The 72,089-nt window shown below is 36.8% G+C and overlaps 2 protein-coding genes and 1 long non-coding RNA gene across 4 annotated transcripts; all 3 read left to right on the top strand.

Moving 5' to 3' along the window:
* Positions 1-28,800: 28,800 nt before the first annotated feature.
* On the top strand, positions 28,801-29,882 carry LOC113286007. Its single transcript, XR_003329054.1, has 2 exons — positions 28,801-28,968; positions 29,350-29,882. It is a non-coding gene; the product is annotated as an uncharacterized LOC113286007 (long non-coding RNA).
* A 12,791-nt stretch (positions 29,883-42,673) lies between these two features.
* Positions 42,674-45,351, top strand: LOC113286006 (protein SHI RELATED SEQUENCE 1-like). 2 transcript variants are annotated; one of them, XM_026534733.1, is made up of 3 exons: positions 42,674-43,319; positions 43,433-43,986; positions 44,644-45,351. In XM_026534733.1, the coding sequence occupies exons 1-3, from the start codon at positions 43,285-43,287 to the stop codon at positions 45,024-45,026; spliced, it is 972 nt and encodes a 323-aa protein (XP_026390518.1). In that variant the 5' UTR covers positions 42,674-43,284; the 3' UTR covers positions 45,027-45,351. The 2 variants fall into 2 exon arrangements, with proteins under 2 accessions (XP_026390518.1, XP_026390517.1); XM_026534732.1 differs by having other exon boundaries at positions 42,674-43,986.
* Positions 45,352-57,827: 12,476 nt separating this feature from the next.
* On the top strand, positions 57,828-59,090 carry LOC113286005 (probable xyloglucan endotransglucosylase/hydrolase protein 23). Its single transcript, XM_026534730.1, has 3 exons — positions 57,828-58,118; positions 58,198-58,391; positions 58,495-59,090. Exons 1-3 carry the CDS (start codon positions 57,840-57,842, stop codon positions 58,910-58,912), a joined length of 891 nt encoding a protein of 296 aa, XP_026390515.1. The 5' UTR covers positions 57,828-57,839; the 3' UTR covers positions 58,913-59,090.
* Positions 59,091-72,089: the final 12,999 nt, after the last annotated feature.

The raw sequence follows: 72,089 nt of genomic DNA, 5'->3' as shown, positions 1-72,089 counted from the left end.
ATTGGTATTATATTCCTGAAGAACAGCCTAGTAATATCAATCACCTCATAATAATATTAATCATATGGAAGCGAAACAAGATATTGAGGAATCATAAACGATGAGACGAAGATGTTTGTGACTACTTTTTATCTTACCTATCGGAGATTAAATCTCGAGCAAATCTTAGAGAAGATAGTACTCAACACGATAGACCAAAGTAAGATCAGAACACGAAACTACAGAGAAAATAGTTGGGTCTGGCTTCAGAATCCCAATGAAGTATTTAAGTCGTTAACCTATAATGGTTTTAGGAAAAACATAGGTTAAAGGAGAATCGACTCTAGTCGCAACTAATATCACACAGGAGGTGGGGGGATTAGGTTTCCCAGTTGTATATAGTCTTTAGATCAGGGTTTGCAATCAATGCTACCTTGGTAACAAAGCATTCAATAATCACCGTTAGATGAAAACCTGATTAAAGTCAAGACAATATATTTCAACCGTTAGATCGAACTTAGCTTGTTATACACAAATGAAATGTGACTTCATTTAGGTATGAGTAACCATACCCAAACGTGTCACATAGTTGGCTCAACAATAGTTAATCAAAGTTAGCCATATGAACACTTTCATATCAACCTTGTTCATCTTAATCACAACTAGTTCAAATGACTAAAATGAAGCTAGTTATGGATTTGTTCAATTGTTTATATTCTCATAGAAGTATACAAGACACAATTGAAGCAAAATCGATTTTGATTCACTTGAATCAATTCATGAACATTATAACCACTGTTTGCAAAAGATTGTATTCCTTAATATATAAATGTATTTGTTCATAAACAAACTGATTTTAAAACTTAACCCACTCAAGTATGCAAACGGGTACGCATACTTAGAGTTCCGGACTTGGTATGGGTTTGCCAGTATGCAAACAGGTACGCATAATGTCGTACGTGACCAAACTCAGTTGAATTACCGGACTTGAACTTTTCAGCCGGTACGCATACGGGTATGCATACTAAGTTCCCAGACTTCAACTATCAAACCAGTACGCATACGGGTATGCATAGTATGGTTCCCGAACTTTGAATAATTTGCAACAGTTAGCGTACAAGTACGCATACTGTGCTATATCTAATCAATGGTTAATCGTTCTAAACTTCATATTAATCAATGCAACATTCTTGGAAGACGGGAATAGCTGTCTCACACAAACTATTAGCTTCAAAGCAATTTTCAAGTGATCAATACGAAACATTCGGAGTCTACATCAAAAGACTGTCTCACACAAATCATGTAAGATGTTACCAGGCGATTTTCACATGATCATCTTTTGACTTTCGTCAAGAATAAATATAAACTTGGTTAAAGCGAAAGCTTACCAACACATATTTTCGAGAAATATGTAAGCGAGTTAAACTCAGCTCGAAATATCAAGTGTGTATATAATAAAGTCTACATAGATATACGACTTTTGTCTCGATAGGATATAAAATAGAAATAGACTTCTGAGTGATAGATGAGTTCAAGTCTCCACATACCTTTTGTTTATGAAGTTCCACAAGCTCCCCTTAGTAGTTCTTCGTCTTCAACCGATGAACGCTGTGAAGTCTAAAGCTCAACTACACATTCTATCTTAATCCGAGACATAGATATAAGTACACTAGAAATCAAGACTTATAGTTTTGACAATTAAACTTGACAAAAAAGCTTGAGATAGTGTTTGTGGGTAAAAACTATTTCTGCTGGTTTTTGGTAAATTTGGGTGTGTGGATGAGAAACTAGCCTAAACTTTAAACAAATGCACTACATGGGAGTAATTCAGATTCGAGATATCAATCTGTACAATCCTGGCCTAAACCAAGAAATGGTCGTTCCAGGGTTGCTTCAGTCACAAAGTGAAGGAGAAGGGTTGGTCTTAGGGAGGGAAGCGAAGAAGGTGTTGAGACCAGAATGGTTAATTCTGAAGGTGTGGCTATTTTATGTCTTGTATCAGTTCTTTGGTGTTTTCTGGATATTGTGTTGTTGTTAGCCCAAACTGTTTCCGTTTTGTTGAAATAGGTAGAACCTATTTATAAAAGTCATATTGACCGCACCTTGATCTCGTAGAAAGTGGGAATGATTGAGTTATGGAGAAGTGGGGTCGTGTGTAAATACCTGAAAACCACGTTCCTACTATGAAGGGGACGGGTTAGTTTACACCCACTACTTCTTGCCGCCACTAACTGCCCTGCTTTCTGACACTTTCTTATAATGGGAGTGTTGCACGCTGCACGCTGTAAACCGCCAGAACAATACCCTGATGAGTATCCCCCAGTTTGTGACATGTTTGATGTCTCAAGTGTTTTCGTGGAAAACGTGTAGAAGATTGCTATGTGTAGCAAGTCAAAGTCAGGAGACTTGCCGCGGGAGAATAGCGTGTGATGCTATTAGGCTTGTCTTGGCTGGTCGCCTAAGACTTGCCACAGGCCTGTCAATTCTGTGGAGAATTTGGACGGCTAAGATTGTGATCCACGAGAAAGGGTGGCCATTGATTATGTCCATATTCTGTTGGCGCCTGATAATGGCATAATGGCGTGTTGCGCATGCCAGTGACATGGTGGTGCAAGTAGCGCCTGGCGTAGCCATTACTGTTAGATTTTGGCATATTGGTGTTAGACCCAAATATGGCTTGGCAATATTATTCCTAGTTGCAACATCAATCCCAATGCTCTGGGTAGCATGATTTGGCTTGGTTGGCGTAGCAACCCCGCCTAAATTAGGGTTTGGCATGTTGAAACCCTAATTAGTGCGTGTGGCATGCGGCCGCGGCATGGTGACGCTTTTTTGTGCAAACGACGCCATAGTCATGCCAAAGGAACTATAGTACGGCCATTATGTGGAAACGGCCACATGAGCAAGAGTTGCTAATATGGCTCCATTCCTAGGGTTTCCTAGTGTTTATGGCTCGTGGAATGTTGTGGGGCCCAAAGTGGCGTGATTTGAGCCACAACTGGAAATTAGAGTTTTGGTTAATGCGCCTAAATCAAAATCGTGCTTCTGACTAGAAAACCCTAATTTAGGCACATCATGGCGTTGACCATGAACAGGAGGTAGGTTAGCACGTAGGCGCGCTATTTACGGCACATTGGCATGTTTTGGCATGCTGCACGTTTGGCGTTGCAGAGTGGCATGTTGGCATGCCGTTCAGCCTGTTGGCGCAACATGGCACGTTTGGCATGTTGGAGCGGTTTTTGGAAAGCCAATGGATTTGTGACCATTTGGTGCAGTTTACCTCTTTTAACACTATGGCAAGTTTGGAGCAACCTAATTGGTTAATATAAGAGAGGTCGGCCAAGCATGGGCGTGGCCACACTTCTGGTGTGTGTGTGGCGGATTTAAAGCGACCTGATTGGTCGATGGGAAATAGGGTCGGAAAGTATGGGCCCAGTGGTAGGCCTCAAAGATATTATATTTAAATACAAAATGTTCCCCGGCAGCGGCGCCAAAAACTTGGTGGACCCGGGAACGTGTATAAAAATGAAGCGCAATGAAAACGCGGGCCTACAGTAATACCGCAAGTGCACGGTCGTCAGTTGTAGCTCGTGCAAGTACGGGTCGATCCACAGAGATTGGGAGTGTTTTGAAGTTTCTAGCTAATTGGGTTCCTAAATTTGCTTTGGGCTTAGTGGGTTTGATAACAATAGGCTTTTGATTAAGCCTTTGCTTTCAAAGTAAAAGTAAGATGGGCTTGACCTTTGCCCTTTGGAATGAACTGAGCCTTGTGCTCAGTTGGTCTTAAAATGAATTGAACTGGGCTTTGATTAAGCCCACAGTTGACTGAATTGGGCTTCAGTTTGAAGTGAGCTTTTGGACTCAGTTGGCTTTGGGCTCAGTTGGCTTTGGAAGGCAGCAGCAGTAGCAAGACTGCACAGCAGCTGCACAAGCAGTGCAAGTAGCAGCAGCAGCATAAGCAATGAATGCAGCAACAGCAGGGCAAAACAAGGCAAGAGGAAGAAAACAGAGAAGCAACAGAGTTGCAGGGCAGTGGAATAAGAAAAGCAACAGAGTTGCATGGCAGTGGAAGCAAAGATGGCAGTGAAGCAAAGACAAATGAAGAAAAACAATGCAGCAGTGCAAGGCAAGTGAGAAAGAAAAGATGGCAGTGAACAAAACAGTGAAGACAATAAAGAAAACAAGCAGAGAACAATGCAAGAACTAAACAAAGCAAATACTAGACAGCAAAGAAAGATAACAAAACAAACCAAGGCCTAAGGCCAAGGGCAGGGATGTGGAGAAGCTAACAGAGCAAAGCTAAGGCAAAGATACAGGCAAACAAATAGAATGGGAAGAGAATTAGCTTGCTATGAGCACTAATTTCTCCCAATGCTCAATCAACACATTGCACCCTAAGCATACAAAAATGGAATGGCAAGATAATCAGCTTGCTATGAGCACTGATTTCTTCCATTGCACAATCAATTCAGTGCTTCAAAGGTTTCTAGCCTAGCATACCATCACTTCATGATAATGAATTGAAACACAGTGAGCATTTAAACTAACAAAGGCACATTAAACAGAGTAAACACTTAACATGATTAACATTAACAGGAACATAACAGGAAATTAAAAGTATGCATATCAACAGGAACATAACAATCATGAACATAAATGAAATTGAACTGAAATTAAAAACATTAACAGGACATGAAAGTCCTGGATGCTGGCTATTCCAAGCATCCCTTTCTACACCACACCCATTCTCTATTTATACCCACAGACACATTTAGGGTTTTCCCCCAATTTTCCCCCAAAACAGTAGAACTAGGGTTTGGTGAAACTCACCTAATTCCTTGAAATAACAGCTCCATCACGTCGACCCATCCTTCTATTTGTCCTCCTCTACCTCTCCATGTCTTCAATTGCTCCTCACTTTCGACCTAATTTACCAATTTTGCACGCTAGGGTTTCTGATAGAGAACGTGCAGAAATTGAGAAAATAGGTGGCTAAGGAGAAGGGAAACTGATGGTATTGGTTACTTTGATGGACGTGGTGACAGAGAGTTGGTGGCGGAGCAGGTGGTGACAGAGGTGGAGAAGGTGGTGGTGTACGGTGGTTTCTGCAGAGGAGTGGGGAAGAAGAAGAAAGAAAGAGGAGAAGAATGGGTCGAGTTTAGGGTATAGGTATAGGTTGCTAGTGTGTGAGGCGGGATATCAAATTTCGATGTTGGCGAATCTGAGTCACTGGATGCGAAGCTGGTAGGTGAATCGGACGGTGATCCCTGAAGAGTCTGGTAGCGACCGTCGGATGCTTTGATACAACAAAATCAACGGTGAAGATCGAGGTTAGGTGTTGTAGTGTTAACCGGAAGTATCGATATTTGATGAACATGCAGAGAAGCGACCGTAGGATCTAAATATGATCTAATCTGAAGGCTTGGAATTTAGGCACTATGGTGTTTTGCAGGAGCTTCAGATTTTGATGCGCGATGAAGGAGCGACCATCGGATGATGAGATGGATCCAATCCGACGGCTGAAGATGGAGGCGGTTTTGGTTATAGAAAATGAGGTTGTGCGCACCATTCTTCGCGGCTTCCTTGCGTGATTTCTCCCGGCTTTTCACTACTTTTCTGCTCTTTTCGCTCCGCGATTCATCCAAACTTTATTTATTACCTAAAAATGCAAAATTAATTAATAAAAATATTTATTCTTGAAAACAATGAAAATACAGAATATGGGATAAAATGTAGAATTAATGCATAAAAGATGAGTTAAATGCCAACAAAAAGGGATAGATATATACAATATTTGGCACTCATCAAATACCCCCAAACCTGAATTTTACTTGTCCTCAAGTAAAACAGAACTAAGGAAATCCTAACTATACCACTGTCGCTGGTCTCTCGAATGCATTTAGCGTATGCACTAAGCCTTTTAAACCACTAAGTGTCCCTAGTGGACGAGTGAAGTCTCGTGAAGGTTTACCAGAGGTGTGCCTACAAAACCTAAGGACAAAATATGAGCTCAGATTCCATCAAATGTGACATGTGCAAAACAGTTTAAGCTCACAGCAAAATGGAGATGTCAATCTAGCTATCGAAGGCACAATCCTAGCACTGATAACAAAAAAAAAGACATGTGATAAGAGTGTAAAGTGTATCTACACATGTGTAAAGAAAGATCTGAAGTTATGACTACTAATCACCAAGAGATAGTTTCTCAGGCTAAGAACTGATGTCGAAATCTAGCTAGCTGTCCGGACTTTACGAGAATTGTGAATGAGTTGGAGGTATTTCACAATTACTCGCGTTGTACATCAATGGCATACACCCTCCTTGCTTATTACAATAAAACAACAAAATGACTATTTACATGACTCTTATTTACATTGACTATTCTCTTTTATTTTTGGAACAAGAGATGATGGAATTGATAAATACTTGATTTTTTTTTTTTTTTTTTTTTTTTTTTTTTTTTTTTTTTTTTTTTTTTTTTTTTTTTTTTTTTTTTTTTTTTTTTTTTTTTTTTTTTTTTTTTTTTTTTTTTTTTTTTTTTTTTTTTTTTTTTTTTTTGAACAAGGAAACACTTTTGATACATATACAAAAGGAAACAAAAGATTACATGACACTTTGCAAGAGGTAGCCCTTTTTGATGCACCCAGTTAAATTCGATGGTTGTCTTTCTTAATGTAACCTCCACCTTCTATCCCAACCAACCAAAGAACAAGCTAGTCAAGTTTCGTTCAGTATTCTAAAGTGATTGGCAATCGTAACTTCCTATCAAACACCTTGAAGATCGAGGCCATACATGTATTGGTAGATCGTGCGCGTGCAAATTTCTTATCACTATGTGAATTGTGCTAGAATCAGGGTGCCTAAATATCTAGACTAAGACTCCTAAGAAAAATACATATTTGCACAAGAGTCAACATTTCAAGGTAAATGAGCTCCATTTTTATGATTTTTCATTTTTTAATTTTTTTGAATTTTGATTTTTCAATTTTTTTTGGAATTTTTTTTCAATTTTTCCAAAAAGAAGAAGGAGTTCGTTTCCAATTATGTCCAATTATCATGGTATCTACTCTATACCCCCAAACCTAAACTAAACATTGTCCTCAATGTTTCAAAATATGGAAAGAATTAAAATGCAACATATGGAAAGGGACATGCTGAGTAGAGTAAAAGGAGAGAGAATACCCGATTTCGGCGAAAGCAGAATTAAAACTCCGTTATTCAAGGCAAAAATCCAACATATTTCAGCCGAGATCATATTGGATTAGCAAAATATATACAAAAGGAACAAAAGGGTTTTTAAGAAATTTTATCTACTGGATTATATACAAAAAAATCACCATACACCAAAAGTCTAAAGAGTTGAGGATCAACCCAAAAGAAAAAGTGTAGAGACATGGAAAGTTTCAAAACACTAAAATTGGACTTAAATGGGAGAAAAATAAAACTTTTTTTTTTTTTTTTTTTTTGGAAAAAGAAAAAAAATTTTTTTTGAATGGGAGCAAAGGAAATTTTTGGTTTTTTTTTTTTTTTTTTTTTTTTTTTTTTTTTTTTAAAGAAAATAAAATTTGGTTTTTGAATGGGAGCAAGCCCACTGTTTGTCCTCTAATGGAATGGAAGGAAGGCTGCGGCCCACGAAACACTAAGTTTTAATTTTGAAAGTTTAATTTGGCCCAGTTGGTTAAGGCCCGACGTTTGTTTTAAAACTTTGGTTTCGAGGTCCACTCTTGAGTGGAAACAAGCCCACAATCGGTTACAAGCTCAGCTGGGTTTAAACCCAGAGTCCAAAATACAAGTCCAATGAAAGAATTTAAACAAACCCACAAATTAAACAAACAAGCCCACAAATAAATTATTACAAACCCAACAGAAAATAAGAGAAGCCCAAAAGTTGGCTTTAATATTACAAGCCCACAATTAAAAAATTGGAAGCCCACAATTCGGGTTCTCTTAAATGGGTTACCTTTTAAGCACAGCCCAGCTGCTCTGATATTGTTGCAAAAACCCAGTTGGGCTTTGGTTCTTTTCCTTGGTGGCGTCCCAGCAGAGGAAAAACAGGTTCAGAACAGCAGGTCCAACAGCAAATGAAGTGAAGCAGATGCAGATGCAAATGCTATGCAGTGAAATGCAAAAATAGCTAATAAAACAACAAGAAAAACACAGCACCAATCCCCGGCAACGGCGCCAAAAACTTGGCAGCGGCGCCAAAAACTTGGTAGGCTTCTAAAAGGTCCTAAAAATTAAGCGCAATGAAACGCGGGGGCCTACAGTAATACCGCAAGTGCACGGTCGTCAGTTGTAGCTCGTGCAAGTACGGGTCGATCCACAGAGATCGGGTGTGTTTTGGAGTGTTCTAACTATTTGGGCTCTAAATTTGCTAATGGGCTTTGAATACCAAAGGGTCTTGAATATCAATGGGCTTTGAATACCCTTAGGAACTGTTGCTTTCACAATAAGAGCAAGATGGGCTTTGATTAACTGTGAAGCAGTTTGGGCTTTGGTCTTTTGAATTGCACTGGGCCTTGGATTCAGTCAAGGATCTGGGCCTTTGGATTAAACCTGGGCTTTTATTTTGGTCTTCTGATGAGCTCAAGTTGTGCTCTGGGCTTTTGGGCTCAATGGGATTGAGATAACAGTGGACTGTGGGCTGGGCTTTGGAGAGGAAGCAGCAGCAGCAGCAGTGGCAGCTAGGGGTGAACAAGGCAGCATAGCAACAGCAACAAGAACAGCATCCAACTAGAATGCAGTAACAAGAACAAGGAGAACAAGAATTGCTGCCTTGCACAGCAACAGAAGTGACAGAGAAGGCAATGCAGCAGCTGCACAAGCAGTGCACAACAGCACAAGGCCAAGAAGAAGGAAAGGCAGTTAACAGGAAAAGAAGTAGCAGCAAGGGAAGAAAACAGTACAATGCAGCAGTGCAATGCAGCAAGGCAAGTGCACAGCAGCATGAGAAGGCAAGTGAGAAAGAAAAGATGGCAGTGAACAAAACAGTGAAGACAATAAAGAAAACAAGCAGAGAACAATGCAAGAACTAAACAAAGCAAATACTAGACAGCAAAGAAAGATAACAAAACAAACCAAGGCCTAAGGCCAAGGGCAGGGATGTGGAGAAGCTAACAGAGCAAAGCTAAGGCAAGAATACAGGCAAACAAATAGAATGGGAAGAGAATTAGCTTGCTATGAGCACTAATTTCTCCCAATGCTCAATCAACACATTGCACCCTAAGCATACAAAAATGGAATGGCAAGATAATCAGCTTGCTATGAGCACTGATTTCTTCCATTGCACAATCAATTCAGTGCTTCAAAGGTTTCTAGCCTAGCATACCATCACTTCATGATAATGAATTGAAACACAGTGAGCATTTAAACTAACAAAGGCACATTAAACAGAGTAAACACTTAACATGATTAACATTAACAGGAACATAACAGGAAATTAAAAGTATGCATATCAACAGGAACATAACAATCATGAACATAAATGAAATTGAACTGAAATTAAAAACATTAACAGGACATGAAAGTCCTGGATGCTGGCTATTCCAAGCATCCCTTTCTACACCACACCCATTCTCTATTTATACCCACAGACACATTTAGGGTTTTCCCCCAAAACAGTAGAACTAGGGTTTGGTGAAACTCACCTAATTACTTGAAATAACAGCTCCATCACGTCGACCCATCCTTCTATTTGTCCTCCTCTACCTCTCCATGTCTTCAATTGCTCCTCACTTTCGACCTAATTTACCAATTTTGCACGCTAGGGTTTCTGATAGAGAACGTGCAGAAATTGAGAAAATAGGTGGCTAAGGAGAAGGGAAACTGATGGTATTGGTTACTTTGATGGACGTGGTGACAGAGAGTTGGTGGCGGAGCAGGTGGTGACAGAGGTGGAGAAGGTGGTGGTGTACGGTGGTTTCTGCAGAGGAGTGGGGAAGAAGAAGAAAGAAAGATGAGAAGAATGGGTCGAGTTTAGGGTATAGGTATAGGTTGCTAGTGTGTGAGGCGGGATATCAAATTTCGATGTTGGCGAATCTGAGTCACTGGATGCGAAGCTGGTAGTGAATCGGACGGTGATCCCTGAAGAGTCTGGTAGCGACCGTCGGATGCTTTGATACAACAAAATCAACGGTGAAGATCGAGGTTAGGTGTTGTAGTGTTAACCGGAAGTATCGATATTTGATGAACAGGCAGAGAAGCGACCGTAGGATCTAAATATGATCTAATCTGAAGGCTTGGAATTTAGGCACTATGGTGTTTTGCAGGAGCTTCAGATTTTGATGCGCGATGAAGGAGCGACCATCGGATGATGAGATGGATCCAATCCGACGGCTGAAGATGGAGGCGGTTTTGGTTATAGAAAATGAGGTTGTGCGCACCATTCTTCGCGGCTTCCTTGCGTGATTTCTCCCGGCTTTTCACTACTTTTCTGCTCTTTTCGCTCCGCGATTCATCCAAACTTTATTTATTACCTAAAAATGCAAAATTAATTAATAAAAATATTTATTCTTGAAAACAATGAAAATACAGAATATGGGATAAAATGTAGAATTAATGCATAAAAGATGAGTTAAATGCCAACAAAAAGGGATAGATATATACAATATTTGGCACCCATCACCCAGCCAGCGTGTGGCGGGTTTAAGGAGACCTGATTGGTCGAAGGAAAATAGGGCAGGGCGGGCAACATGGGGCATGCCTAAAGCATGGACACACCTCCCTTTGCTGATGCTCCTATTTCGCGACTCCTTTTTGATTTTGGGTAGGATTTTGCACTTACTAATCCATGACGGATTAATTGCTTAGTTCGCCTAAGCTTAATTTTTACCAACAGGGTCTAATATATTGCGCAAAACCCTAATTTTTGCAAATTAGTCAGGGTAATATTTGAATCTTGTGAATTATCACAAAATTGATTGAATTATATGTGTTGACACGGAGTTCTTTAAGTTTATTGCCAGAGAGAAGTATGCTTTCTGATTGAGTGCTTTATGCAAGGACCTTAACCTTGATACTTGGAAATTCGTGCTACTCTGCTGCGAGTGAACACAAATTGTCATGCCATATCAATGCTAAGGATTCGCCGGGGGAACATAGCACAGAAAGCATTCAAAGAAACTTACAATAAAGGCAAGGCAAGGTGCCGAAATTTACAGAATATCTGGGGATTGTTGCTACATGCACCATTCTGGATAAATTTCGTACGAAGATATTTAATTGCTCAATAAATGCGCCAGTGAAAAGGTTGAATCACTCATCACTTTTACATGGCTCCATTTATTTGCAGAGTGACAGCATATTAAATGCAAGGTTTTACAATTTTAACCCTGAACTAAAAACTACCATCAACAGATAGCAACGGTTGCGAGGTCGACCGAGAAGTGCTATAACAGGATCCATGTTGTGTAAAGTCACTTATGCAAGGTCGAGATGGAAAAATTGAAGGTGACGGAAAGACTAACGCAAATAAATTCGTTCTGATTTCCGTGAGTCAATAGCTACTAGGTAGATCTCATAGTTTCCTTATCTTGGATCACAACAAACAAATGAGTCGTACAAAAAGTAAATTTCCATTACAACTAATGAAAAGCGTCGTATAACCCTGAAAATAGTATACACGATTTCCTACCTAGCGTAAGTTACCCCCCTAACCGGGCAGAAACCACTTGTTCCAGGGAAAAGGCTGAGATCTTTCACAATTGTAGCTTTCCGACTTAGCCTATTTTTTAAAGACAGGGTCATAGAAGTTAGAACCTCATAAGCTTCCTTTTTTTAGAATTAATGCCCAGCCATCCAAAACCACAATTAAGCAAGAAAGAAAGAGGGGTCTAGTCGACTGGTGAAATAGATGCATGAAGATAAATCGGTTCTGCAGCATCAGAAAGAGCGATTGTGAGGAAGAGCCTTTCTATCAAAATCATTAGTTTAACTTCATTCTTTAACTGCTTTGGGAGAGAGACTTGCCTTCTTAAAATCAGGAAATCACCGGTTGGATTTTCCAACCAAGAAAGAATGGGAAAATGATTCACTGGAAATCAAGAGATGAAAAATGTTTGCGGGGATCGGTGCCACGAAGCTTGCAGAGAGAATTTTCAGGCGTTTGGCGTCGGATGTGGACCGTCAAGGAAGTAGGCGCCTGGACCGGGAACAAAGCGTTGGCAGAAAAAATGGGGAGAGCATCTTAAGCTATTAGGTGTAGGCGCTTTATAGAGGTTAATTTTCTATCTCTTCCTATTTGACCCGAAATCGATCGATATAGCCATAAGCAAGTTGAAGAGAGCCCTAACAGGCCTTGGAGGACCGAACCCACGTATGCGATCGCATCCCACGCATATTCGACATTTTAGCCTGCAACTAATTCAGCTTCCGCTTCTGGGAGATCAAACGAAGCTCAATTCGTTTCTGCCAAAGAGTTCGGACTAAATCCTGAATCAAGCTAGAAAGCGCTCTTTGATGAGCCTGCGTAGTATTAGGTAGTTGGTCGAGTAAAGGATGACCAAGCCGATGATGCTTATCTGGTCTTTTCGGATGATCAGCAACACTGGGACTGAGACACGGCCCGGACTTCCACGGGGGGCAGAAGTGGGGAATCTTGGACAATGGGCGCAACCCTGATACAACAATATGGCGTGAGTGCAGAAAGTCAGTTTCGCTTGTCAAGCTCTTTCGTCGAGTGCGCAATCATGACATGACTCGAGGAGATCTCAAACAAGTACTTTTTGTAATCGACTCTATTGCTTCTTCAATAAACGCTGGTTCTTCGATCAAGTTTTGAATGACTTTCTAGTTAGATCCTTCATGCGTTTCAGATATGAAGTCTCATTCGAAGCTTTATACGAAGGTTCTATTGAGATCTTGGCCCTTGTCTTTCATACAAAATTTGAGTTTGAGAAACCCAAAGTAAGAGACAATTATATTCTGTTCTTTGGGAGGGCTAAAAACTAAATGGGACGCCACTAAGATCAAAGCTTTGACTAAGTTCCCATCTCTTTCCACAACTTGCACTTTCAATTTGTAATTACATAAATGCCTCCTCAAATGATCCGAGGTGAAGGAAGACATCAAAACCAATTCCTGCACGCTACAGAATGGTACCTTGGAAGAGATTCATAGCTGTCAGCGGACCAGACCAAACCTCAAGTGAGGTGACTCCTTCCCCGGGTGAAAAGACATACTCAAAGATGAGGGGCGTAAACATGACTTTCTTTGGTATGATACTTAGATTCACAGTGACAAGTCATTTCCTAGCCACTTTGGGTCTCTCGTTTTCGATCTTCATCGGATCACAATCGTGGGATTTCAGAGGAACGTGCATCATTTCTTAAGCTTCTTTCTACATGTAGGAGTCCCTCTCGCACATGTCGTAAGTAAAAATGATGGTTCAGTCTTTACATACCTCTTTGTTGATGAAGTTCTCCAAATGTCTTCGTTTAATCTCCAGTTTTCAATCTTCGGGGATTATTCAGTGATGTCTAATACTCAACTACCGTACTTTAATCTTGGTCCGTGACTTGACTTTAGTAGACTAGAAATCAATATATAATTTTATGCTACTAACATTGACAGCAATCTTGAGATAGAAAAACTTGCGAGTTTGACCGAGCAGTGCTATAATAACTTTGATCATAATATAATGACCAACACTAAAATCATTGTAACAAATTTAACTTCACATGTTACAGTTTCAATGAATAAAGACTTAAAACCACAAAAGATAAAAATAGAAAAAGTCAAGTTTGTAGTTACTAACCTCGGAGTGAAGGATGTTGTCTTTGATACGTCTTCAGGTCTTCATGAGTTACTAGAGAAAGTCTCAAAAATTCTATTTTTCCTAGTCTAACCTTACGAAGTTGACCTTGGTAATCGAGTCAAGTCACTCCGGGTTTTTAACTAAACTTGACATACCAACGTTTTGGGTTCAACCAAACAACGCTCTAACACTCATAATAGCATGATACCTAGAAAAATGATACTATTAAGCGGGCCGAGAATTTTGCCTTGTAATACAAAGAAGAATGTGTATACAAGAATTTGTCAAGTAAGGACCGTGCAAAACGTAGGTCATGAATTAACCAATATAGTTTGTGAACCGTCAAGCAAATTGTAGTTCGGTAAATACAAAAATCCGCATAGTTTTTGCGAAAAAGAAAAAAGTTTTCGGATTCAAGTACATCCAGATTCAAAAAAAATTCCTTTAGATTGCATAGTTCGCGAACTAAGAAAAGCATTTTGCGAACTCTAGGAAAATTAGGATGTTATAGTAAACACGCCAAATTGCATAGTTCACAAACGATCAAGCAAATTGTAGTTTAATAACTAAAGAAATACGCACAATTCACGAATAAGAAATCAAGGTTCACAAAATCAAGTTCTTTTGTAGTCAACAGAGTTTTCCTTAATTTGCATAGTTCGTGAACTCTAAGAAAATTTGGATGTTAACAGAAAACACTCCAAATTGCATAGTTAGCAGACTCCAAAAGTTAGTTCGTGAACTCTAAGGCCAATCGAATATTTATAAAAAATACTCTAAATTGCATAGTTTTCTAACGAGAAGATGTTTTGCAAACTTTACGTCAAATGGAATGTTAACAAAAAAGTGTTCAAATCGCAAAGTTCGCGAACTAGAAAAGTTGATTCTCGAACACAAAGGCTATCATGAGGTTTTAAGGAACTTCTTACGAAAACATTGTTTGTTGAACAAACAAGTTATTCTCAACTTTAAATGCGATAAGTCCTTGGACATCCATTGCTTGAGTTCGAGTTTCGAGATTTTTCAAGTACAAGCTTGAACTCAAAACTTCTTCTTTACACCTTGTCATATACTGAAGTCGTATGACACCGTCTCAAAAGATAGAATGGTATAAACAATGAGTAAATAGGATAGTCAATCTTCACATACCTTTGTTGATGAAGTTCTCACGGATAACTTCATGATCTTTAGTCTTCAGTCTTCAAGGGAATTCCTGATACTCAATTACCTAAATTTATCCTAGTCCGAGGTTGACTTTAGTAGATAGTAAATCAAGCAATACCAACACTCGCGGGTTCAACCCAACAGTACTCTAACACATTATCTCAAGTAGTTTGTTTGAAGCATCAAGTTGGGTTTAACTAGTGACATTGCCCCATCTTTGTCATCATGACATGAAATTTAAATTCCCCATCACAATCTAGGGACCAAAACTACAGCATTCTGGAAATAGGACCATTGTTGAACTCTTTCATTTATATCAATAGCCTCATGCAGAGAAACCAAAAAAGTATAAGTTTTAGCATCAATCAAATAACTTGAAGCTCCTCACCATCTTTCCACATTAAGCACATATCACTAGAAAGCCCAATAGGATAATACAAACAGTTATAACACCTCGTCTTGCTGGTGTTTGGACTAACAAGTAACACACAATAGACATAGAGATTATCAGATAAAAAAAAATAAAAAAATAAAAAAAATGAATGAATGAATGAAAAGAAAAAGACATGGCATCCTTGAGGTCAACTACGAAGCCCAAAAGTAAACGGAAGGCTGATAGGATGGCTTTTCTTCAAGCCCATTAAAAGATCCACTAGCCAACCATCGTTGTGACCTTGTAGATTTGTGACCTTGTAGATGCACTTCCTGGACTAATATACTGTGGTTGCTCGTAAATTTTGTGCTTGTAACTAACCATGGGAAATTAGAATCTACTGATTTCTTACAGTTGCACTATACGGGTATCGGCCAATAACTTAAAGTCCTAACTGTGACAGTATTTGTGTAATGATCTCATGTCTAAGTCTACGATTGCATCCCGATTAGATCGATCATAATTTATCCGTGCAACCAAAAACTGTGACAAGTCAACTGGATGTAAGTAAAATTTCGTAAAGTCACCATTACCACATGTTCAACAAAGACTCTGAGTGTGAGCGGCAAGGGTTCTGGTTGTCGACCCCCCACCGCGCATTTGGACCCGTGTTAAGTTGTCTAGCTAGGTCCCCCACCAATCACTGGTCTACGACATTGAGCCTTTTCAGTTTAGAACTGATCATATATTGTGGTGGATAATGCTGGATTCTATGTAGTACATGCTTCCATATGACTACTGGCCAGAGCTTTGCTAATTTGGCACGTTAAGTACTAGTAGTGATGCCAATTTCGACATTGTGCAAATTTCACACCCACGAAATCAAGATGTACTAGCATACTCTATGGTTAGAGTCAACAAACATAATACATTTACATTTTAGTTATTATCATTTGGCAATTATTTGTAAGCGTTTCCACATAGGAAATGTACAAACTACAAGTTTACTAGGGATATGAGACCCTAAAGTCACTTCGATCATCATCGGCCCAAAATTGAGTTTTCAAAGATTAGAGCATGAAAGTTTGTAAAAACGGGTGTGGAACTTAATTAAAGGACGGAGAAAAACTTGTTATATTGTCAGATGCGCCCATGTTTTATCGAATAGTGAATCTAGATAGATGGATGAGTGATGAACTAGGTAAGTTGCACGGACCTTTATTCCCCATATCATTGCATGAATTTGATGCTGATAAGAAAATGTTGACATATTGTTTCCTTCAAGGTTTTAAGATGGTGTCTCAACTTCAATTTTCATAAGAACAAAAATGAGCTAAAACTTCTCTCGTAGTTCTAGGGGAGTTTGATAGAATATATAGTTCTCTTCTTATTCTTTTTTGTGGCACCGCAGATAGAATCACTATATGCAGCCAAGGAAAAAAAGAAAGAATTTTACATGTTGAATTCAATGATGTTCTATTATCAACAAGCTAGCTAGGTTGAATCTAGAGAGGAAGTATACATACACAAAATAACTTCCAGTACTTCAACATCAAAGGGTCCACCCACAAATTAACCTCATTTTTCTTCTACGAACAATAACTAGCTAGACTTCCTAGTTGCAGTGTGGTGGCTTGCTCATTCCTATATATAGTAGCAAAACTGGTGAATTAAGAAATATTACTGTTGAGATTTGTATGAGTGCATGATAATTTATCAAACAGATTATTTTACATTTTTGATCTGATATATGTAATCAGAATGTCATTGTTATACCGACTTAGGTTACAGTATTATAGTGTTTTATCATCAGTCACCTTGATGGACAAATTGCATGCACTATATACCTTATCAATATAGAATCTTGTGTGAAAGAAAGGCAGCAGTACGCATTCCCCTCTATTATATGTCTCTTTTCTTTTCTTACATCAACTCAACTACATATAAGGGTATGTTTGGTTCATATTTAAGGTTATATGCATGAAGTACTCTTAAGAATCCAGATTCTCCAGCAAGCTCCTGACGCTTGCAGAATTCTTAGAGCTTTTTGGGTCATGGTCATTATACCCTTTTATTTTTGACAAGAAAGATTGAGATTGGTGACACACCTATAAGGTGGGGGAGTATATAAGCACAGAGAGTGAAAGAAAGAAAAAGGAAAAGAGAGAGATGTTTAACCTTCAATTCTTTCTGTTAATATGTATCTCTACAAGGTTTGATGAAATATAGGTCATCAAAAGGGATGCATGTAGCTAGAGAGCTCTATAGGGGGGAGGTGAGGGTTTGTGGCCTTTTTCAAGACAAAGTGACAGGTAACCACTATAACATATATGCACTACTAACTCAATAATAAATAATCAAAAAAGAGAAACCCTAGCTAGCTAGAGAAGCTATATGATCTCTATAGCAAAAAGAAACAAAGGGTCTCAATGGAACAAACACACTTCTCATTTCAACAAGTTGTGTGATGTTGTTGATGATGAGCACATGCAAAGCAAAATCATTTTTACTGTTCACACACTTTTTAAAAAAAAGATTTGCACAAAAGAAACCATCCATTTTGATCCAAATTAGGTTTTTCCTGTTAATTAGAACCATGTTGATTCTTTATCATCATTAATGACAGGAAATTTGGATTGATTTTCTTCAAACCTAGGAGGAAGGGATGGACTAGAGACCTTTCTAGTGATTTATTCTGAACCCTAGCTATATAATTATGTGAGTGTGAGAGACTAGTATGAGAGTACTTACTGATGAAGATGGATAATAAAAAGGGTCCTAACCCTAAATTAATGTTTCACCTAGTATTAGGACCCAGGTTGTAAAAGTTAAGATTGAACAGTTAAAAGTGTTCACATTTCGATACCCACAACCGACGTGACATAAATGGATGATCCAAACATTGCCCCAATTTTAATTATGCTCCAGTAAAGAGTCAAACATGCTTTCTTCAGTGTTAAAGTCTATACTAGAATGCAAGACGGAGAAACGTTAACATACTCATTAGATTTGTGGCTGATGGGATTGGTATTGTTGTATATGTAAGTTAGTACACAGTTAAGTGGCATAGCTGAAGACTCAAGTCTAAGCCAAGAAAAGCTGAGCAGCGGAGGAGCTTAAGGGGATAAGTCTTGACGTCGCCTTGGGAATATGGGTACTTAATTTGTCATATAATGTCTTTGACGTTTGTCTTTCAGCTGGGTTTTTAAGCTCTTTTGAGCACTGGCAAATCTTTACTAGTCCATTCCCTGATCTAAAGGATGGGGGAATGAGGTGGTGGAGAACTTCCTATCAATTGCCGGATCATAAAGATACGGTTTTTTCCGGAAGCCAGCGGCAGTGATTGCCCGTCCTTGTCCTGCTCCGTGCACGATTCTTGCTCTAAGAATTTTATGGTTTAGCTAGACTTTTAGTAAACAATTCTAGTCTAGTATAGGAAATAACAAGAGGGGGGGATTTTGTACTCCCCCGTTTAAAAAAAATATAGGTTTGTCTGATTTTGAGAAAAGAAATAAGAAAACTAATTAAAAAAAAATCAAGTTTTTTTCTAATTTATCCTTGTGACAAAATAGTCCCTTTATATTTTAAAGAGAGAGAAATGTCCCTAAATTTGTGAAAAACACAAATTACTGGACTTCCATTTATGGTTCATAAATGGTTCATAAATTTGTCCCTAAATTTAGGGACTTCCAAGAAAAACACAGGAGAGAGAAATGTCCCTAAATTTGTGAAAAAGAAAATATGGTTCATAATGTGAGCAAAATAGTAAAATTACTGGACTTCCATTTATGGAAACCAACCTATTTTCTCAACATATGTATATATTTTTTTATCAATTAAAGAGAAAATTCATTGAAAAGAAAAGATACTTAAGAGGGGTATCTCAATCCAATGAATACAAATGGAAACAAAAAAGAAGAGAGAGCCGAAGGTGAATTCGGCAATCTAAGACAACAAACAATAAGCTCAAGAAGGCCGAAATAAAGAGTCCCATAAAGCTACTACCATATTTGCCGTTAGACCTAACATTCTTGTGTTCGATTCGGCCAAAAAAACGCTTGTATTTTAACGTTTCTAGTGAGGCTAACCAAATTTCCCTTTTTGTTTTCCAAGATTCTTGCATTTCGCTCTCTCCATATACACCACCGTATTGCGACCGGGATGTTATTCCATATTCGACTAAGTCTTTCGTCTCCCTAATTAAACTTCCAAGCCTTCACATTTGTGATGATATTTGAGTTATAACTCCAACGAAACCGGCATCCTTCAACAAAGTAATCCCAAATTCTCCTGGTCCTCCAATAAATGCGATATTTTCTCGACATACTCAATCGCCTATGTTTTTGAAACGTAGAGGTACAAAATTTTATAAGATAAGGAAATCTACAAAATTCTGATACCAATTCCAACATAAAATAAATGGAGCAGATTCTTTAACTTAAATTCATGACTTAATTTCTCGCCATCAAATGCAAGTGGATGGATGGTAAAGATCGAGATGAGATTTCGAAAAACAAGGGAAATATTATAAACCTTCCATCCATTTGCATCTGATGGTGGAGAAATTAATTAGAAATTAAGTCAGAAATTTTAAGTGAAGGGATCCGTTCCATTCCTAGGATAACTTGATCACAAGAATATCCCATTAATTTCCTGATTTCATCACAAACACATAAAAAGATGCAATTATGAATTCTACCTAGAGAGCTAGTAACATAAAGTGTAAAAGGACAATTAAGTTTAATTTCCAAAGGGCACCAAGTTTTATAAAATAAGGACTAATGAATACAATTGACATACAACGTGTAGACAATTTAACATACGTTATGATTCATATCTGATCATAAGGATGTACCGCTGCAAGTAATAACCAAACTATGCTACTTGTAATCATAAGTTAACAACTTTTGCGTATTGACAACCCTAATCTAGATTTAGAGATGAAACAAAACTAATTGATTCCGGGATCAACTGAACAAGCATTCAAATCATGTAACAATATAAGCAATGAATCACAAACGATAAATTATTGAGACAAAACTAATTCATCGCTCCAAATATCATGTTTGGAAATCAACTGAGACCCTTGACCGATAGATAATATTTAGATACTCATGGCTATGGAGTTCATCAACATCATAAATGAAATAAATAAGTTGAAATATAACCAAAGCAAACCCTAAAAGCGTTTTATAATTAAACTCCTTGAGAAAATGTTTAAATAAGTAATTCACCTCTTAGTTCCTAAGGTGGCATTTCATTTTCTTGACATTTGAAAGTTTAACTAAGTCAGTTGAGTTGGTGCGTTTTTACGAGTATACTATGGATGAATATTTATCGAATTAGACAACATTCCTCAAAAAATAAATTGTCTGAAATGCAGAAATTTATCAAAACCCGAAAATCATGCACCTTTGCAGTGATCTCTTTTTTATTCTTTTGGTAAATAAGATCTAACTAAAAAAAATTAAAGCGGGACTGAGTCCTGGATTACATCAAAAGTAGAGGCATCTAATATCGGGGAGATAAAGTGTCTTTCCCTAATATTAAATTTATCTACTAAAATTTTATGATTAATACATGAAAGGGGTATACCAGGAAACTGTTTTGCTTCTTTAGATGACGTGTCTATTACGTCATTACCAGTTTTAGGCTTTAGCTAATATCGGGGAGATAAATGTAACCCTAAAAAGTTTTCACACTGTTTTATCCTTATGTTTGTTTCCTCCAAAATAACTTTGTTGTTCCAAGAGACGGTTACTAGATCGTCGTTGAGATATTTAAACTTTCACGGTCACTTTCAATACTGAAGTTGGTGATACCTTTTTTAGTTGCCCACGATGTTGACTGCAATATTCCTATAACTTGTCTCTTGCGCATCTGCATAATCTGAAGGTCCTGATCTTCCTCCTTTAAAGGAACTTGTATCATCTTGATGAATTAGTGCAAAACTAGAAGGAAGAGACTCTTAAATCCAAGCAACATCCATATTGATTTTTCGATTATGTTTGTTTAAAGCTAACCACGAAATATGATGATTTTAAACTCCTTTTCTGTTGTTAGAGCTAGTTATGCTCTTTCTTGTCCGGTAATCTACGTGTCCTTGAATTTCTAAAGATAATTGTTGTGGTCTTTAACATAACCCTTGAAAAGTTTTACTACATTTGGTTTTCCAAATAAACCACGTCTTAGTTGAAAATAGTTCCAAGGAAACTACATCATGGAGATATAAACTAGTCTTCACAGATATCTATTAATGTAGTAGTGTTACTGAAAATAACTTGCACAGGATACGCGACTAATTCCCAAACTTCTTTAGCAAAAGAGCAATGTAAGAAAAGATGTTCAACTGTTTCCTTTTGTTCCTCGCAGAAAGAGCACTTGGGTTTTTCGAACGATTTCTTTTAGCTTCGAGTTAGTGGAGAAAGCATTTTGTAGACATTTCCGCAGAAAGAGTTTAATTCTTGGAGATACATCTAATTTTCAAAAATAATCCTCTAAAGATAAATTAGATGAATTTATTTCATTCTCATTAAGCTTACTATACATTAATTTTACGGTGAATTCTCTTGTGTTTGTTAATTTTTATCTCAGCTGATCCTTTTTAAAGAGATTAGAGCTATTCGGGAAAGATAGAATCTTCTAAAAAAACATTAACCACATTTTCAGAAAAAGATGCGTAGATTAAAGCAGTATTCCGCTTTTTAGATGTCATGTCGACCCCAGTCTGCTGCTAGAGATAGAGAGCTATTTGAACTAGTTTTATATTAAGAAAGGTTGTCACCCAAACTTAGTATCCAGTTATCATGCCAGATATTTATACTTTGACCATCTTCTCCTTCCTATATATTTTGTTCTATTATCTTCAGACCTTGACAAATGCATTTTTAAATCTAAGAATATTTATTCGTTGGTTTAGCCTTAAGAGACGATATATTCTTAAAACATTTAGGTCCTAAAGCTTGAGCCCACAGAGAGTTAGGTTCCTTTAATAACCTCCATGCCAGGTTATTAAATTTGTGCGCATCTCTAAATTCGCAATTATGGCTAGATTAAATTTATGCGCATCTCTAAATCCTAATTCTCCTTTACTAATTAACTTACATAAATTTGGCCAAGCTTTCTGATAATACCCTTTAGCATTATGATCAATTCTCCGACAAAAATCTCTCTGAATTACATTGATATTATTGGAGATTTTTTTTTGATAACACAAAACACTCCATCTGATAATTTGACATACTAGCTTTTTTACTAGTTTGAAGCAAGACTTTACTTTGCAATGAACTCAGCTTAGTAGATAGAGCTACATAACCATAATCGCATCATTTCCCGTTATTCTACTCACAATTTGGAATTACTCCATATGACTAAACAAACCGAACTAAGCTTAGCTGACGAGAGGTTTTCATCGTAAAGTTACTATGCAGCAAACAAGAGGGAGGAGATATATCTAGTTTGGTCCTACAAGATTTGGTTCCAAACCAGGGTCCTCTCCAACAGCATCAAGACAGCTGGAAAAGGGCTTTAAGAACGACCATCCGGAGATCCCATGGGTACAACAATGTCACTATCGATCGTGGCCAAGTTCATTGAAACATATCTAGCCAACATTCTCTCTCTTTTTTCTGTGTACATAAATATCAGTATCAAATCACACGTGAATTTTGGCCCACGCTCAACCCTGCCACAACCTATAGTACCCTAGTAAAGGGGCGGAGGCACCATGTTGCAACTGTGTGCAGTTGCATCCCTTGGATTTTGAAAATCAATATAGCGTATAGAATTGGAAAATTTCTTGTTTGGTCCTAGGCCCATATAGTTATTTATAGTAGGGTCCAACCGGAATTTTTTTTATCCGGAGGTCCAAAATTAATTAAAACATGGAAATGTCCATAATGCCCATTACTACCAAACGTGTATGTCTACACTGCTTACAAATTTGAGTACATATCTGGTACACTGCTTAAAAATTCGAGTACATATTTGCTACACTGCTTACAAATTTGAGTACATATCTGTCTGAGTACATATTTGTCGTACTGCTTACAAATCCGATTATATATCTGAATGCTTACAAATTCGAGTACATATTTGTTGCACTGCTTCCAGGTAGAGTACAAATCTGTAAGAATCAATGATAAATAAATTAGAAAACGTATTACATCACATACATTGTAGGATCATACAATGTAGCAACCCAACCTTCTATGTTCCTCCAAATCCATTTGCAGCACACCTTCTTTCAAACACACGTCACAACCAATTTGTAACTTCATCAAGACCACCACCGATTTCACAAGCTTGCAAATCTGAACCAACAACAACTCATGTTCCTATCATTAAAAATCTGTCATTTCTTGCAATAAGTTCTGAACTGCAGCTCCAGATCATCTTCATATCCAATTCCAGTACTGAATCAAACGTAACAAAGAGCATCTATTTCAGTATTTCATATACGTACTGAATCAAACATAACAAGGAGCACTTCCTATGAGTATGCGATATATGTACTGAAGATTCATGAACTACAAATCAACAGTATGACAACAACAGGTGACAGATCTATGAAAAATAAGAGAATCAAAAGACATATTACAGTATTTCACATAAGTACTGAAGGGTAAGACTAAAAAAGGAGCAAAAACACAGCAAATAGCACTTCCTATCAGTATACATACATACTCATGGATCGAACCAAAAAAATTGGAAAAACTTCAAATAAAACAAAATTAGAAGAGTTTTGTATCAGTACGCCATATATGTACTGTCAATTCATACACGAAAAACAACTGTAACAAACCTAAAAAATGTTATAATGTTGAACCAATGATAAATCACAAATAACCGCTACAGTTTTAGTTACCTGTAACCCTGGGAAAATAACATTGTTAATCGCAGATTCCATATCAACCCAAAGAACAAGATCTTTCTTGAAAAAAATCATGCCACCTCTGGGACCTCGTAATGACTGCAAATTGAAACAGAAGACATAGTAAACAACATGACCCTTGAACCTAAACCAATAAAAACAAATGCTGCTTGTGTTGGTGTCAGTAGTTGCAGTCTTGCAGACTTCATGAATGGGACTAGGTGTACCTTGTGAGTGGTGGTTGTTACAACATCACAGTATTCAAATGGGTCGGCAAGTACAGATGCAGCAACGAGACCACTTATGTGAGCCATATCCATCATGAGAAAAGCCCCAACAGAATCTGCAATCTTCAAGAAACATAGCAGGAAAGGGAATTAGGTGTGCGTAATGGGTTAACTAGTCTGATTCTCTGATCACTAAGAATCACAACTGTTGGCAATCAACTAGCTCAGTTTCCTATCAGTATTATACATACATACTCATGGATCGAACCAAAAAAATTGGAAAAACTTCAAATAAAACAAAATTAGAAGAGTTTTGTATCAGTACGCCATATATGTACTGTCAATTCATACACGAAAAACAACTGTAACAAACCTAAAAAATGTTATAATGTTGAACCAATGATAAATCACAAATAACCGCTACATTTTTAGTTACCTGTAACCCTGGGAAAACAGCATTGTTAATCGCAGATTCCATATCAACCCAAAGAACAGGATCTTTCTTGAAGAAAATCATGCCACTTCTAGGACCTCGTAATGACTGCAAATTGAAACAGAAGACATAGTAAACAACATGACCCTTGAACCTAAACCAATAAAAACAAATGCTGCTTGTGTTGGTGTCAGTAGTTGCAGTCTTGCAGACTTCATGAATGGGACTAGGTGTACCTTGTGAGTGGTGGTTGTTACAACATCACAGTATTCAAATGGGTCGGCAAGTACAGATGCAGCAACGAGACCACTTATGTGAGCCATATCCATCATGAGAAAAGCCCCAACAGAATCTGCAATCTTCAAGAAACATAGCAGGAAAGGGAATTAGGTGTGCGTAATGGGTTAACTAGTCTGATTCTCTGATCATTAAGAATCACAACTGTTGACAATCAACTAGATCGGTTTCCTATCAGTATTATACATACATACTCATGGATCGAACCAAAAAAATTGGAAAAACTTCAAATAAAACAAAATTAGAAGAGTTTTGTATCAGTACGCCATATATGTACTGTCAATTCATACACGAAAAACAACTGTAACAAACCTAAAAAATGTTATAATGTTGAACCAATAATAAATCACAAATAACCGCTACAGTTTTAGTTACCTGTAACCCTGGGAAAACAGCATTGTTAATCGCAGATTCCATATCAACCCAAAGAACAGATCTTTCTTGAAGAAAATCATGCCACCTATGGGACCTCTTAATGACTGCAAATTGAAACAGAAGACATAATAAACAACATGACCCTTGAACCTAAACCAATAAAAACAAATGCTGCTTGTGTTGGTGTCAGTAGTTGCAGTCTCTCAGACTTCATGAATGGGACTAGGTGTACCTTGTGAGTGGTGGTTGTTACAACATCACAATATTAAAATGGGTCGGCAAGTACAGATGCAGCAACGAGACCACTTATGTGAGCCATATCCATCATGAGAAAAGCCCCAACAGAATCTGCAATCTTCAAGAAACATAGCAGGAAAGGGAATTAGGTGTGCGTAATGGGTTAACTAGTCTGATTCTCTGATCACTAAGAATCACAACTGTTGACAATCAACTAGCTCCGTTTCCTATCAGTATTATACATACATACTCATGGATCGAACCAAAAAAATTGGAAAAACTTCAAATAAAACAAAATTAGAAGAGTTTTGTATCAGTACGCCATATATGTACTGTCAATTCATACACGAAAAACAACTGTAACAAACCTAAAAAATGTTATAATGTTGAACCAATGATAAATCACAAATAACCGCTACATTTTTAGTTACCTGTAACCCTGGGAAAACAGCATTGTTAATCGCAGATTCCATATCAACCCAAAGAACAGGATCTTTCTTGAAGAAAATCATGCCACTTCTAGGACCTCGTAATGACTGCAAATTGAAACAGAAGACATAGTAAACAACATGACCCTTGAACCTAAACCAATAAAAACAAATGTTGCTTGTGTTGGTGTCAGTAGTTGCAGTCTTGCAGACTTCATGAATGGGACTAGGTGTACCTTGTGAGTGGTGGTTGTTACAACATCACAGTATTCAAATGGGTCGGCAAGTACAGATGCAGCAACGAGACCACTTATGTGAGCCATATCCATCATGAGAAAAGCCCCAACAGAATCTGCAATCTTCAAGAAACATAGCAGGAAAGGGAATTAGGTGTGCGTAATGGGTTAACTAGTCTGATTCTCTGATCATTAAGAATCACAACTGTTGACAATCAACTAGATCGGTTTCCTATCAGTATTATACATACATACTCATGGACCGAACCAAAAAAATTGGAAAAACTTCAAATAAAACAAAATTAGAAGAGTTTTGTATCAGTACGCCATATATGTACTGTCAATTCATACACGAAAAACAACTGTAACAAACCTAAAAAATGTTATAATGTTGAACCAATAATAAATCACAAATAACCGCTACAGTTTTAGTTACCTGTAACCCTGGGAAAATAACATTGTTAATCGCAGATTCCATATCCACCCAAAGAACAAGATCTTTCTTGAAGAAAATCATGCCACCTCTAGGACCTCGTAATGACTGCAAATTGAAACAGAAGACATAGTAAACAACATGACCTTTGAACCTAAACCAATAAAAACAAATGTTGCTTGTGTTGGTGTCAGTAGTTGCAGTCTTGCAGACTTCATGAATGAGACTAGGTGTACCTTGTGAGTGGTGGTTGTTACAACATCACAGTATTCAAATGGGTCGGCAAGTACACATGCAGCAACGAGACCACTTATGTGAGCCATATCCATCATGAGAAAAGCCCCAACAGAATCTGCAATCTTCAAGAAACATAGCAGGAAAGGGAATTAGGTGTGCGTAATGGGTTAACTAGTCTGATTCTCTGATCACTAAGAATCACAACTGTTGACAATCAACTAGCTCCGTTTCCTATCAGTATTATACATACATACTCATGGATCGAACCAAAAAAATTGGAAAAACTTCAAATAAAACAAAATTTGAAGAGTTTTGTATCAGTACGCCATATATGTACTGTCAATTCATACACGAAAAACAACTGTAAAAAACCTAAAAACCATAAAAGCGTCAATCAAATCGATTTGATTATCATAATACAATAAAAAAAACAAATCAAAAGAAGAAAAACCGAACAAAATAATCAAACAAGATGATTAGAAAGCATACCTGGGAACAGAAAACAAATATTCTCCTCGTAAATCATAATGATGCACCATCTTGTTCTTCTTCTTCTTAAAAGTAGAATAGGTTTCTGTCAGTACGGCATATACGTACTGCTGGTTCATACACAACAACAAACTGAAATAAATCTAAAACCAACAAAAATGGAACTGGTATAATCAGATCTAATAACGAAATGAACAAACAATCTGATTATTCATCTAGATCTAGTAAAATAATCAACAAATTAGACACGGAGATAAAAGACGAAATCAAATACAACCACGATTAGATCGTGAAAACCCTAATATAAACATTGCAACAAAGAAATTTTCATCTGATTTTGTAGAAGCGAGAGATATTGAAGAAGACCATAAATCGAGAGAGTCTTATTTCAGTATCGAAGATATGTACTTATGAATCAAACAACAACAAGTGATAAAACTAAGAACAAAACAGAATCAAAAGCAATTTGTATCAGTATTCAACATATGTACTATTGGATAATACCCCTGAAACAACAAACAAGCACGATTTTGATAAAATCAAGAAGTGAAAACAACAAGATTATCAAATCGAAATTTCAAATATGTTAAAAACATCATAATCTAGCCAAACAATTAAATAATTACGATCAAGATTCATAAAAAACAAACCAAAACAAAAATAAATGCAAAAAACAAACAAAAACCGAAAGAAGAAGGTGAAAACGTAATCAAAACGATCTGATCTTCACAGATTCAGTTGAAAAAAAAACAACAACAGCAGAAAGAGATATTACATAACATACCTGTAAATCTTCAAAGAGACTCTAGCTCGTAATCCAAAAACAGGAGCAAAATTTGAGAAGATGAAGAAAGAGAGGAGGAGAGCGGAAAAAAATTTGCCTCTGCAACAAGATGAAAAAAATGGTGATTTTTTTTAAGAAACATATATGTATTATCAGGGAATGGGTAGTTTGGGTATTTTTAAAAGTGGATTATGACATCCCGCACGTGTACCAGACCAGAGGATAAAATTTTTGGTCCAATTTCCTCTTTTTCTTTTTATTATGGACCTCTGGTTACTGGGCTTTAGTGGGTGGACCTGCTACTAACTAAGACTACCATAATAGTACATATTGGTAATTCCTATTATAGAATTTCCAAGCCAAAAAAAAGTCAAAAACAAATGTTTGCACCTCCTTAAGTGTAAATATTTGCACCCCTAAATATTTGCACCCCCAAAAATAAACAAGCCCAAAAGAAAAGTCCATTTTGGCTTTCTTTCTTCCATCATCGTTCACAGTTCACAGTAGGAGAGAATAAGCGTAACTTAACTCTCATAGGTTTTTCCCATAAACACATCAACTTTCATTCTCCCATACTTTTTTCTCTTAAGAATAGGGTTGTTGTAAATCGCACCGCTGATCACTTTATGTAAATCACATCGCCATTAGCAGGTACCTTCTTCTCTCATCCAAGTTTGGAGTTTTGACATAAATTAAGAAAGGGTTCATGTTAAAATTGATGGGGGTTTAGTTTAATTCGTTTTGTATGGTAAATTAAGATATTATGTATCTATTTTATCTTCTTAACTGATGTTGAATCGATGTATTTGGTTCAATTTGATTTGGATATTTTCAGATTTTGATATAAATAAAAGTTAGGGTTTATGTCAAATTTTGGGGGTTTAGTATAATTTGTCTTGTTTGAAAATTTAAGATACTGGGTATCTGTTGTTTCTTCTAATCTAGTGTTTTAAATTTTAATCAAAACTATTCAGTTCAATTCCATAGTTAGAATTGTATTTCATTGTTTAATTTATCTTCATCTTTGTTTAGGAATGGACAATTTTGTGATTAAGAGAAAGATAACTTCAGAAGAGTTTCTTTCATCTTCTATTACTTCTGATGGAACTGATCCACAACAAGTACCTTCAATTTCAAATACTCAAGTACCTTCATCTTCTAGTGCTCATGGTCCAAAAGTACCTTCTGCCGATGTTCTCAGTCCACAAGCAGCGTCCACAGTTATAGATGAGGAGGTATCGAGGTGGGACCTTCAAACAGACCCTGCAATGAGAAAACCGATCTTGAGTTATCATCCAAATGATCAAGATAAAGTCCGAAGAGCTTATATAGTAAGAGTTGGGTTTTTTGGTAAAGTATATAAGGTGTTCTTTTGGGTAACAATGCTGCATAGAAGGTGGTTTTTTGGGATTTTTGTGGATATTAGCACTTCTACATGAACCATAAAGACATCAATTTAGAGAAAATGATCTGAAATTTTAGAAATTAACTATCTAACACGCCTCTTGTGCTGTATATTTTGTTGTTACTGAACACTTGGGGGTTATGATAATGAAAAATATTTTTGTTACATCTTTATGTTCTCTCTGTTTTTGTTGCTTCAAGTAGATGTTGGTAAATTTGATTATGACACAACACTTACAGATTTTATATTCTCTTATAATTTAAACTTTATATATATATATAAAGTTAGATCATATTGTATGGTCGAAAGTGTATGTTTCCGTGACTAACAGGTTTATTTGTTGGAGGTTGCTAGCATACTACGACGTTGGAAACGATGATCGTTAATAACATACGTAAAAGGTACACAATCTTAATCATTTTTTTTTCTATAGCCTTTTCTTTTGCTGTGTATTTTTTTCTTTGCACCCCTCTCTTAAAATCCTGGCTCCGCCCTTGCCCTAGTTTCTCCGGTTTTCATCATTTTAACCATCACATATATACAGGTGTGAGGTGCATCCTCTCCGGGTAAGCCAGTTCGGGTTCCATTGATTTCCCTTTTGCACTTGGAAGTAGCAACTGGATTACCACTAAAATATATGCATTGTACATTTGCGCTCTTCTTAATACAAATTATACAATCCAAATTTTCGTTGTCAGTTGACATCCTGCCATAGTGCCATGTAAAATTCGAATTCAAATACAATCTTGGATTCTTGATACCTACAACCGCACATCACAATTATTGAACAAATGGTTCATGTGCATACCTCATCACCTAGCAAAACTATAACGTTTAAAGTTCAAGCATCAATTCAAACTACTAGTCTAGTTAACTATAGTGGCAAGCCAATAAGCTTTAATATCAGGAAAATGGGATGAGAAATGGCTTTTCTTTCCTAGTCAAAAGCCTAAATCCTATATAAAAGGATATTAGAACGGCGCACTAACGGAGGTGTATAACTAAATTTAGAGGGATAGCCGTACAGGTCTAAAAGAAGAAATTGAGGTTACGAGAGCTAACATGACATGCACTACTTAGAATTGACCTGAAAATGGAATTTTGACTTCCTAAGTTCGATCCCCATGTATAAACAATGATTAGCCGAGAGACTCTAGTATAACCCCCTCCCTAATTTTATATTTTACCTGTCCCAATTAGGTAGGTTTGATGGAAGCATTTGAATTTATATATAATCTTTCAATTCATCTCATGGATAAAAACTTAGGGGGTCCAACATAGTCTTCAATCCAGAACTTAGATCTAACACATGACATGTTCATAGCCATGTGTACTAATTATTTTTTAGAAAAAAAACGATTAACACTAATAATAAAAGTCCTCACTATATGTTCTGATTTAGAAAGTGCTTAGATACATTCTAGTAGAACTTTTTAACTTAATCAAGTTGCATGGTCAAAAATTTAGTTGGAATCGAATAAGTTAAACATTTTTTTGTTCCAGACTTTCGAAAACTAATTCTACTCGCCAAACATGCTATTAGCTCACCACATAGCGCTGTGGGATCATATTAGGTGTTATATATTTTGGATTGTGCTTATTTTCAACCGGAATATTGAGTTTTATAAAAGGAACTTATCATCAAAATACTAGACTTGAATTCATTATCATTTAATTTTCGTGCAGAAAATGATAAAATGCTTCGTAATATAAAGAATTATAGTAATTTGCATATAAAAATGTACAGGGATCCGCCCTCCTTAATAAAATGCTCACTTACAAGAAAGTAACATAAAAAAGAAAAATAAAACTAGACAAGTAACGTTTCCACTCAAAAAAAAAATTAAAATTGTACGGACACATGCACTTAAATGTCACCATATTCCTTAACGACGTCCCTTAATGGCTTAATCGTATGTTTATCCTACTAACTCCCATGTTTATTTTGGGAGTGTGTCTGTAGAAGTCGTTGATCATGGGGTATGTATAGCAGCAGCATGCGTCTTGATCCTGTTACCTAAATGCCTAGAAAGCTTTTGAGAGATCCCTATAGTAGCTATAACGAAAACAAAACAATACAAACATACTAACTACTCGCTATATATCTCTTATTCGGTCTCTCACTTGATGTGGTACTCTATCTGTGATTCTGCATTGAGAGAGAGAAACTGATCGAAAAGAGAATGACAAAGTCTGTTAGTTTTGGGATTTGTTTTTATATGTGCCTAAATCTCACACCATCCATCCATTCTCCTCCTCTGAAGTCCAAAACTGAAAATGCAATACCTTGCCTTGTCTCTATCTTTCTCTGTTATGCATGACAATATCTAAGCTTGTATCTAGTTGGCTGTTGCTGTTGTACTCATCCTTTGCCTCTGTGTTGGGTGCATGGGTCTAAACAATACTGGAACAGAAACTTAAGCAGAAAGAAAAATTGTTTATAGCTTTTCTTGCAATGATGACTTTTAAAATACAAAGGATCATCAGAACAGTGCTTTTTGTTTGCATCTGTATGATGTGTTATAATCTGAATTTTCTCTTCTTCTTCTATCTGTCTGTGTGTTTCTTTAAAGAAAGGAAGTAAAGTGTCAACCCCCGAAGACAGAGTAAGAGTGAGACCTCAGCTAGGGAGCAAGCACAGGGCTCGAGAGTGACAGTCGACCACAGACAACATGCAATTATTGGGAGTCGCACACATCATTCATTCATCCACCACCAAATCACCACCGTCCCCTTTCCTCTCTCTCCTAAATTATTAACTTCTTCAAATTACGATACGTATTCGTTCTCTTTTTCTCCCCAATATATTCTCTTTACTATACCTTGGATCTTATTCTTTTTACCTTTGTGCCATCTTTTCACTATTCATCCATCAGTTTTGTTGTATGCTTGTGTCTTCTATGGTCTTCTTCCAAATACCAACAAGGAAGAAACAAATAAGAAGATTTAGTTTAAAAGCAAAATAAATAGTTCTTCTTATTTTTCATGTCAATGATTGGTTTTTATTTTATACATGGATGTATAAAAAAATACAAAACAAAAGCTTCAAAAACGTAGGTTTTAATTACCATGGCCGAAAAACATCCATATACCAATGCGTGCTTCCAAGGTCCTTTAGTGGCATATAGCAAGTTCTATTGAACTACATACTTTTAATACCTTCCCTAATAAATTGGTATCTCCCATTAACGGCGATGACAATTCGAATTCCAGTTTTTTTGGACTTGTTTCCGAGTATTGCAAGATATTGAGCGACGAGAAAATGAGGATATGCACTTTTTTTCTTTTTGAACCGTAGTAGCATGCAAAGTTAGGCAATTTAGTGCATTCATGCAGAAGTGATTTGTGTAAACCTTATGCAAATGAGATCTGGAGTGCGAGTCAAGTTCTATATTAAAGAGTGTTAAAACTCACTAGATTGGCCGAGTAGACTAATGCTCGAGGTTGGCAAGGGTGTTTCATTTTAAAAACTTTGAAAAATCAACGCCGAATGCTCACATGCCTTGCTACGTCATTATTTCTTTCCAATAGTGGCGCTATCTCATAAAAAAATACTGTAAAACTAGCTAACTAAGGCACTTAGAAAGTGCCCTCTCAAGGCCATCAACCAACAAGACTAAGTGTCCGTTCCGGTTTTCTTAGTAAACAATAATTAACATTTCGAAAAACCCTTAATAATATTTACATCGAATCTATGTTCTATACATATCAGTTCATTTTCTTCTTTCCTTTCTAACACAGTGAAGGTTATAAAATAAAAGATGTGTTTCTTTAGCCAAGACATTATTTTCTTCTTACCCTGGATAAAAGAGAAGAGTTGGTGATTTCACTTTTTTGTTCTTCACGTGTACGTAGGGAGTGGTGTGGATCAATTAGTACTCTCTGCCTCGGGCCCCGAACAATAATCTTTTATTCAAAGAACCCTAATCCACATTGCTAATATAATAATAGTTATTATGATTGAGTTGAATTCAGAACACTGATCACTATTAAATTAGTAATTAGACAACAGTAATTAAATTAACATTTGAAGTTTGTGGAGGAGAAGAAGGTTGGCACACTTTACGAGTTCAGTCTCTTGGAGTCTTTTACAGGGGTCGTAGTCTTCTTCTCTCTCTTTCAGTCATTCATTCATTCAGAGTCCGTATACGGCGGAAATTCAGGCCGTGCCGTCTGGTTATTAATTTATTTGTAAAAAATAAAGTAAACAATGATTAAAAAAATGGAAGAAAAATCTTAAAAAGAGAATACGAGGAGAAGAAGTTTGTATAGTGGAACAGTGTTTGCTTACTGAAATACACACAAGAATTTTGGGGAAGTCGAGAAAATTCGTTCTCTATCTTTCAACTAACAGTATCTGTCCCCTCTATCACTCTCGCTATCACTCCCTCTCTAGAATATATAGATGGTAGGATTAGATTAGATTAGAGTTCTTTTATCATGTGTATGGGATGTTTTATGGTTTGATTTGGACATGTAATTTTAAATTCGTGGTGGCCTTAGTTATTATTCTTGTTAGAGTTAATCCTAAATCATCACTAATCCCCTTGCTTTTTTCTTGCATATAAGAGATGGCCACCATAGCAACCCAGGTGACACTATCCTCTTGTGCTCATTGGATTGTATGCATGATATAATCCAGAATGGTCTTATAAAGTTCGGCTACTTTGGTCACATTAATTTGAAGATTGACATGATCAATGAGGGTTCGACATTTTTGAAGCCAAACTTTGAATTACACGGATTTTGAAGAAAAAATAAAAAATAGTGTAGCTTATTGGGATTTAGCTGTGGCCGTGATTTACCATTATGGTTTAAACTAAATCTTTCGTTTATAAAATTTGGAAGATTTTTTCGAAAATGATCTGATCTCACATATGATTTTAATCGTATATAACATACACTTGTTGATATCTAACATCATTTTAATAACATCTAACATCATTTTAACAATACGGAGCCGAATTTTGGATTGCTTTAAAAAAAATACTACGAAAAAGGAAACCAAAAATAATCATAGTGGTTGGTTAAATAAAGAACACCAATGGAGGATTAAATAAATGAATACTAAAGTTAATTCCTCCGAGTTTATATTTACTACAAGCTTTGAGTTTTCTGACTTTCAGTTGTATTTTGTATCCTTATTTGACTTTGGTTTTCTGTTGGGATAATAATAAATCTTTTATTAACATAATAAATAGGATTCTCCCGAAAATAAATAAAAATGTTTTTACCACACATGTCAGAAAATATTTACTGTTGGCAACATATTAGATCATACTCCCTCCGTACCTATTATATAGGCGAAATTTTCATTTTCTCTTGTACCACTATATAGGCGGAGTCCAAATTTCAAAAAGTTTTTTACTTATTTTACCCTTATTTATTTGCTAAGGAATCATCATATTGAGTGTATGTCTCCAACATTGGGAATATAATTAAAGGTAAAACAGGAAAAAGCGTATAAATGTATAAAATCAATAAACATTTCTTAATCTAAGAGAAATGGTCCCTCCACCTATATATGTGGTACGGAGGGAGTATGTAACAATCCAAAAATGAAGTTAGCGAGTGGTTTGAGCTCATATTTTGCTGATATAATAATCCCGATTCTGGATTCGAACTTTATGTCTCCAAAAACTGACTCAGAGGTTGTCACAAAAAGCTTGATAAAGCTAAACAATACAAATAACCTGAATATCATTGAAAGCATAAAGTTGAACACGGTTCTAACCAATTTCCAGACAGTTTTAATCACTCCCCTAAATCTCCCACAAGCACAATTACTCTCGCCAGCTTATGTTTCACCCATGGTTGTGTTGTGTTGGAGAAGATTAAGTTTGATAGGATATGATCTTTTTGATAGTGTTCTGTTGGAGAAGATTAGGTTTGATAGGGTCTGATCTTTTGGAAGGTAATTTATATGCCTAAATCTAGGGTTCTCACAGCAAGATTATGGTCATACCCCCATATAAATGAAGAATCCCGTTTCGTTCCTAGTTACCCACCTGTACTGCCTAAATCAGAACTGATTCAACCTAATCCGGAAAGGATTTGGACAAAGTACAAGTTTAAGGTTTTTTAAGTTTCTGGTAGGATTTGATGGACAAATTTTAAGGTTCCTCTTCAAATTTAAAAAAATGTATTCTGGTGGGATTAAATAAATAAATATTAGAGTTAATTCCTCCGAGTTTATATTTACTACAAGCTTTGAGTTTTCTGACTTTCTCTTGTATTTTTTGTCCTTGTTTGACCTAGGTTTTCTATCGGGGATAAGAATAAATCTTTTGTTAACATAATAAATAGGATTTTCTCGAAAATAAATGAAAATGTTTTTACCACACATGTCAGAAAATATTCATTGTTGGCAACATATTAAATCATGTGTAATAATCCTAAAACGATTGATTAGTTTTGGGCTCTTGTTTTGCTGATATGCGAGGTAAGTTTTATTCAATGGTTTAAGATGTTATCAAAATTTTATGGTTGGAGATGAATTTGTTTCCCCACTTCCTTTAGTTAAGGAAATTTTATCTCATATCCGTAAAGAAACGGTTACACATAAAATGCATGCCATGTTAATATTGGAGATGCTCTAATGGTGAAGGAATTGCCTTGTTGATTTCTTTTTTTTTGCTCAATAAGGCAGGGTCAGTGTCTTTATGGGTGAAAACTGTTTCTGCTGTTATTGGTAAATTTGGGTGTGTGTGGATGAGAAACGAATCTAAACCCTAAACAAATGCACTTCACGGGAGTGCTTTTTGATTCGAGAAATCAATCTATACAATTCTGGCCTAAACCAAGAAATGGCCGTTACAGACTTGCTTCGGTCACAAAGTGAAGGAGATGGGGTTGATCTTAGGGAGGGAAGCGAAGAAGATGTTGAGATTGTGGAGGTGTGGGATGTTTATGACTTGTATCATAAAGAAGAACTGGCTTAGAATAATGTAAGCTATCAGTTCTGGTGTTTTCTGGATACAGATAACAACACTTGGTTTTCTGTGCTTGCCTGTGTTATTTGGAAATAGGTGATGGACCTATTTATACAAGTCATTGAGCAAAACCTCTCATCTTTTAGGAAGTGGAGGAGGTGAAGTGATGGAGTAGTGGGGTCATATAGGAGTGGTGATTGTCACACGATCACACCTTTGCCCACTTCCCTCATCACTGCTAACCGTACACCTTTTCCTGACACGTTCTTGTAATGGCGCGTTGCACGCTGCACGCTGTAAACCTCCAGACCAATACCCCAGTAAGTATCCCCCAGTTTGTGACATGTTTGATGTCTCGAATGAGTGGATCGTGGGACCCACTGTAGGAAGTAGCATGTGATGCTAAAATAACTAAGGATTTGATATTTATGAAATATCGTGTATGCTCAATGCATGTAATGCATCGCTGATAATCAACATGTATGAAGCATCGATGTTTTAAAGCCTGACCGGATAAGTCGCAGACCAGGCGTCTTAAAATAGCATCACATCCAACCATCTACGAGTGATCGTTTAGAGGCTGCATGGGAGAGCCATCTCCTGGACGATCACTCCCTGTGGAAGAGTGGCGGAAGGTGATCATCGGGATGCGTCGTCTAGCTTTCAACCTAGGCTGTCTGACCAAGCTAGTGAAGTTGGACGAACGAGATGGTTTAAGACCCTCATCTGTGACCGTTGATGGATTTTAGGGTTTTAGGAGGTGCGCGAGCATCACTCCTATGCTTGACCGAACCCGAGCTTGGGCACAAGTTTTGGTGGGGGCGACCAGGCATGCGCGTAGACATCCTGCCGGTGTATATGCCCGTACCTCTTTGTCTCATGAAGGTGTGATCTACGCCACTCAATTTGACCGGCAAAAGTGAGTGGTCGAGATCGATTTGCGGCAGAAATCCATTGCCGCAGAGGATTTGGAAGCCGCTCAGAATGTCACTTTTGTGCACGCATTTCGAGGTCGTCGAGTCCTAGTCTGCCCAGGCCGACCATCTCCATGCAAAGATGGGCCCACGGTGATCATGTTGACATGCTTGAGACCTTTTAAGTTTATATCTGCACCCTACATCCAAGCTTGCGAAGATGGATGGTCGTGATCGAACTGCGACAGTTGTGCAGCGCCGCAAACCCTAATTAGGGTTTTAAAACAGCCACGCACACACGACTTCCACCAAACGGTTTGGCAAGTTATGCTCATCTTTTGGCACTTCTCTAACGGTCTTAGGTATGATCTAAGTCATCCAAATATGCTGGTGAAGTTGGATGGTTGTGATCAATTTAAGACATTAGTGGAATTTTCGTGACGCTTGCAAAGCATCACACCAGCCATGTTTCAGGCATGCGATCGTGGCTAGGGCTGTCAACGGATAAATATCCGTCGGATACTGGACAATTCGATAAGGTTAAGGTTAAGAATTATCGGATATCCGATATCCTTTAACATCCGGCGGATATCAAAAATACAAACCGATATCGTTAACGTTAATCTATCGGATAACGGATATTTATCCGTTAAAATCCGATAACGCCTGTCACAGAAGCAAATGCAGAAATGCTGAAAATTTAGGTTGTTCTTCAAGTTTTTTGACAGTCTTTTTTGTTCAGGTGTAAGAAATACAAACCACACAAACACCTCAGTCACATCACACATGAAAAAACAAACAACAGAGTCTGCAACTACAAACAAAAAACTACACTCAAACAGGCTAGATATTCTTTGCTGGTTTCATTTTGCATCAACTTCAGTCGACGACTTCCATATCTGCATTCACAATCACAAAAACCTGGTTAGGGTAGCTCAATACTTGGACACTATATTAGCTCATCTACTAGCGTATGAGATCTAATATTGCTTTTACATGTTACAGTTTTAACATCACTGAACAATCAGATGCAAATTACCCATTTGATATATTGTTCCTCATTTGCCATATCATATTAAACTACAATTGTCAGAGAATGTGCAAAGAACAAAAGGTATGAAAATGGATATGACTGTGAGGATTAAGAAGTAAACTGTTTATGAGCTTAAACAAGTATTTTCTCATATGTCAAAATACAAAGAAATCATAAATCTAATTAGTTAAGTAGTAAAGCAAGTCATGTACAGTGACAAACCTTGAATGTACAGCAGCAGTAGCAGCAACAACCAACTTAAAGAATGAGTGAACTCCAAGAAGACCTGAAATTTGCAGGTGAAACTCAAAACCTAATCACAAAAGCAAGAAAAAGAGAATGAATTTAGTATTGAAGAAACCAATATTTATTCCACATTTTAAAGCCCCCTTCTAATCAATCAATCAAGTAACCAAAAATAGATAATTTCCATTTTTCCTTTTTTCATAAACAGTGATTGACATCAAAAGTTAGACTTCACTTCAACATTTCAAATCAAAAAACCTCAAGAACAGTGGAATCAACTATTTGAGAAATGAAAGATAAAGAAACCTTAATTTCTAATTGCTAGTCATGTTTTGATGTTCCTTCCACCAATAGTAATCACAAATCAAATCACCATAGAAAAAGAACATCCCATTTAGAAAGTCTAATCTTCATCTTTTCATGAACAGTTTGTCTTAAAGAATTTCTAAGAGAAACCACACTGAACTTAGAAAAACACACAGCCAACATCACAGATGAGAAGATTCTTTGGTGAGAGAAGCGGTAACAGAAATCATCATTTCTTAACAACAACAAGAAACCAACTGCAACCCCATGACCATTTTTCTCATATAAACCAGATTTAGTGAATTCAGAAACCAATTTCCTATACAAACTTGATAATTTTTTAGTAACCCTAATTTTATCTGGAAAAAATTGATTTTCGGAATCTCAAAAATTAAAAACATAGAAACATTCATGACTTCCTTAGGGCTTAGGGTTTCGATTAGATTAGAAGAACATCAAAATATGCAGTCGATTTGGGAGAAAAATGAAACCTAACTTTGAACATCGAAATTAAACATTCATGACTTACTTCTGTGAGAGTCTCTGATGATGACTGATCATCACACTTCTTCTCTGATGAGAGTCACTTCCTTCTCAACTTCTCCAATCATACTTCTTCTCTGATGATGGTGAAAAACGCTCCTCCTCTAGAGTCTAGAGTCGAATCGAATAGCGGAATAGAGAAATCGAAGATCAGAAGATTAGATTAGGTTCTCCCTGTCGGCAGCATATATCTAGGGGTAGGAAATTACAAGTACACCCCTAGACTATCGGATATCGGATATTAACCTAACGGAAAGGCCTATTCCAATATCGTTATCGTTAAGAGAAAATATCCGATAAAATATCCGATTCTGATATCCGATATCCGATATGTCGGATAAAATCCTATAGGATGTCGGATTTCGGAAATGGATATCGGATATCGGTTATCCGTTGCCAGCCCTAATCGTGGCTGCATGACCACGCCGTGAGCAAACCGATCAGGTAGGGATAGAGTGGGCCCGCTAATGTGCGTGCTAGTGCCTCCTCCATCTTTCATGGGCGATCTAATCCTTCCAATCAGGCTAGTGAAGTTGGACGGTCACGATCATTTTGAGACTGTCTTAAGCAGTCTTGCTCATTCGAGCTTCTTTCAAAGCAGTGCGACTACCCTACTTTTGGGCTGGCGTTTTAGCTTGTTGGGAAGTAGAGTGTAATGTCGACCAGCTAGGGCATAAATATGCCCGCCAGTGGTCATCACGGTGATAGCCTGCTCCTGATAGGGTTCGTCTAGGCTGGTTAAATCATGCGGTCAACCTGCGTGGCCGTGATCGTTTCCGAGACTGATATGGACAACCCAAATTTCCCTTAAGGAAATTAAGCATGCTCGATCGGGCTAACCAAAGCGCGTCGATGCGAGACTCTCTCTGTCAGAGAGTGGTGTAGCCTGTGTGGGTATTTCATGCATGTCTCAATATTGGAACGGAGATTCATGCTACTATGCTAAGAGTGAGCACTCAGTCGCCATGTCATGCTAGTAATGAGAGTTCGGCAAGGAACAACATACGAAATACTAGGCTAATCATGCATTAACGAATAATGCTAAAAAAAATCATAGAATATTTGAGATTGTTGCTACATGCACCATTCTAGGTGAATTTCATGTATTTATTGAATCGCTTCGAATAAAGCGAAGAGGTACTCATCACTTATCAAACGGCTTTACCCTTTGCAGGATGTCAGCGCATTAAATTTGGTTTTACAATTTTAACCTTGAACTAAAATCCACCATCAACACCGTGATATCTGTATATTACATATATGCACCAGTGTCAGTTGTTAGACAATCACCCTTCACTTAAACATTCTGTGTCTTTGAAAGTTATATCTTATTCTTGAACACACTTCTTCAAGTTGGCTATCGAAAAAATGCCAGTCAATATAGGTTTCTAGCGAAGACTTGTATTACATCAATTGTAATACAAGGGGGTTATTTTGTACCTTGACATCTAGGTTGAGCAAAACCATCTAGTTCTTCAAAAACGTAATTGGTACTCGGACTAATAGTTGATTGTAAAAACTTTTGTATCAACTATTTTATTTATATATTTTATTTAATTAATTCATTATCCATATACATATTTGCCTATTTTTTTTATATAAGTTGTATATTTTGTAAAATAAGATCAAACAAATAGGAAACAAATAGATGCAATACATACGGGGAATTTTGATAACAATAAGTCGGTTCATGTAATAATTTTTAACTTTTGAAAAACTTGGCATCGAAATAAAATTTTGGTCTACATCTGCGTGTGAAAGTATAATTACCCCCAATTACGCCTATGTCAAATATACATTTGATACTATCTTATTCACCAAATACAACTACAATGTTGTGAAGTATGAAACAAAGAAATCCTCGTTAAAACGTTGAGCCTGCAAATGTACATTGTAGAACATGTGTTCGTGTTTAACTTTGTGATTTTTTTGTTTCGCCAAGCTAAGTTGTCTTAAGCAATAAAAGATAAAGACAGGTCTTGGACAATAATATAAATGGTTACTTTGTTGAATCAACAGGAAATTCTACTAGCTAACTCTAGCATTATTCATGAAAGCACTATGAGGCATATCATCACGTGATTTTTCCCATTAATTTATTTTAAACATAATTGGTAGTAATTTCATTATTTCTGGTGTTACCAGCATATAGGCCAACTTATTTTAGAATTTGTATTACATTTCATGCAGCAAAGCAGGAGGACAAAGCACCTCTGATGGGCAAAGGCAATGTAAGTCTTTAATGGTCTAAGTATTCGTTGCCTTTGAACTATTACAGGCTTAACAGTACATGCATACTATTTCTTTGGTACTATTTGTATACTGTAAATAAGATTTCATATTGATTATGTATCATTGTATTATATTGTTTATATAAAAAGAAAAGAAAAAAGCAAAGACCAAAATCAACTCCTATAAAGCAGTAAAAATACTGTTTTGCAAAAATCGAAAGCATGGTACGTATATCTTGGACTGCAGATATTTTTTACGCAAGAATAATACTCAAACAAACAAAGACATGATCAGCAGAACAATTACCAGTACTATGGTATCTTCTAAAATAATCCCTATCTAATACCGTATTTAGTTTCTAATTTCTACCGACGGAAATGAAAAAAAATAATTATACAGTAAAAGGAAAGTAGTAACTAGCTAGAAACTAACCGGGAGAGAGCAAGCAAAGTAAAAGGAAAGAGAAAAGGAGGAATCAGAGAGAAGTCGTATTAATGAAGTCATTAACGCGTGTGTAATTAAGATTGTTGATCAGAAAAATGTCCATGGTCTTAATGAAAGTAGGTCACAAAAAGTAGCGTGTTTTACGGTGCAAGGACGAATAAGGAAAAGCTGGTGCTCTGACACGTGGATAGTAGGGGGACCGTTAAGATTAAAATGTAGAGATATAATCTCAAAGATGATGATTATAATGATGATCACCCATGTAAGAAGATTATATCTCATATATCTGATATATCCCTACCAGAAGAAGAGTAGGAGGAGGATTCAGAATACTATCATCATCTCATTTAAGTGATTTTTAACACTTAACACGCTTTCACTCATATACTTCTTCACCCGAGAACCAGCTGAGACTGAGAGAGACTTTGGGTGTTGGGTTTCTGTTTTCTGTATTTTTTTGGTTGGTTGTTTGTCTTTAATTGAGGTGAGGTATTGCAGACAAGAGAGTGAAGAGTTTGCAGATTTCAGAGTTTCAGGTTCCAATGGCGGCGTTGCAGAGCTGTAATTCTTGTGTGTCTTTAATGCTTACAGCAGCACAGTAGAGAGGAATTCCATTACGAGCTGAAAGTAGAAAGATCTCAGTACAAAAAGAGAGAGAAAGAGTGTTTTCCATTTGCTTTTCTTCTATTCATCAGCACATCACAAACAGCAAAGATCAGAACTCAACAAAAAACCAAAAGAAGAGCATAATCATCAAAGAAAAAAAAGAAAATCTTATCTACTGAAAAAATTTATAAAAGCAAAACAAGAGGTAGCATCATATTATCATTTTCTTGATGACTACAACTAGAAATGATGATGATGATTATTATGTGAAAGAAAGAAGGCCAAATTACTGAGCTTCATCTCTCTATGCTAATGGATTTTCTGTCTCAATTAATAACAAGGTATAATAATAATTCAACTAATTGCTGCAATCAATGGCGGGGTTCTCACTAGGTGGGGGAAACAATCAAAATCCATCTCACGAAATTCATCCTGACGCCCTTTTTTTGTACAGAAACGAAGAAATCTCATCATCCTACAACAATAACAACAACAACAGCGGCAACAAAGGTTTTGAGTTATGGCAGAATCATCATCATCATCAACAACTACAAAGACATTATCAATTGCAACAACAACAGAATGCTTACTCTTCATCAGCTAATTTAGAAGTAGGTCCAAGTAGGAGTACTAACGCTTCAGATGAATCTTCCTCAAGAGCTTTAACTATGATGATGAGACAAAGTAGTGTTGGAGATCAAGGCGGAACCAAAAGTTGCCAAGATTGTGGTAATCAAGCTAAGAAAGATTGTGTTCATATGAGATGTAGAACTTGCTGTAAAAGTAGAGGCTTTCCATGCCAAACTCATGTTAAAAGTACTTGGGTGCCTGCTTCAAGAAGGAGAGAAAGACAACAACAACTCCAAGCTCTTCAAGAACAACAGCAACAACAACTCAGAGGAGATCATCATTCTAGAGTAAGAGAAAGAGAGAATCCTAAAAGACTGAGAGAGAATCCCAATTCTTCTACTCTTGTTGCTCATCGTATACCCACTCATCATACATCAGGTATAGTCTTTCCTTCCGTTTTTTTCTTTCTCTTTTCTCTTTTCTAGTGTACTTGTAGTGTTTCCTGCTATCTCTCTATATAGTCTTCTCATCGCTACTTAATTTCCATTATACAAAACACTTTTGCATTATCTATGCACTGCTAGTTCTACTACTACTGCCATGCTACTACTACTATACTACTAGTAACTAACTAACATACAAATTAGGTCATCATCAAGGTCTTTGTTTTCATAGATTGATAGAATATAGGGTTTTAGGTAAAACATAGAATTCCATCAGAGGCCTTTATTATTCAGAGAATTCTTGATAGAGATATTGTTGAAAGACTTCAAAAGATATGGAAGTTTAACTAGAGAAACTACAGCTACTTTTATCAATAAGTAGCAGTACACTATATATCAACCTAATCTTCATCACTGTTCGTCTGAATTGAAATGACAACCATCTAGGGTGAGTAGTTGTTAGTACTCTATAAAGACCTTCCTTTTCTCTTCTTAATTTGTTCTTGAGGTGATCTTCTTTGCTTCTGTAAGGTAACAAAGTTAAAGAGTCTCTTTCTCTAAGGATGTCTGAAATTTGTTTGAGAAATCTTAATTAATTATTTGAGTACTGATGATGATGATCTTGTGGTGTTGTTGTTTGAGTTTATTTTAGGGTTAGAAGTGGGAAACTTTCCAGCAGAATTGAATTCCTCAGCCGTGTTTCGATGCGTAAGGGTTAGTGGAGTTGAAGAAACAGATGAACAATACGCATATCAAACAGCTGTTAACATTGGAGGCCATTTGTTCAAGGGCATTCTTTATGATCAAGGTCCGGATAGCCATTACGTTCATGGCGAAAGTTCATCAGGTGGTGCTGGTGGTAGTGGAGCAATGTATCAACAACGTAATCTCATAACAGATTCTACAACCACCGCCAATACCACAACTGTCACTGTTGCCGCAAGTGCTTCACTTCTTGATTCTTCTTCTTTGTACCCAACTCCCCTCAATGCATTCATGGCGGGTACGCACTTCTTCCCTCCGCCAAGATCCTAATTAAAAAAAGTCTCCGTATGTCAATCCACAATTCCATCGTATTTTGGTCATGAGCCCTTATTAACCAAAACCAACAAAAACTTACTCGTGAGCGTTATCCCGGTCATGATAATCTTCACCACCACTCCTATCTTTCTATAGCTATCTATGTACCCGCATTGTTATTGCCGGTAGTAATTCTGAATTCTGTAGTAGTTTTTTTTTTGTTATTATTGTTGTTATCAGTAGGAGCTACTTAATTAATTACTACTATATAAGCAGCTAGCTAGTTTTAGATGAGAAAGAAAGAACAATTAAGAGATAACGAAAAAATGACAGAATGTTTTTAAGGGGGATTAAATTGATTATTATTAATTGTTCAAATTTCGATTCAGATTTGTTTAGAATTTCTATTTTTCTGAAATCTTGATCATTCTCTTCTAAATTATACTATTCCTTAACTCATCATCATAATCATATATAATCATCATCATCCTAAAAATTTTCTTTTTGGATTATAGTCTACACTAGTCTATACATATATGCCCTAGCTAGTAGTAGTAGTATTCATATGATGCATGTGCCTTTGACTCTCTTATACATTTCTTTATACTTAATAATAATCAAGTATTTATTTCCCTTTTCTTTAGTTTTTGGGTGTTGCTATCTTTATTTATGTGTTTTTGTTTTGGCGAGGGGTTTGAATTAACTTTGAATGCCCCCAAACTTATTTTCTGGTAAGGTTTGAACTTCAAAGTATCCTTTTTTTCCAGTTTACCCGTTTCTTTGCCGGGTTTGAAACTTTGAACAAAACACTCACTGAAAAAACTAATAAATTTCTTTTACAGGTTTCGTGTTAGGTTGTACATAGTGTGTAAAAAAAGAGAGAGATTTTCTAGTTTAATTTAATATGTTTTGTTTCAAATCAGAACATAAATCGCTCGAGAGACATGTAACGGTTCTCTAGACTAGAGACTAGACAAACCTCTGCAAATCTTTCATGCAAACAATGACAATAAGTACTCTGCATTAATCTTGTCTTGAACAGCAAGAAAATACTCCTTAGACATTCACTAGCTAGCTAACTCTGTCTCTCTCTTAAATACACATTTTTTCTCAAGTTTCCGCGCAGTTTCCAACGATCTCTTTGATTTGTTCACTGCTGCAGGAATGCACTTTATTTTGAAAGGTGTTTACAGCAAGAATTTTCTTTTCTTTCTTTCTCACTCCAGTAGTCTTGTAGCTAACACACATTTTCATACATACAGTAGTCTGTTTCTATTATCTTTAGGGTGATGAAGTTTTTATTGACAGAGTTCTAACAAGTTTCTTAAAATGGAAATGGATGGGATTTGACATTTCTCTGCATTCCAGTATACCCTTTATTAGACATTATGTTTTTCAAAGATTGCAGTATATTAACTGAAAGTCTGAAACATACAAATGGACTTCTTGACATTTTTCACACACCTTATTTAGCTTACACATTCCATCTCTATAGTCTCGTGTATGTATGCATGTACTAGCTGGTTTCAGTCAGAAAAAAGAAATGTACTGATGATGGTGAACCTTTGTCATAGGCCCATAAGGCACCATGCCTCCAGTTTGTGGTTTAGATCATTAGATGCTCAGTGTATAGTTACAATCAAAATTAGGTGTCTCGGTTAATACACATGCCTGCTAATGAGAAAAAAGAATGAGATTATGCAAATAGAAGAAATCAAGCATTTTAGATATGATTTAGTTTTTATTTTTCGAATGAGGAATGATATGGGAATAAGTGAGTAAAACGTAAGAACATATTCCTGTTTAAGTTAATAATTTTAACAAACGAGATAATGGGAAAGGGGAATAGTTGGTTTACAAAAATGAGTTTAAGTAGTTCATTAATCATCAATAATTAAACACGTAATCTTATTGTTTATACTTCAACTAATTTAACCAAGAAGAAAGTTTCAGTCCCAACTAATTGCAATTTCGAAACTAAGCATATAATCCTTTCTATATCTAGCAAAATGAAAAAGATGGTTGGGAAATTTTCCTTGAGAGAATATGAAATCCATCCCACCAAACAAAATAATGATCATCAAATCAATTGTTATTAAGTAAACAAGAGTAAACAAAATTTAGGATATTAGTATTTGTTCTAAAAGGCACATTTAAAGTCTTAATTAGGTATATATAAAATAGTAATACGGGGATCAAAGTTAGAAAGGTATATATAAAATAGTAATACGGGAATCAAAGTTAGAAAAGTGAAGAAAAAATGCTAAAGGCAAAGAGAAAAGGAAAATGCTTGAGCAGCCTAACTCAAAGTGATATGGAAAGTCATTCCACACACTAATGCTTAGTACTGTTAAAGAAATGCTTATTAGGCTGGTTGGCATTAGCAACAAATTTAAACATCTTTGGTCGCATTTTATAAAAGATGAAAGAAGAGAATTCGTCACAGGTTAATTTAGACGTCCAGAGTTGCCGTTATATCCAAAGACGTGACGAGAAAGATCTCTGTCGGTTTACCGTAAACCGACAGAGAAACTTTGTATATGCGGTTTGTAATTATGTTGGTAAGGGCTTGCATTTTGTACGTCATATCCTTGTTTAAATGCATTGCAGGCCGGATGATGATGTATTACATTAATTTGGGTACTAATATTGATGCAAGCAGCAGTTAGTTAATATGACAATTTACATATCAACATCCACTTCCTTGGATAATAAGGAGTTCAACCCCATATATATAAACCACTCGATAATTTTAGTTCAATCCCATATTGAATTTTGAAGGAATAAGTTGATCATGCTAAAGGAGTTCACAATTTATTTTCACTGTTGGTCTTTCATTTTCGTTTTCCAACTTCAGCAATTAGCACCATTATCCAACTTTTACTACTTTCGTTTCATCTATAGTTTAAGCATATGAAAAAGAAAAAAAACCCAAAGTATTGTAGTGTTGTTCATTATTTTTATTGTTTTTTGTAATAGGTTTCAAGTTAGTTAGAACGTAGAATTCAATTCAATTAAGGTAATAACCGGAAAAATAAAAGAAAAAAGATAGCGACAGATGAAAAATTACTATATATGCTAAAGTCAATGGTTAGAAATCACATGTCCACACACAAGAAATAGACAATACCAACATTGACATTTCATGGAAATCAAATCAATCAATAAACAACGTTAACAAACTTATCTTCCCGTTTTCATAGTAGCAACGAAATTTCCATCGTAGCTGCAGATACTTCCCCCATTAAGCTTCAAACTCCCAAGGCCAAAATTGAAAAACCTAGAATGAACCTAAAGAATGTAGAGAAGGTAATATGTTAACGATTGTACATATTCCATGTTAAGGCCGAAGGGCACCAGCCAGGAACTCCTGATGCAAATGGACCCAAACCCTAATAGCTTAGCCATGATTATAGTCTGATAAGCTCTTATAAAGCAAAAGCCCAATCAATTTATGTCCATAATTTTTTTGGTCCCGGCAAAATGTAGGTAGGTAGGTACTTGGTGGAGGCGTGGAGCAGTATAATAAAACTCAAGACGCTATCGGGAATGTGTTGTTTAACAAGCCAAGCTAGGCAAAGCTTTATGTAAACGGGGAAATTTGACCATGACCTGAGGACGGTAATGGGAACCTCGAGTATCAGCCGAGGTTACCATTGGCAATGCCGGGGTCACTATGGATGAAAACCGAGATCATTATGGATAAAAGCCGGGGTCACTATTGCCGATGACACGACAGAAATGAGCTGCCCCAAAGAAGATAACACGTAGATGCCTAGATAACCTCAACTGTAATAGTGCACGTGTACATAGGGCTGTCAATGGATATTCGATATCCGGTATCCGTTTTCGAACATCCGGATTCCGTTAGGTTAATATCCGACATAACGGCTATCCGATAACCTTAACGTAACAGATATCCGTTTATTAACATAACGGTACCGGTTAAGGGAGTTTCCGTTAGGTTAATATCCGATACCGTTAGTGTATAACTATATCATAAAATTTTCGGAAATTTTCGATACCTAATACCCTTTAGGTTTACTCTTTAGCCATTTGATTACGTCTCTTCTAAGTAAATATCGGAAATTATCGAATATTAACGGAAATTATTGAATATTAACGGAAATTATTGGAAGTTTTTAGTATCATGAGTAGATAACGGAAATTAACGGAATAATATCCGATATCCGATAGCTTATCCTTAACCTTATCGATATTGAATTTTTGAATTCCGACGGATATTATCGGATACCGGATATCCGATAACCCTTAACCTTATCAATATTGCTAATAATAGAAGACTTACTAGGAAAGTCATTAGGGTACACGTATACGGTACTTACATCTCAGGCTTTGCCTATAAAAGGAGTCCATCTAGAAAGAGATTTTATAAAAGGAGTCCATCTAGAAAGAGATTTTTCAAGAGAATGGTATTATGTATTGGGATTAGTCTCCTCATTACCCTATGATAATTTTAGGATGTTTACATTTTGCGACTTCACTAAGGACTAATCTTCAATACCAATCGGACCCATCACTACCCTGGAAAATATCTCGTCCCCAAAAACAACACAAGTTATCTCCACCACCGTCCTCACTCTACCGGACACTACTAATGTGTTATCTCCACCACCGTCTTCGTCATATCGGACACCACCAACACAGAATCCGAAGTACCAATTAATCTCCCTGAACCACCACACCACAGCGGAAATCAATAGCTTAATCTCCACCAATACAACCAATAGCTGCTGTTTTTCAATATCACCATTAATGGAAACAAGACGGACTCTAGATCTCCCCGAACCTTTTTAGTAATTCCTACCTTACATCGAAAAATACCAAACATCAGCTCCTACCTTACATCGGAAAATACCAGTATCAGCTCATACCCTACCTCGGAAAATGCTACCAAAAATCCCTGTTACTCCATTTGTTGTAGCTGATTCTTCAAACCAAATAGTAACCCCGGGTGATAGCATTCTCGGTTTACCAAACACCGAAAACATAACGAAATTTTCAACCAAATAGCACCCTCGGGTTACAAAAATCAAAAACATCACAAACTGCCTCCAACCTCAATAGCGGCCTCAGCTTCTATCTTCATCCTATTTATACCCGGGGTCATCAAACTAAATAGCACCATCGCCATCTGAAGTCTCTATTCGTCTCCAATCTCCCCAACTCTGCATCCGGAGTCTTCATCCACATGCAACAGCGAAACCTTAGAGGCATAACTGCGTCAAAAAAAAAAACAATTACAAAGAGCATCCAAATCTAGCCATTACAGGGAGGAGTTGATAGCTGCGCATCAGCTGTTCATACATATCTCACAAAGAAAAGTTTTCAACCAACACTGAGTTAATCAATCCCGAAGACGCCATCTGAGTGTTTGCCCACCATCGAATCATCACCCCACTGTCATCTGAAGACGCCACCACCTTCCTTTATCGATTTCCGAAGTCAATGATAGCATCACCAATATCAAATCCGGAGATTCAATCAACAAAAACAATTATAAAGATAAGTTTCATCCTTCCTCAATCTCTCAATCAAACTGTAACTATTAATTGATTGTTTCAATGACAAACTCCAAAACAAAATCTGCTTAGGTTTTTGCAAATTAAACCGATTATTAGTTCTGATTTGAAATTATCACTTGCAATCACCAAACCGTTCTGCTAATTTAACACCTTTTGTTTCTTCGGTAGACAGTGTTTAGTCCTGATTGGGAAGACAAGATCCGGAGCAGTGACGTTGCTACTTGCGCAACAACTATTTACAAGAAGTTCACAAGAGCTTCTCAAATGTTAGTCATCTTATCGGCATACAATTCAGGCGAATAAACCCACATCTCCCTTCTCTTGTTGCTGTTGGAGAAGGTGTTCCTTTGTGTTCTCCAATCGCCCAAATTTCTCAAAACTTGCTACCCGAAGCCGTGTCCTGTAGATGAATACCCGAAAATGATGAAGTGAAAGGTCAGGGGATGGACCGTGGTTCCTTGAATGACAAAAGAAATGTTCTTCCAAGTATATAAGAAAAATAAGACTTGGTGGGGAAGGTGGACACGTTCCACCCTTATTCTCAACACCTGGACGATCACATGTTTACCAAACCATGTTCACATGTCAATACCAACATCTCAACAGCTTGCCCACTTATTTTTTTTGACGATTATCAATACTCCATCACCAAACATCCGCATCCACCATCAAAACAATCACCCCATCGTCACCCGAGGACACCACTACTTCGACCATCAACAACGGAAGTCATCAATATTACAGCCGAAGATGCATCATAAAATCAGATAAGTCTTTTATGCTAACCGATTGACTTTAACAAACAAATTTTGAGAAAAATGTTTTTGTTTAAAAAAATAAGGGGGATTAGTATGTGTAATATTGATACTTACGTAACGTAACTTCGATGTCACCTGACTAATTTTAATCTTTCATTTCCGGATAGCTAGCATTTGGTCATGTTCCAGTGGTGAATAGCCGGAGTACTGAAGGGAGTACTGAAGGAACGGATAATGTTTGACAGCTCCACTAACCTCGGAAAATACCACCATGCATACGCATCTCGTATTTTAGATCTTTTCCCTCAACCTTAATCCAGTTCTTCTAACCCAATAAAACCATCGGGTTACAAAACACCGAAAACACCACAAAACTTTCAATCAAATAACATCATCGTCACCCATTTGGATATGTGTATTACCATTCCCTTTTCTCTACTCGATGACACCACACACAGAACTTTATAACAACAAACGGTACCTCTACTTTTTCACCCGAAGTCTCCATTTCTCCCACTCCTCATCGACAACTATCCCCAATAATTTTCGCAGCTCCGCCACTCATACATCTAATGATTACAACTATCAACAATCAAAACCCATACCCACCATTACACCATCGGTCCACTGTCGTCCGAGGACAACACTACCTCGGATAATGAACTACCGGGGCCAATAAAAACATTATCAGCACCAAATCCGAAGACGCAACCCAAAAAAAAATAAAAAAAAATAATAATTATAAGTGGAAAGTAACCAAGAGCCGAACATGGAGGAAGTGATGGTTGCAGTGTTACTCACCTACTGCCCATCATCAGAAAGAGGGGAAAGTTCCATAGAAAGAATCACCAGCAAGCACTCGTGCCTTCATACTTTATCTCCTTCTCCTCAAAAACGCCCGAGATCATCTAAATAACTCAAAGTTGTTTCTACCTCCGCCTCCACTTATCCGACATTACTAATATAGAACACTTGATCGCAAAACACCGAAGACATCACGAAGAAATTCAGTCAATGTTCACCCCGAGTTTCCATTATTAGCTCCTCTATTCCCATATCCAACAATAATCACCACCAAAATCTCATCCTCAAATCGGCAACCATCGGAAACTTCCGCATACAACAGTGAACCCCGGAGGCATGGCTTGCGTTGAATCCAAGGAATAAATTGAAGGGAGATGGGATAGCAAGGAGTTGATATCTGCACAACAAACTGAGGTTTCAACCACCATCAATATCTCATCAGAAACCTGTACAATGCACAGCTAAGATTCGTAGCTGCTCGAAGACTTGCCGCAGTTACTAAAGAAAAAGAAAAGAAGAACACCAACTACTAGTAAAAATTCCAAATTTGGCAAGCCGAGAAGACCAAGGAAATACAAAGATCCTTGGCTACAACCCAGGACACTACTACTCTCGACTATCAATTGTCGGAGTTAATAACAGCATCACCAATATCAATCTGAAGAACCTGTTTGGAAACATCATATTCATTCATCAAAATCATGTTCAAAGAGAAGAGCCTCTTAACATCGAGGGCATTACAAACCCGAGCTTGCTAACCAGTCCCGGACTTCGACCAAGTTTTTTCCACTAGCTCTATTCTTAACAACCATCTGCATCACCTATCATCCACAAAAGAGCAAACTTCCAAAGAAGAGATCACCAGCCATCACCTGTGACAACAACTGCCACTACCCCCAGTTCCCACCTTCAAAAGCAGTAAAAATGACCCAATCACCAAAATCCACACCCACCATCGAATCATCACCCTACTGTACTCTAAAGAAACCACTGTACTCTAAAGAAACCACCAACCGCCGAAGTTAATATCGTCAAAAATTAAATCCGAAGATTCAATCATCAACGGGGATAAGAAATTTTATGTCTTCGGTGGAACCTCTGTTAATGAAGAAGGGACTGCGGGCTTACATGGACCAAGGAAAGTAAACAATGGAAAGCACACTAGAAAATTTCCACAACTCAAAGATGGAAGGAAAGTTAGACAACAAATGGGGGAAAAGCTCCAGTTTGACAATCTTAACCGCTACCAGTTCAACTCCCGATGACACAAATTTATTCTTCTTCCGATGACACAAGAGATGGCAGAAGACGTCGTGCTCCTATTACAACAAAAGTCACCCTTTCGGAATCTGAACCTCGGCATTCTCCATCAATTCATAAACCTTCACCAATGCTAATGGAAACAACAACAGGTACCCCGGGTTCTCCATATTTTCTTACAGCCCCAACGCGTTATCACTGCCAACACCAGTGCCGGCGACACCAAGACAGGCCAATACTTGAACCTTTCACTATCACTCAATTACCGATGATGGTAAACCACCACATACTCACACCACCTTCTCGAAAATAACCTATGCTCATACTCTTCTCGACTGCGCCATCGAAACAACGCCATGATTATCTCCATCACGAGAAACAACAACAACCTATTCAAGCAAACTTCAACTCCACTAAATCGAAATCCGCACCCACCAAATCATCATTCCATCGTCATCCGAAGAGACTATTTCTTACGCAAAAGAAAAAGAAAAGAAATGGAGGAAATGATGAAGACAGAATCCGTGAAGGACAAACCCGATGACAACAGCTTACTTACTCAACTGAAAATGCACGGAAGTTCACATTCTATGAGTGAAGGAATGCTAAAACTTCACTTAATTGCCGACACCAGGTCGAATTTTGATAGTACCACCAGAGCGCCTCATACTAGAGCCACTACTGACTCAATCCAATACTCACTTTTGCCAAGCCAGAGACTCCACTAATACCTACCATCAAAAGTTTGATACTGCCATGAAATCCCTAGACCATATGCTTATTGGTTAAGCTTTTGAGGATTTAAATCCGATAACATACACTTTTGAGGATTTAAATCCGATAACATACACCGAAACTAAGCTCACACAAAAGCTGAGCAGCTATTAAGGATTTAAATACGATAACACCCACCAAACCAAACTCATACAAAAAGTGTGAGCAGCTATTGAGGATTTAAATCCGATAACATACACGGTGACCAAGCTCATACGAAAGGTGTGAACTACAAAGGTTCATACAACATCGAATATGACTTAGATCCGGAAAGGGTGCAAGCCTCGAGGCCATGAACCTTAAACTACAATACTTGGGTCTCGAGACCCCACACGAATAGACATTACACAAAGACAATCCGAGAAAGGAAACACTAACCACAGAACGCCTTCAAATAAATAGTGCCATCGTCACCATTTCCTCCAGTTGAAGCCTTCATTCTTCTCAAACTTCTCAACAACCTCTCATCTGGAGCCTTCGTCCTTCAAAATTCCACCAGTATCGAAACGTCGTCAACCAAAGCAGCAACAAGCCTTTATAACTTCCGCGTGCAGCTCACGAATCCTCAGATGGATAACTAATTCTGAATCAATGAAAAGTTCATAAAAATCACTACCACAATCTTCTCAGCAGAAAACCCCAACATCAATATGAACCCTAACTTCTCCAAAATCCAAAAGTCCATCATCACCTTCCTTTCAATATCTAGCTCACCTCGACAACATCACCAGAAGTAAACCTCTATAAATCACACCCTTCTTCTTCGTCTGTTGATACACCCCAGATCAGCAATAATAAATAAAGCCGCCATCTCTTGCTTCAGATAGAACAGAACATCGAGGCTGCCACAAATATAGGAGAGCAGTTCACGGAGAAGAATGACTCGAAGAACAACAGGGATCAATTCTCGTATAACAAAGAATATCTAAAAAAGCCAAAACACCCTTGTTACTCCGCCCACTTCTTAGCCGAGTCTTCCAACCAAATAGTAACTTCGACTATCATTCATCCGAAGTCTTGAACTAATTAGTACCCATATAACAAAACCACCAGACCCCTCTGCTTCTTATCCGAATCTACAACTTTCCTTAAGCCGATCATTACACGTTCATTTCCAACAAAAGGGGTGAGAAAAGTTACAAAGAAGAAACAAAAGAGATGAGTGAAAAGAAGAGAAGTATACGAAGAAACAATGTCTACAAAGAAACTAGCATCTCTGACATGATTTCGTACAATGTATTCCCACAAGCAACTCAGCCTATATTATTGCCCCATGCACGGAAGAACATCTCAACCTCCTGTATAATTTGCAAACCACAAAAACCCGCAAGATGACTTTGTCGATATCATGAATATCGATAAGAACAGCATGAACTCCACAAGCCAGAGGATGACAGGGGACTCAGCCACAACACTAAGACTCAACAGGGACACGGTCATGATTACATAAATGATTCAAGAAGATAAGTGGACTATAAGTGCATGAAAGCGCGTACGAAACATAATTAACACAAGTCATTGAATCCGAAAAGAAAAGAGGGGAGAGGAGATAAAGGAGGAAACAAGGAAGTAAAAGATAAAGAACAAGCCAAGTGAAAGACCACCACCTTTGTTGTTTTCCTTACGACTCTCACATACGAGACTGGATCGGATTATAAGAAGAGACAAAGCATATGACTGTTTGCCAAGACTGGCAAGCCTTTGACAAACAACCAAGGGGCAGATGATGATGAAACATACCCATTCCGGAAAACTAGAGAGCTGATTTATATACTTATTTTTATAGCGAATGCATCACTAAATGAAAACCCGAAGTGACTTCAAACCAAGCAACCAAGTCAAGAGTCCATATACGGGGCATCCGCTGCTGTATATCCGAAGCTATTAACGATGAAGTTGTGAAGGAGAAGAGACCAAACGGTTTAAAGTTGTTAGACGCTTCCCGTCAACATTCCTGCATGAGTTATGACGACTACTTCCCGAGATAGAGCATCCACTGAAAATACAAAGATCCAAAACTGTATAGCCAAGTGACTGAACAACGATGAAACTGTGTCCGAGAAGATCAAGGAGACCAAAGACTCGAAGAGAAGCAAACTTCAATAAAGTGACTCTACATGGACTTGTCGCATTGTACTCTTTTCCCTTCGTTGAGGTTTTGTCCCACTGGGTTTTCTTTGACAAGGTTTTAATGAGGCAACATAAGCGAGTCCGATCGTGCCCCAAATTTTCTCAAAGGCTTGGCTCCGACAGATATACATCCAAATTCGAAGATGTGACAAACAGGGGGCTCCGAGGAACAAGCCGGGGTCACCACTGAACAGGGGGCTTCTAGAAAAAGGAAACGATCGAAGACGTGCCCTCAACACAAGCTATGACTGATTGCCAAGTCTGTAAGCCTCGACAAAACAGTCAGGGGGATAATGTAAACAGGGAAATTTGACCATGACCCGAGGACAGTAATGGGAACCTCGAGTATCAGCCGAGGATACCATTGGCAATGCCGGGGTCACTATGGATGAAAGCCGAGGTCATTATGGATAAAAGCCGGGGTCGCTATTGCCGATGACACGACGGAAGTGAGCTGCCCCAAAGAAGATAACACGTGGGTGCCTAGGTAACCCCAACTGTAATAGTACATGTGTACGGCTAATAATAGAAAACTTACTAGGAAAGTCATTGGGGTACACGTATACGATACTTACATGTCAGGCTTTGCCTATAAAAGGAGGAATTCCTCCTCGAAAGAGATAGAGTTCTCCAGAGAATGGTATTGTGTATTGGGATTAGTCTCCTCATTACCCTATGATAATTTAAGGGTGTTTACGCTTTACATATTATAACCGGTGAGCAAGCTGTATCTGTTTTCTTCACGGATTCTAGAAAATAGAGAAAGTCATTTTTAGTCAACATATTGGTAAATAAACAAAGCCTAGCTCGTTCACCAATCCAAGCTTTAACAAGTAAAACGTGATCACTTCATCTTCTCAGTTACAGGACTTGATATGGCTTTTTTATAGTTCATAACGCTGTAGGTTGCCAAATACCAGTGGTCCAATAAAAGTTGTGTGTGTTTCCACAACAAAACGATACTGATGCATACACCCGCGTGGGCGTGGCACATTTATAACCATTCTGGCTGGCTGATAACTGTGCGAAATGCGGACAAACAGAAACACAAAATGAAACAGCTTTTCCGTTGGACCAGTTCAAACTTGAATGGGTCTTTTCACAACCTTCTCCAGCTCTCCTGGTTATTATTATTCTCTAATGCGTTCAAGTAACTACCAAATTACCATACAATTTATCATTCCTTATGTAACTCTCACATTTTTTTTATTTCTGATTCTTAAATGTCATTTCAGTTTACTTTTGAAATTTAGTGCCCAACTAAAGACACATTTTCATGGGAAACTACTCATTCTAGAATCTCTGAACTCCAGTGAGAAAACGAACATTATTTGGACCGTCAGTCATAGATCTAAGGAAAGAGATCCTAAAAACAATGCTTGTTAAATCTACTAGTTAGACTGTAGACTCTACGAGTAAGCAACAATATTTCTGTTAGTCCCAAATCAGTTTTCCATCTTTATAGTAGTACTATACTGCCTCATTTCTGAAACTATAAGACTGCAGTTCTAGCTATCAGTCAGAAACATCTATATCTCCACAAACTCCACGAAATTATGGTTTCTTTTTCTTCCTTGATGTTGTTAGTGGTGGCTATACTGGCTACTAGTCTTGTAGCAGTAATCTCTGATGTTGGTAACTTCTACCAAGATGCCGAGGTGACTTGGGGAGATGGTCGGGGTAAGATACTCAACAACGGACAGCTTCTCACGCTTTCCTTAGACAAAACCTCTGGCTCCGGTTTTCAGTCGAGGAATGAATATCTCTTTGGAAAAATTGATATGCAGCTTAAACTTGTCCCTGGGAATTCAGCTGGCACGGTCACGGCCTATTATGTAAGTATATATCTTTTCAATTGTCCTAGCAATTTTTCTGTCGGTATGTGCTTGAATTGAATTCTGATATGAATGGCAGTTATCGTCCCAAGGACCAACGCACGATGAAATTGATTTTGAGTTCTTGGGGAATTTGAGTGGAGATCCTTACATTCTACATACAAATGTTTTCACCCAGGGCAAAGGTAACAGAGAGCAACAGTTCTATCTATGGTTCGACCCTACAGCCGATTTCCACACTTACTCTATCCTATGGAATCCTCAATGCATCATGTAAGAATTGCAGCGTCATTATTATCCTCGCATATATTGTTCCTTATCAATTGACTGGCTAATGACGATTCCGAGATAAACTGTTTGTTTTCATGATCACCAGCTTCTCTGTGGATGGAATGCCAATTAGAGAATTTAAGAACTTAGAATTCATTGGTGTCCCGTTTCCTAAAAATCAACCGATGAGGATATACTCAAGTCTCTGGGACGCTGAAAACTGGGCAACAAGAGGAGGACTCATAAAGACGGACTGGTCGAGCGCACCCTTCACAGCCTCATACCAGAATTTCAATGCCAACAATGCCTGTGTTTCATACTCTCCAGGTTTTACTTCCTGTAGTTCATCGGGATCTTCTTCTTCCTTCAATAGAGCGTGGCTTTTGCAAGAGTTAGATTCTACAAGTCTAGGGAGAATGAGGTGGGTGCAGGAAAATTACATGATCTACAGTTACTGCACTGACACAAATAGATACTCTCAAGGGATCCCTCCTGAATGTGCCTACTCCAACCTCAACTCCTAGACAGATTTTTTTTGTTTTTTTTAGACGTCCTTCGTAAAAGGCTAATGATCCCTCGGCCATTTGCATAAGCCAAACAGGAGGAACACATCAATTGTTTGTTTTAGCCCAAAGAGCAAGCTCATTACCAATATAATTACAAGTCGTAAGCTGAAAAGAAAAAGATATATCCGACTAAAGAAGAAGCAAAAATTGGATATCCTTAAAAATAGCGTCCCTTGGATCACCATTGGACCTTTCTGATAAAAATTGGTCAATAAGATCCTTAACATCACTTTCTATGATAATGTGAGTAAGTGTTTGCTTCACAACCTTCTTTAGCACTGACCATATAGCTTTAGCTTCAGCCTCCTTAGCAGAATCACGTCAAAAACAATAGATGCACAAAAAGTAGCTTTGCTGGTAAAATCTCTCACTACATAACCTGTAATGTTTCCCAGAGTAATGTAATCAAAGCTCCATTAGTGTTACATCCACCCAAACATTGAGGGCATCCATGTATCATTATAATATTTGGCTTTAAGGACAATACCTAATAAACAATTAGGATTTTCAATAATTTTCCAGGCATTTCTATCTAACATAGCTAAATTATTCAATTCATCTTTCCTAAAGCCTAGACCCCCTTTCAGATTTAGGGGAGCAGAGATTATCCCATCCTAAAATATAAAGGTTCATATCCTTTGTGTCTAAAGTCTCCCCTCATCAGAATTTACACAAGTGGGAGTCCATTTTCCTACAGAGGTATCTAGGAATAAGAAGAGCACCCATTTGATACAAATGGATAGCCTGGCCAACATATTTGACTAAGGAAGTTCTAGCAGCCTGAGAAAGAATTTTATGAAACCAAGTGGAAATATAGTATCCACAACTTGCAAAATACCCATATGGGTTTGCATTTTAGAGGCTTGAAAAGCTATGGAAGTACCAAGATATTTCTCACCTAGATTTCCATTATGGATATCAAGAATATTAGAAAGATGATTCATAAAAGGTTCAAGCAATTTTCTAGTAAATAAAATACCAGATTTATCAAAATTTATCTCCTGCCCAGAAGCCAAAGAATACTTTTGGAGGTAATCTCTAATAGTTTGAAAATCCTTAACAATAGCTTTAGAAAACAAGAGAGAATCATCAACAAATAGGAGATGAGTCATGCAAGGGGCATTCTTGCAGACTTTTATACCCTCCACCATACCTTTTCTGGTGAGGGAATCAATATTGCAAGCAGATAAAGCTTCAGGACAAATAATCCATAGGTAAAGAGACAGGGGATCACCTTGTCTCAAGCCTCTTTCAGTTTTAATTAGGCCAGTAGGACAACCATTTAACAAGACAGAGTAAGAAACAGTATAGAGACATTGATTAATATGTTTTATCCAATGATCAAAGAAGACCATTTAAAAAAAAAAAAAATTCAAGGAACGATCATTCCAATTTATCATAGTGAAAAGACGAGGGTACCCAAATACACCACAATTTTTTTGTTTCAACGTATAAGTCCTCTACCAAATGTGATCGTCTATGGACAGAGTCGGGAAAATACGAAAATTCGGTTCACAGTTCATGTGATTGTCTATGGATATGAGATCGAGACAATTCAACAACAAGATAACTTGTGTGATTGACTATGGATACAAGATCGAGACAATACTACAATAAAGTGTGTTACTTGATAATAGGTTCGGTAATAACATAACTCTATAGGATCACTATGAAGTAATGCGGAGTTAACGTATATGTGTATTTTACTTTATCATAATAAACAATAATAATGCGTAAATCAAAGTAAAAGACACATCAAGACTTTGTTAACAAGCAAACTGCAAATGCAGAAAAACCCCGGGACCTAATCCAGTTTTGAATACTCTCATAATTAAGCCGTTATACAAAATATAAAACCAACTTCGTATAGTTGAGACAAAGAATACTCTCGGAGCTACTTAGTTCCCTCGAGTATCCCTGCGCCTTCGACTCCAAACAGCAAAGGAAGAATCTGTTTGATAACCACTCTAATCAATCTTGCTACAAGATTTAGATGAGTTGTTGACAAAGGATCTTCCATTTGATCTAATAAACTCCTTTGTTTGGTTAGATCAATCTATCCTATAACTACCAAAGTAGTCGATTTTATATTCGCACTCAATCAAAATAACTCTCAAAATATATATATATATATATACAGAATGCCGATCTCACGCAACTAATCTGTTAGATTGCATTGCTCTGTCGAACTCGCAATTGTCGCTATCTCAAGCTTGTTTGCCAAGTTTAGTTGTCAAAACTATAAGTCTTTATTTCTAGTTTACTTATAGCTATATTTCGAATTAGGATAGAATGTGTAGTTCAGCTTTAGACTTCATGGCGTTTATCGATTAAAGACGAAGATCTACTAAGGGGATCTTGGAGGAACTTCATCAACAAAAGGTATGTGGAGACTTGAACTCATCGTGTATTCCATTCTATCTCCTATTGAGACTAAGTCGTATAGCTGTATAGAATTTACATTATATACATTTGATATTTCGAGCTGAGTTTAACTCGCTTATATCTTTCTCAAAATATATGTTGGAAAGATTTTTGCTTTAACTACGTTCATCATTATTCTTGACGAAAGTCGAAAGATGATCATGTGAAAATCGCTTGTAACATCTTACATTATTTGTGTGAGACAGTCATTTGATTTATACTCGGAATGTTTTGTACTGATTATTCGATCACTTGAAAATTGTTTATAAGCTAATAGTTTGTGTAAGGCAGCTATTGTCGTCTTCTAAGAATGTTTCAGTGATTCAAATGGGAGTTTAGAACAATTAATCATTGTCTGGATATATAGCACAGTATGCATACCCGTATGCAAACTGTTGTAAGAATAATTTAAGTCCGAGAACCAAGTACGCATAGCCGTATGCAAACTGTTGTAAGAATAATTCAGGTCGGGGAACCAAGTATGCATACCCGTATGCAAACGGTTTTAACTTTCAAAGTCCGGGAACTAAGTTTGTGTACCCGTTTGCAAACTATTTCACCTGAATGTGGTCTAGAACGACAGTATGCATACCCGTATGCAAACTGTCCGAAAAGATCAAAGTCCGGAACTTAAGTTTGCATACCCGTTTGCAAACTTATGTGGTTAAGTTCTAAAATCGGTTAAGTATGATCTCATACTCATGAACAAATACATTTATATATTAAGGAATGCAAACTTTGCAAACCGTGGCTAAAATGTTAATGAACTGATTCTTTTGAATCAATCCGATTTTGCTTCAATTGTGTCTTGTATACTTCTATGAGAATATAAACAATTGAACAACTCTATGAGTAACACAATTAGATTCATTGGACTATCATTTAATCTAGAAGTGTTAAGATGAACATGGTTAATACAAAAGTGTTCATATGGATAACTACGCTTAACTGTTATTGAGCCAACTCAATATACACGTATAGGCACGGTTACCCATATCTAAGTGAAGGTATATTTAGTTTGTGTGTAACAAGCTAAGACCATCTAATGGTGGAGAAATATTAGTTTGAATCTTAAATAAGGTTTTCATCTAATGGTGAACATTGATTGTTTTATTCCAAAGTTATCAAACCCTGATTTGAAGACTATATAAGGGAGAACTCTAGCAATTGGGAAACCTAATCCCCACACCTCCTGTGTGATACTAGTTGCGACTAGAATTGATTCTCCTTTAACCTAATTTTTTCCCAAAACCATTATAGGTTAACAACTTGAAGGCTTCATTGGGATTCTGAAGCCAGACCAAACTATTTTCTCTGTAGTTGCGTGTTCTGATCTTACTTGTTCTATCGTATTGAGTACTATTTTCTCTAAGATTTTCTCGAGATTTATCTCTGATATATAAGATATAAAAAGTAATTACAAAGCTCTTCGTCTCATTCTTTGTGATTTCACAATAACTTGTTCTACTACCATATAGTTAAGTTATTGTGAGGTGATTGATATTTCTAGATTGTTCTTCGGGAATATAAGATCGGATTATCAATTAGTTCCTGTTCACCTTGATTTATCAAAACATGGAACAAAAACTTCGTAGGTATTTCTATGGGAGACAAATTTATCTATTAGAATAGACTATTCTGTGGGAGACAGATTTTTTTAACAAGTCTTCGACTTTGGTTCGAAGCAACTCTTAGTTGTGGGTGAGATCAACTAAGGGAATCAAGTTCGTAGAGTTCTGCTGGGATTCAAAGGCGTAAGGAAAATGACTTTACCTTAGTCAGTGTGAGATTGGTTAGGGCTCAACTACATTCCAGTCCGAAGTTAACTTGTAGTAGGCTAGATTCTGTAGCGGCTTAATACAGTGTGGTGTTCAAACTGGACTAGGTCCCGGGGTTTTTCTACACTTGTGGTTTCCTCGTTAACAAAACTTCTGTTGTCTGTGTTATTTCTTTTCCGCATTATATTTTTTTTTATATAATTGAAATATCACAAGTTGTGCGTAGTTCAATCAACTGGTAAATCCAATCTTTGGTTGTTGATTGAAATTGATTGACACTTGAATATTGGTCTTTGGTACCGTTCAAGTTGTTTCTCATAATAATCAGGCTCACGGATTCTATCTGTTTGATTTGCTGATTACATTGAGAAACAGAGATATAACTCTTGGATATATTTTTCTTGATTGAGTCTGACTGTATAGTTGATTCTCTTGGAATTATATTGGAGTTGGTCCATACATATTTCCTAATGAAATATTGGGTGTGGTTGTTAGACCCCCGCTTTTTCAATTGGCATCAGAGCAGGAAAACACGTTTAAGACCTCATAAGTATGTATTTGTAGCAATCTGACTCTATGAAAATAGCGTTATCTCTGAAAAACGCATCACTAGAGACAAAAGTTTTGTTTCTATGAAATCTATTAAAGAGAAATACTTTTCGATCTCGATGTAGATGGACATTCAGTTCCTACGACACATACAAGTATTGATTTGTGTTACCCTGACTATCTTACTGATGAGTCTGACTCTGAAGTAAAAAGAGAAGCAGCCCAAGAGAGTGCAACGTTTCTAAAACTTGTTAGAATCCAGAAAATTGAAATAAATAGGCTGAAACACAAGGTCAATATGACGATTGGTATGGTAAAAGATCGTGATTCCCAATTAAGGATTCTTCGTTAGGAAAATGTTGTAGTTTGTTCATCTCGAACCTTACTCAAGGCTAAACTCAAGGAAGATGTCCTGGAAATAGAATGATTATTGAGTAATCTCTCTATTCAAGATAAAGGTTGTTTTGTGGAGTCCATCATACCAATTACTTCTGACTCAGCTGTGATATTAGAAAGCGTGGCTACTAGTAATCATGTTTCTCTAATGAAACCAGATTCAGAAGCTAAACTGCAAACCCTTCATATTACTAAGAAGGTGCTTGGTTCTTCCACTAATCTTGGAAACACCACATATCACGGAAGGAAGAAATCTTCTAACGATGTTGTTAATCCTACACACTCTAATCACTCTGGTGATCAGAAAGTATGTCTCTTTTGTGATTCAAAAGGACATGTTCAACGAAAGAGCAAATTGAGGTTGAATGACAATTATTTTTTTCGACTTCAACACACCTTAGATTTAATACTCAAAGGTGTAACTGACATTCGGATATCTAAACCTATTGGTTTTAGTACTCACCCTGTGATTCTTCCAGGAATGTCAGTTCAATCTGTACATCAAACGTTAGAACTAATTGTAGCATTAATACAAATCGGTCAAGGAGATTTCAGAAAGGTCCTTCTAAACCTAAAGTGAAGGATGATGTACAAGATGTGAGAAAGGTACCAGTAGGTGGAAGCAACAATGGAGATAAGAAGGACAACCTTAATCTGATAACTGAAGGATACAAGGATCTTATCAACAGGCTGTCAAAATCCTCCAAACAAACTTCTTCTGGTAAGGATTAAAACTTAGTCTCATACTTTGATGATAGTAAGTTTTATGATACTTTTTCACATCAAAAAGGGTTTCCTCCAAAAATTAGAAGGAAAAGGAGGATTAACCATGAACAATATTCATTTGATGAGCATAAAGCTCATACTTGTGTTAATTTATCACAAGGGTTGAATTCTTACTCATGAAAATCCTGTTGAATAAGATTTGCTAATAATCGGGTATACTTGTTGGTAAATTGGTTTCTGATTAGTTGAGTTACTTTCTTAACATTCATAGCTAAACCACTGTCTACTGATAGCTTTGCCTAATTTTTTTTTTTTTTTTTTTTTTTAATTTCGAGTGTTTTCTTTTGGAAAAGTATTTTTACATTTGATTTGTGTGCTACTTTTGTGCTCTAAATTTTTTCTCGTGAGAGAATATAAAATTTATTGAGCCAAAAGTTGTGAAAGAAAATTTTCACGTAGCAAAATTTTGTTGTGTTCTTTTACCTTGTAAAAAGGTACTTCACAGTTTTTGAGTTTTGTGTTGGGAACCATATTGGTTTTTGTACGGGTATCCATATTTACTTGTCACGAACCAATTTTTAGAAACCCTAAAGTTATTCCCTAAGAAATCATTTAAATACCAATCTTATTGAGTCGCGTACGCGTACTCTAGATTATTTTTTTCTTGTCAAGAATGTCATCACCTTCTTGCACTTGTGATTTTGCAAGAGGTTTTCTTGATAAAGGTATTGGTTTCGAGTCCAAAGGAAAGAAGAAAAGAACCATAGTAAAAGTTGATGATATCAAATATCGAAATCCTGAGGATTATTCTGATGTCTCATGCTACTATGTCTATACTCATCAAGATGTTGAGAATGATAAGATAGTTTCGTCCGAAGTGGTTCATGATTTTCTTAAATACTTTGAGGAAGAAAAACTGCAGCTCGTTGATACTATGAAGGGTATCGAAGTGTTACGAACTAAGTTGAAAAAGGTTAATTCTGACCTTGTTCTCATGAAGACACAAGTTAAAGATCTTCTCAATGAGGATATCTTCTCTGAAGAAGTAGTGGATGTCGTCAATTACAAGCTCAAAGGACTCAAGACTCGTGAGGGTTCCGTAAGTTCTCTTTGATTTCAGTTCATGATCGATTTTTTTATTTTAGGAGTCTTTTTTTTAGCTTGTTGTTTTTAGATTTTCAATCTTATTTTCTAGGAAACTTCTTGTGAGAATTTCTTCTTGTGTTTTTAAGAAGGATAACTAGGGTTTGGAATAGCATATATTGTGATTACACATAGCTATTGCCAACGATTTTCATCTTGCAATGTTTTAGATTTATTTATTTAAATTGTAAGTTATTTGGAAGATGATTTTGCAGTATTAATCTTTATTGGTTTTGTATATTGCAAAAATGTTATGGGATATGTGTGTTGACGTCCGTGAACTATGATTGTCCCACATATGTCAAAAGTTAATCTATTATGTCATTATACAAATATTGATAAAAGATAGAATGAACTTTTGAGTATTCCGCAGTATTGATCTTTCCATGATCCACTTCTATGTGAAATTACTATATGGCTCAGTAAGTTTTCTTATGTTGAGCATTTCCGATTAAATTAATCATTAAGGTTCCTTTGTGGTTAATTTAATTGAGTCTACTGAATACAAATTCATGTTTCATGTGATTTGTTAATGTCCAAAGAAATCCTTATTTTCTAGTAAAAGTAAGATCGCTCTTGTTGTTCTTTCAGGAATGACATTTTATGGGGGAGAGTTCTTAACTGAACTTCTGCTTAATTGCCAAATCTTTGTGGGGAGTGCGGCTGTGGAATATTATAGGAGTTTTCTTGTATCTGTATAAACTCCTTGATGAATACACTAAGTTTTGAATATGTGAAATCATCGAAACAAAGTTGATATGTTCTCTTTTAGTCATGAATAATTTCTTTGAGAATTTCATTATGATCCCCATAGTTTTCGTACCTTTGCCAATTTATATTGACAAAAAGGGAGAGAATTATTTTGTAGTTCACACTACATACATATGGTTTACAGATCATTATGTAAGGGGGAGCGGTTTTCATTGTGAGATGAAGTATTGACTAAGGGGGAGTGATACATACACCGTAGTATTATTGTCAAAGTTGTGATACAATTGAATTTTGATAATGTATAATAATACTATGACACTGTATAATAATAATTGAGAACATATGTTTTCTTATTGTTATGGCTACGGATCTTCAACAACTATGATGCTGAGTTGAACACGTTCAGAATCACTGGAGTACTTGAAGTGACGAAGAATTCCAAGGAATGATGAAGAACCAAGGAAATCAAGCATTTGGATAAGAAGATACAAAGTTTATTTATTTTGTAATCCATATGTATTGATAGTTTTGTCACTAAAATTGACAAAGGGGGAGATTGTTAGAGCACTGCTTGGTCGAACTCGCAAACTTTGTTATCTCAAGCTTGTTTGTCAAGTTTAGTTGTCAAAACTATAAGTCTTGATTCTAGTCTACTAATATCTATGTCTCGTATTAGGATAGAATGTGTAGTTGAGCTTTAGACTTCACGGCGTTCATCGATTGAAGACGAAGATTTACTAAGGGGGGCTTGGAGGAAATTCATCAACAAAAGGTATTCGGAGAATTCAACTCATCTATCACTCAGAAGTCTATTATATTCTATCTCCTATTGAGACTAAGTCGTATAGATATATAGAGTTTACATTATATACATTTGATATTTCGAGATGAGTTTAACTCGCTTATATCTTTCTCGAAATATATGTTGGAAAGCTTTTTGCTTTAATTACGTTCATCATTATTCTTGACGAAAGTCAAAAGATGATCATGTGAAAATCTCCTTGTAACATCTTACATGATTTGTATGAGACAGTCATTTGATGTAGACTAGGAAATTTTCGTATTAATCATTCAATCACTTGATAATTGCTCATAAGCTAATATTTTGTGTGGGACAACTATTGTCGTCTTCTAAGAACATTTCAATGATTGAAATGGGAGTTTATAACAATTAATCATTGTCTGGATATAACACATTATGCATACCCGTATGTAAACTGTTGTAATAATAATTCAGGTCCGGGAACTAAGTGTGCATACACGTATGCGAATGGTTTTAACCGTCAAAGTACGGGAACTAAAGTTTGCGTACCCGTTTGCAAACTGTTTCACCTGAATGCGGTCTGGAACGATAGTATGCGTACCCGTTTGCGAACTGTCGGAAAAGATCAAAGTACGGAACTTAAGTTTCCGTACCCGTTTGCAAACTTATGTGGTTAAGTTCTAAAATAGGCTAAGTATGATTTTATACTCATGAGCAAATGCATTTATATATTAAGGAATGCAATCTTTGCAAACCGTGGCTAAAATGTTCATGAACTGATTCATTTAAATCAATTCGATTTTGCTTCAATCATGTCTTGTATACTTCTATGAGAATATAAACAATTGAAAAACTTTATGAGTAACACAATTAGATTCATTTGACTATCATTTTATCTAGAAGTGTTAAGATTAACATGGTTAATACAAAAGTGTTCATATGTCTAACTTCGGTTAACTGTTATTGAGCCAACTCAATATACACGTTTATGTACGGTTACCATATCTAAATCAAAGTATATTTCATTTGTGTGTAACAAGCTAAGACCATATAACGGTGGAGAGATATTAGCTTGAACATTAAATTAGGTTTTCATCCAACGGTGAATATTGATTGCTTTGTTCCGAAGTTATCAAACCCTAATTTGAAGTCTATATAAGAGAGAACTCTAGGAACTAGGAAAGCTAATCCCCACACCTCATGTGTGATAATAGTTGTGACTAGAGTCGATTCTCCTTTAACCTAGGTTTTTCCTAAAACCATTATAGGTTAACAACTTGAAGACTTCATTGGGATTCTGAAGTCAAGCCCAACTATTTTCTCTCTAGTTGCGTGTTCTGATCTTGCTTGTTCTATCGTATTGAGTACTATCTTCTCTAAGATTTGCTCGAGATTTATCTCTGATAGGTAAGATATAAAAAGTAATCACAAAGCTCTTCGTCTCATTCTTTGTGATTCCACAATAACTTGTTCTACTACCATATAGTTAATTTATTGTGAGGTGATTAATATTTCTAAGTTGTTCGGGAATATAAGACCGGATTATCAATTGGTTCCTGTTCACCTTGATTTATCAAAAAAAGGAACAAAAACTTCGTAGGTATTTCTATGGGAAACAAATTTATCTATCATAATAGACTAATCTGCGGGAGACATATTTGCTTATCAAGTCTTCGACTTTGGGTCATAGAAACTCTTAGTTGTGGGTGAGATCAGCTGAGGGAATAAAGTGCGTAGAGTCCTGCTGGGATTCAGAGGCATAAGGAATGCGACTGTACCTTAATCAGTGTGAGATTGGTTAGGGATCAACTACATTACAGTCTGAAGTTAAGTTATAGTAGGCTAGAGTCTGTAGCGGCTTAATATAGTGTGGTGTTCAAAACTGGACTAGGTCCCGGGGTTTTTCTACACTTGTGGTTTCCTCGTTAACAAAACTTCTGGTGTTTGTGTTATTTCTTTTCCGCATTATATTTATTTATATAATTGAAATATCACAAGTTGTGCGTAGTTCAATCAATTGGTAAATCCAACCTTTGGTTGTTGATTGAAATTGATTGACACTTGAACATTGGTCTTTGGTACCGTTCAAGTTGTTTCTCATAATAATCAGGCTCACGGATTCTGTCTGTTTGATTTGCTGATTACATTGAGAAACAGAGATATAACTCTTGGATATATTTTTCTTGATTGAGCCTGACTGTCTAGTTGATTCCCTTGGAATTATATTGGAGTGAGTCCATACATATTTCCTAACAAAAAATTGGGTGTGGTTGTTAGATCCCCTGTTTTTCATAATCAATCCAATAAATATGATTCTAGTTGGTTCCAAGCCGATCAAGGTTTGTGCACACAATTCACGAGATACGAAGACCAATAAGAAATCTTCTTCGTCTTCAAATCTTCTTTAATCTTCAATAACCTGCAGAACACCACTTGAATCTCTTGTGATCAATCACTCACTGAAAGGAGTATGTTAACGATGTATTATCACAAGATGTCTTTAGATATATAAACAGTTCTAAAGATCCCGTCGATACTCTAATCTAGTTTGAGTGAATCTTATATCAGAAGAGAAGATTCTCAAGCATAAACAAACTAGGTGCAACCAAAGTTTCAACAACCGTTAGTCAATCAAATCAATCGAAAACTAATAACACTGCAATTATCTATTTTCCCGCCAACGGTACTCGTAGAGCTTCTTGATCCCACAGAAGTATTTAAACGAGCAGTCGTAAGAAATTTCGCCTAATTAGAATACTTTCCTCTCCGAATAGATGGCTCCACCAGAAACAAGAAGAAATGAAATTTTCCTGGTTCTTAGGATAGTTTGCTAGAAATGCAAACTTAGGTATTTATAGACCAAGGATGTTTGGATACCAAGGAATTTCCAAAACCGAAAATATTCTCAAGATATTCAATGAATAGAAAAATTCGTTTTCATAATTCTAATAAATGCTTGTCCAATGTTTCTGAAATCTCTCAATTGAAAATCTCCAACTAGTAAATGCACAATACTAATTTTTATTTTCTAGAGTTATACATTAATTGCTGGTAATTAATGTATATAAAATAGAAAGGCTTAATTAAATGATTCTTAATTTATTTCCGCACAGTATCACTCTGAGTACTAAGGAATATATTTGAACAATAAATGATAAGAGTTACTGCTCGTGTTCAAAGTATATTGACATCTTTTCACTTCAAATACTTTATTTCATATTTACATGGATTTGCATTCTTGGAATCGGTGATACCACACTTCCAAACAAGTTTAGAATTAGTTCGCATATTCTCCAATACTACTATATGATTGATCAAATACCAAATCACATATATGGGTTCAATCGGTTCTACCAATCACTAGGATCAGTTATACCTAAATATGGAAATTCTTGTGGTCGGTCACACTAGTCACTAGGATCGGTTCCATCTACACATGGTATTACTTTTGATCGGTCATGCCAGTTACCAGGACCGGTTACACCAAGTACAAGGATCGGTTACATATACTCATGATAGGTCACACCAAATTACTAGGATCGGTCACACCAATTACAAGGATCGATCATACCATCACATAGTGATTACTTAGGCTCGGTTACACCAATTAATAAAAATTGGTCATACCAAATCATAAGTCAGGCATTGTGATTAGTTATACCAAGATACATAAACTAATTTAAGATCAGTTCTACCATTTCACACATATTGGTCATCCAAAGATTTTCAATGAATGGCCGGGCCAATAAGCCTAATGATTTCCTTTTCGATTCACGAAACAAGTTCATGAATGTAGTTCCTTTAAACAAATATAAAACATTGTTTCCTAGAATGAAATCTTCACCATGACCCATACATATAATCATAACAATATATACAAGATTATCTCGATGTCATATCTACGAAGTACAAAAGATAATCGTTATACTTCGTAGTCTAATTCCCTAATACTATGATCATGTCACATCACTAGAGTATTACATAATATGCACAGTATATACAGCTTCGCAGTTAAGTTTTCAATATGCATCACTTGAAAGATATGTTAGGAATAAAACAGGTTCAAGTCAGTATTACTAACATCAAGTGGAAGGATGATGTCATCGTTGTAGTTCGTTACTTCTTGCATTCTTGAGGTCTTCGGAGTAATACTTGTATGTCTCAACATTCCTACTCTTTCTAGTCTAACCTAAACGAAGTTGACTATAGTATGTAATCAAGTGACTCTAGATGAGTTTGGATATCAAAATATGACAACCAAATTTGAGATACCAACGCTTGGTGAGTTCAAACAAGCTATGCTCTAACACACAGGCTTTAGACATATCAATTTTAATAGCAGCAATGCCACATCTCTACCTTTATGAAGAGTAACATCATATATAGCTTCATTCGCTAAAAGAATATTATCAGAAATACTTCTTTTAGGAACAAAAGCACTCTGGTTTTGAGAAATTAAGTTATCCATGAGGGGTTTTAATCTGTTGGCCAGGTTTTGGAAATTTTTTTTTATAAATGAAGTTACAAAGGCCTATAGGTCTATATTGAGACACCCAATTCCTCAAGGGAGAATTTTGGGATGAGGGAAATATTAGTGAAAATTTCAGCAACATGCCTTGTGCGGAAACAAGTATGTATCATATCA

The sequence above is a fragment of the Papaver somniferum genome, chromosome 6 (assembly GCF_003573695.1).
Source record: "Papaver somniferum cultivar HN1 chromosome 6, ASM357369v1, whole genome shotgun sequence".
Taxonomy (NCBI): Eukaryota; Viridiplantae; Streptophyta; class Magnoliopsida; order Ranunculales; family Papaveraceae; genus Papaver; species Papaver somniferum.
Note: the sequence above shows the minus strand (reverse complement) of the source record. Positions and strands in the feature narration are given on the sequence as shown.

Excerpts from the sequence above, each read along its gene's own strand:
- LOC113286006 (XM_026534732.1), top strand. The coding sequence starts at position 43,353 with ATGGCGGGGTTCTCACTAGGTGGGGGAAACAATCAAAATCCATCTCAC. Across the intron at positions 43,987-44,643 it reads ACCCACTCATCATACATCAG|GGTTAGAAGTGGGAAACTTT; the intron begins GTATAGTCTTTC and ends AGTTTATTTTAG.
- LOC113286005 (XM_026534730.1), top strand. The coding sequence starts at position 57,840 with ATGGTTTCTTTTTCTTCCTTGATGTTGTTAGTGGTGGCTATACTGGCT. Across the intron at positions 58,119-58,197 it reads GCACGGTCACGGCCTATTAT|TTATCGTCCCAAGGACCAAC; the intron begins GTAAGTATATAT and ends TATGAATGGCAG. Across the intron at positions 58,392-58,494 it reads TGGAATCCTCAATGCATCAT|CTTCTCTGTGGATGGAATGC; the intron begins GTAAGAATTGCA and ends CATGATCACCAG.